The following is a 72,089-nucleotide window of genomic DNA, read 5'->3' on the forward strand; positions in this document are numbered from 1 at the left end:
TTCATCCCTTTTGATTGAAAGGGGGTTTTGGCTCCAGAGGTTGCCGTCCGTCATCGCCTACCCCGACGAAATGTTCCCATGATCGAAAGGAATCCCGAAACTCAAAGAGGATCCTAAGGAACGTAAGGAGAATGACTTTAAACGAAAAAGGAATCCGAGAAAATGTCCTTATAATCGATGGAATCCCGAAGCTCGAGTAGGATCCCTAAGAACGTGAGGAGAGTGAACTCGAAGAAGAAGAAGAAACCCTGAACCCTGTAAGCAATAATAATCACAAAAAAAGAGGGAATCCCTAAGTCCCCTGAGAAGTGACAAGACAAGAGAGGAGACATGAAGGGGAAAGGGGTGGCTCAAGAAACATTCTGTCATCGCCTTAAACCGATGAAAAGTTTCTAAAAGTCAACGACAATCCCAAGAATTAACGTAAAACGTGAGGATCAAAGCAAGACCCGAAAATCGAAGCAAAACCTGGGACAAAAACAAAACCCGGAGAGGGAAAGGAAGACCATGGATTCGTAAGTAAGCAGGGAGAATGCCTCTCCCCACACTGGCCTTCGCCTATCCCTAAACCCCTATGGGAGATCTTTCTCAATAGAGAGAGACTTCCAATCAATTGAGATACAATATTTCCTTGATGAAAAGAACATGTAAAATGTGAATGGGATTGCTATAAGATGTCGTTCCATAAACTCTACATCATAACCAAATGGGGAAGAGACACGACCAGAGATGAATTTTGGCAAATTCTTCTTTTTGCTAGGTAGCGAAGGGATCTAAACATACATGCCAAGTGAATGTTTGGATGCATTGGCCAGTATGCCCAATATGAAGGAAAATGGCAAGTCTTGGGAGACTAGGAATTGAAATTCAATGATTGATATTGGAGGAAGAATAAGATAAATGGACTCCAAAATAAGACAAATGGGCCCTGAGGACTCCAACAGGGAAGGAAAATAAGCTAAGCTAGTGCAGCTCTCAAAACATGGTAATGCTCATACTCGAGCAGAAGAGAGAAGAAAACTCCAACCTGGGTACTACTCTGCTTTGAGAATTGTATTAGGCGCAATATGACATCATTTTTAATTGAGAGATTCCTAAATTAAGAAAGAAGGGGCAAACTAATTTTGCAGGACCAATGAGATTTGGGTGGAGCAAGTATCCAAACATGAAGAAAACTAACATGAAACCTCACCTGTTCTGATAATTGTACCAAGCTTGGCTTGTCTTGTGTTGCAAAAGCAAAGATTAAAAAAAATGTTGAACTAGCTAAATCAAAATATACAGGCCAAGCTCAATGCAATTCTCAAAATCACATATTGTAATGCTTTAAACTTGAAAAACACTAAGGGACCGATTACCTGATTCTAGAGGGAAGATGCTAGGAGCTCAGAAATAGTTTTCTTGTTGCTTCATCGCCATCAAGCAAGGTACTGTTGTCAAAGGCCGCTATGGATAGCGCAGTGGCGACGAGCAGCAACATGATTTTATTTTTTTTCTACTTGTTCTTCTTCTTCCTCAATCCTCTAACACCCAAGCCCTATATCTCAAGCGACCTTTTGCAGCCCCCCCCCCTCTTCTTTCTCTATGTGAGACCCTCTCTAAAATTCCAGTAACCCCCTTTTACCTCTTCTTCTTCTCACTTATGCCCAAGATGCCGAGAAGAACAAAAATGACTGTGGCCGATGTTGTCCGGAGATGAGAGTAGTGAGGCTGATGATGGGTTTCAAAGGGAAGAAAGAGGTTGGAAATGGGGTTAGAGAAGATGGGCGTAGTGGTGGTGCTGATGGAGAAGGTCCAAAATGAGCTTGGGTAATGGGTTTGAGGTAGGAAAATGGTGGCTGAGATGGGTATGGGGGTTTTGTCAATGGAAGAAGATGATGGAGTCCATCGAAGTCAACAGATTTTGCCGGAATCCATGGGTCTTGCCGGAGCTAAGGGGGAAAATAGAGATGGAGGAGGGTTTGGTGATGGCAACGAAGGTTAGTGGGGTTGAGGGTGAAGGTAATGGTGGTTTGGGCGGAATTCTGGGTTGAAGGTGGTGGCTGATGTTAGAAATAGGGGCTGATGTGGGTGTTGGGTTAAAAAATGGTAACAGTAGAAGTGAAAGAGATTGGAGAAATGGAAGGGATGGGTTAATAGTGGAGGTGGAAGGTGGGTTGTGATGGAGTGGTTATTGGTGTTAGAATGGGTTTGGCCGGCCCGGAGAAGGAATGACCGGATTTGCAGAGGTGGCTGCTACGAAGGTGGTGGTGGTTGTGGAGTAGAGGTTGAAGAAGGTGGTCGTAGGTGGCCGGAGAAGAGGAGATGGGGAAATGAAATGGGTTTGGTGAAAATGGAGGAGGTGGAAATGGTTATGGGGTTGAATTTTGATGTGGGTTTCAAGGGGTGGTGGATGAGGAGATGGCTGCGCCGGATTTGGGGTTCGGATTCCGGAGCTCCGGCAAGATTGTCGAGGAAGACGATGGGGATCTCTTTCTCCTTCTCCTTCTGCTCTCTCCTACTCTCTCTCTTGGTGGCTGCTGTTGGTGGAGGTGGAGGTATGGTTGGTGGTGGTGGATGACGGTGGTTTGGCCGGTCTCCGTCTCCTTCCTCTCTCTGCTTTGCCCTTTTTTTTCTCCCCTCTCCTCTGTGTATCCTCCTCTCCCTCTGCTATTCTCCGTTTTTTCTTTTAGAAAAATCTCGGCCTCTCGCTCGTTACCCATGAGATTCTTTGTGGTTATATAGATAGGGTTGAAACCCTCATCTAATCTTAGCCATTCATTTCATTCCCCTCTTGATCCTATGGCGCTTGCTTCACTATCCCTCTTGCCCTAATTCAATCCTAGAAACCCTAAAAACCTAGAGTGTCTAATTGATCTAAGCCCTACACCTCATCTCTTTAATCCAATGGCCCATGCCTGTTGCTTGCAAAGAAAGTAATGTCCATTTTACTAAATACCCCAAGGAGAAGGGAATTTTACCCTCTTGCCACTATACCCTATTTGGCTTTTCTTCTTTAAAAGGGAATGGTATATTATTCCCTCTCTCTTCTCCAAGCAACCCCAAGCTGGCTAATTCACTCCCCTCCTGCTTAACATGGGAAAGTGATTTAACACACGCACGCTTTGATAAATGCACTCCTAGAGATATTAGCAGCCTCTTAGGGATTTTGCGCTGCAGCGGGTGGGTACCATTTTGAAGTTTTTTCTGCACTTGGGGCCCACCTCTTCAGGAATTTCGGGATTCGGTTCGGGACCTCGACTCAACTTCGGGATTGGGATTTTATTCGATTTCGAGAATTTATTCGATATTTGGGGAAAATGGTCCGGTCAAAATGGGGTGTCTACAGGGTTGAAATGAGATCCATTCCGGCATGACCCAATCTCCTACGCCATAACCAAGAATCTTCACTAATGGCATTAAGACAAGTTATATTTTGGAGTCTAAGATCATCTAGCCCAATTGTGTAAATGTTATTGTCTCTAGAGCCTATGAATTTTACTTTTCCATCTATCTTATTCTTAACAATGCATTTGTTGAGGTTGAAGACTACTTCAAAACCATTGTCACATAATTGCTAATGCTAATAAGATTATGGGATAAGCCATCAACATAAAGTACATCATGTATGGGAGAGGTAGAGTTACCTATGGTGCCTTCTCCTTTGACTTTTCCTTTCTTATCATCTCCAAAGGTAACATCTCCACCATCCTTGAGTGATAGGGATGCAAATTGAGTGAGATCTCCGGTCATGTGTCTAGAGCATCCACTATCAAGGTACCATGTGTTCTTCTTGTTATGGCTTTTAAGGCATACCTCTTGAGTGTCATTTGTTGAAGCCATGAAGCAAACATTTTTTGCTATCAAGCAATCTTCTCCATCATTTGGTTCGCCTTCACTTTCATTGTCCTCATCCCATGTGGTGGTCATTCATTTCTTGCCTTCTCTTCTCTTGAAGCGATTGTTTGAGGTAGGCTCATTGTTGAGTGGACAATCCGGGCGAATGTGTCTAAGTTTCTTGCATCCATAGCATCGGGGTTGAGACGATCCGTCACCGAGCTCTTCTTTCTTCTTGAATGGAGGATTGGTCCTTCTATTTCTCATGCCTCCCATTTTCTTTTGCCAGAACTTGATCCTTCTAGTTAGGAGGGCTACTTCATCTTCCATGTCTTCTTTTGCCTCTTCGTTGTCACCTACATCACAAGCAAAAGCAACACCTTTTCCTTTTTCAATTTTATTTTCAATTTCGGGTGCTTTTGTTTTGAAAATCATCTCATGGGTTATCAAGGACCCTATTAGTTCATCTAGGTTCAATGTATTCATATCCTTGGCTTCGGTTATTGCGGAGGTTTTGGATTCCCATGATAAAGGTAGGGATCTAAGGATTTTGGTCACTAAATCTCTATTTGAAAATTATTTTCCAAGTCCCCTTAGTCCATTTACTAGGTTAGTGAATCTAGTGTACATGTCGGCAATAGTTTCATCGGGTGTCATTTGAAAAAGTTCATATTGCCTAAATATATGATTCATTTTAGATTCTTTAACTTGGTTTGTTCCCTCATGTGTAACTTCTAGAGTGTCCCAAAGTGTTGGCAAAATGAATTGAAGAACCAGAGTCAGTCCACCACGTGTCATTTTGAACATTAACCATATTTGATTCATAACATACAAAAGAAATCAGATTACCTCACTTTTCGATCCATTCTTGTACTTGATGCAGTCTTTCTTTATGTGTCCCTTCTTTCTGCAGAAGAAGCATTTCACATGCGTAACTTCCTTAGCACCAGTTTGGTTAACTGACGAGTTATTTGCTTTCTTCTTCATAGGAACACTCCTGCCTTTCTTTCCTTTATTCTTTCCTCGAACGACGAGATTGGTTGTTTCCAGCTTCTCTTGTCTTAACCTCCCTTCCTCTTGTACGCACATGGTCAGAAGTTTGTTGAGAGACCATTTGCCCTTATGTATGTTGTAGCCAATCTTAAATTGACTATATTCAACAGAGAGGGAGTTGAGGATAAAGAATACCAAGAACGACTCAGAGATTTCAATTTTTAGGGCCTGCAATTGTGCAGCAACATTGCGCATTTCCATGATGTGCTCTCTCACTCCTTTATCCGCAGTGTGCTTCAAAGATACAAGTTTGCTCATAAGAGTAGCTGCCAATACCTTATTTGAAGTGACAAACTATTCTTGAACAGCTTCCAGAAACTCCTTGGCATTGGTGGTCTTGGGGAGAGATGTGCTGATGCTTTGAGCAATGTGACTTTGAATAAGAAGTAAGCTCAAGCGGTTTGATCTCTCCCACTCTTTATAATGGCCCATCTCATCTTGCGTACTCTCATCAGTAGGAGTGGGTGGTTCATCCACTCTGGAAGCAAGATCAAGATTCATCCAGTCTAGAGTGAACATAACTCTTTCTTTCCACTCAGAAAAATTATCCCCAGTAAGGAAAGGGATTCTAGTAGATTAAGAATTCATAAAAGTTGATTAATTTACTGCAAAATATAAAACACAAATATATGCTTACTACGTGCTAAATTTCAATTAAGCCATAGTACCTGAATGCCAACCCATATTGACATTTCCGGTTGTAAATGCATCGTACCACTGTAGCCCTCCTTTGGGCCGAGGCTATAACACACATTAGATTTACCCTTAGTAATTGTACCAATCAATTAGATCAGAATTTGGTCCATTTTCCATACCTTTGGGCCTAGGACAAGAGCCTTCATCTAATTTCATTGATCTTACGATTCCAATGAATTCATAATGCACAAGCACTTTCCTTTGGGCCAAGCGACTATGCATTACAAACTCATTGCAATTTCAGATACCATTAGAGTAAAACAACTTAAAAGTTGCACTTTATGTGTCAATGGGCATTGTAAATGCACCACTTGTCATAGGTATCATCATAGCCATAGGATGCTTTGGCCCCTCCCAGACTAATCGAATACCTCTTTATAATGGTATCTAGGGAGTATGATTGGTCTTTATATCAAATCACAACATTTTACTTTATGGGGTATGATTAACATAATTGGAAACATCCAATACAACTGAACGAATTGTATACAATAACTATAACTGAATTTAAAGAAATATGAGTATAAATTGAAACTTTAGCAAAAAATACTTTAAATTCGGATTGTATAATCTTAGGCAATTATTAACTTTAATGTAGAAGTTTTGGATTGATCAGATTACCTTAATGGAATACCCAAATCAGTTTTCAAGAGCTTTTAGGTTGTAGGCCAAATTGACCATAAACAGCTTAAACATCTTCAAAACTGAAATCCATTAATCCAATAGTTCCGAAACTAATACACATAGTACCTTAGGGTGCTAGTAACATTCTATCAAAATTTGGGAGTGTTTTCCAAACCCTAGGGACAAAACTCGAAGCCCTTTTAAAGTATGAATAAAGAGAACAACAACTTGCTGATCTCGAATTGTTCTGTAAACTATACCATTGCGTCCGAAATGCTAAAAACCTTTAGGGTACAGTTCAGAACTTTTTCTGATTATGATCTTAAACCCAAGAAAAGTTGGAATATCCAGTGCCCAGGAAAAGCGGAGATTCGTGGAAAAGCAACCTACATGTTTGAGATACGCCGAAAAAAATATAGGGCACAGTTCAACACTTTTCCCGAATCTCAAATTTAAGGGATCAAATTGATGCCTGAAGTTAATCCAAGAAAATGACAAAATAGGTAAAAGACAAAGTTATTTTCATCATAACCAAATTCACCAAATTCATGCGCTAACTGTGACTAACTGTGAGGCGCGTGTCTCCATGACGTAGGCGGCGTCATGGACAATAGTGAACAGTACTTTTTCTATCATTTTTATAAGGGAAATGATATTTACGCCCCTTTCATCACCAGGGACACCCATTTGCCAATGTACTTTGCAATCAAAGCCACTGGATTTTTTTGACATAAAGTACATCATCTCCCGTTTTGCCATTGATACACTGACGTTGGGTGTCCCTGGTGATCAAAAGGGGCGTAAATATCACTTCCCTTTTATAAATAAAAAACAAAACTGTCGTTTTTTTCTCTCTTAGAGCGACCCATGCCGCATCACCATAGTCCAAAACGCGCTTTTTCCATCTTCAAGCTTTGGAACCCATCTCAAAATAAGTTTGGAAAAACTTGGGTTACCATTAAAGTTGATCCAACCGTCAAATTAACTTACTGTTTGGACCGTGTACCGTTTGGACCGTTAGACTTGGCGTCGGAGCAACTAGGCATATATGCCGTCCGATCACGGTTGGATATTTAATTGCCAAATTTCTAAAATCACAGAAACTTAAAACTTTATGTTTCTTCGATGATTTTAATGGCATCTTCGTTGTAACTTGACCCAAAAGCTATTTTCTTCTACCAGAATCTTATCTTTATGAGTCAAATCAACTCCTTATCATCCGAACTTCAAAACTCCATCAAATTAAATTACTATTTAAAACAGAAGGACGGATGAGTAAGTAACTGATTCGAATTTGCCGTTTGTAAGGAATTTATCTTACTTGATCAATCAACACAAGCTGAAGGTTGGCTCTAATACCAACTATTAGACTTTATTCAACCAAATTAATGAGGAACCTACCTCCGGCCATGGCGATTAGAATCGAAGATCATGACTCCCTCGAACGTCGAACACGATCTCAGCTGCGCACACGAACAAGAGAAGAGAGATCTTTTAATCTTGAGAAGACCTTAGACTTGATCGATGGAATCGCAGGCACTCTTTCCTCTCAGATTAGGGACCCTCTCTTTAGATGGAACTTTAGCTATATGTATGTGTTTATTCCCATCAAACGCCCACATATTTATAGAGATTGGGAGTGCACGTATTTGCATCCCACCACAACTCAAACACTTTAGTGTTTTACAAATTAAAAACACTTTGGGATTTATCAAATTGACAAGGAAACTAACGTTTCTACTTGAGGTGGGTCCCAGCAATGTTGGCCACACCAAAAACGCCAACAGGTTAAAAAACCTCGGGATTGATGGAGCACAAGGCCCCCTTCGAACTTTAAGCTTGCCCAATACCAAGCTGGAACCATGGTTTCAAATTTCTGTTTCGGAATGCGTTTCTGTCCTCACCGAAACCGAAATGTCGAAATTTCGGCCGAAATCCTAGGAAATCAATTAAAATAATATTTTATGTCATACAAAATTTTGGCCGAAATTTCGGAAAAATATTAAATAATGAACAAAATCAAGATTTTTGGGTGAAATTCCTTAAATTTCTTCCGAAATTTTGGGGAAAACAAAATTTCAAAATTTCGGTCGAAATTTTGTAACATTTCAGGTATACCCGATTTCGGTTTCGATCTCAACCGAAACCCTAAATTTTAGATTTCGGTCGAAATTTAAAACCATGGCTGGAACCCACCTAGTCCCATACCTAAGCAGCCTAAACCATTAGATGATTCTAGGCCATTACTTCATTTTGTAACATTTCATGGCTGTTTGCTAGTCAATCTCATTAACTGAATCCACACACCATTGGAGATCCAGGAGCCCAAAATATTACTCCAGCTATCCATTTGCAACCGCTGATGGAAGTTTAGGACTGTTACAATCACATTGATTTTTGTGCTAGAGAATGGACAATTCCGATCACACGAATGTCACATCAGTGGGCCTAATCACTGCATCTCATGAACAAGGTTTTAAACCAATTTCGGTTGAAATCTTGCAAGATCACATGAACATTTTGCTACGAAATCACAGCCAAAATTCAGATGTGATTCTATCCACTGAATTTTCGTTCTATTTTTTGTCGTTTTTTAAAAATATCTAAAAGAAATCTCATTTTTGTTCTATTTTTGTGAATATTGTTGATTTTTGTCAAAATTTCTGTCATAATGTTAGAATTTTGTTGTTTATGTGAAAATTTGCATGTTTCGCATATTTCGATCAAAAAAATAATTAAATCCCGACATTTTTCCAAATCCATGTAGATTCCGTTTCGGTAGTGGCCTAAATCAAAATATTTAAACTGAAACAAAATGTTTCAACTAAAATTCAAAACCGTGTTCATGAATACTCTTAGATTGGTGCAGTATGACTGAGCTTTCATCCTCAAGAACTAATACCTGCTTTGTAGCCCAGTCATGGAAAGGGAAGTGATACATACGCCCCTTTTGATTACTTCGGACACCCAGCAAGGTACGTGGCATTCAGCCCAATATGAATCCTTCTGACGTGAAGTACATCAGCCTCTCTGTAGTCAATGATACACTGCTGCTGGGTGTTCCCAAGTAATCATAAGGGGCTGATATATCGCTTTTCTTATTTGGGACAGCTCCCTCTAGTGTTCTTTTTTTTTTTGAAAAATTAAAATCATCTTGTAACAATGTTTCTACCCTTGGTTTTGGTTAGTAAGCTGGGATTGAATCCCCGACCTCTAGTTCAAAGATCAATGCCTTGACGGTTGAGCTAGAGGCTCAATCCCCCTCTAGTGTATTTCTGATTACTCTTTTACAGTAGAGGAGGCTGTCCCAAGTAAGAAAAAGGGGTGAATGTATCACTTCCCTCTTTTTTTACATGAAAAGCACGGTTCATTATCAGAGAAATCCCACTTTACCTATTAAAAAAATAAAAGAAAAAAAAAAACACAAACAGAGAACCCAAAAATATAAGATCAACTCATGCTTCGGTCCTTGGAAGTTCAAACCATGACTCCCATAAACAAGCACTTCAAACCATGAAAACACCTGACCATAGAGAAGGATGACAGAAGAAGACAACACAAACATGCTAGGCATTCTAAATACAGGACTTCTTTACCAGAATTCTCACATGCAGGAGCAAAAACATGAACCTCTGATGAGTTCGAATTTGTTGCAGGGACGATTGAGCAACGTAACAGAACAGACACTTTGGATAACATACAAACAGAAGCCTAAAAAGAACTAAATTTTCTATACCCGTACTGATACTAGTGTGCCACATTCCGTTAGTATCACACCGGCTTCCAAACCGTCAGTACCTCCTGAAACATCTCTACCATCAGTTCCCTATCCGCATGCCGGAAGAAGGAACTGATTTCATCCCTGACATCATATATCTTTCCGAAATCGAACAAATAAGTCAAGCACCCTTTCTTCAGCTTGCTCAGTTGGTATAACCAAGCCTCCTGCAATCTCTCAAGAACATTGCTAGAATTGATGTCCTCCAAAAGGCTCTCTTCACAGCACTCTTTGAGGTCAGAAATGTCATATTTGTTTGCTGCCCCAAGCAACGAAAGCCTATGTTTCCAGAACTCCTCGTGTCTTATGCCTCCGTATATGTAACTAAGGAGAGCCATGCATGATTCCAATGACATATCATCTATGTTGATAATGGAGGATTCCTTCTCCTTAAGGTCATGCATGAACATGCTTGAGAAGACGGGAGAACTTGCCGATAAAACAGCCTTGTGAGCTCTGAGAGTGCCGTCAGCTGTGTTGATGGTCACATCGGCATGGATACCCTCATCAAGCATCCGTGAGAGGCGTCGGAGAGTGCTTTTGCTTGCAACAGATTGCATTGCTCCTTCACTGGGCCATATAGAATGTGCTTCACTTACACCACCCTGAATTTAAATAGTAACAAGTGAATTTTAAGGTGAAAATATAACTTGCTTCACTGAGACCTCATAAGTGCAGAAGATGATTAGTAGTCCTCACATTTAGAGGAGAAATCTTTAAGTCTAGAAATTCTACGTCGATGATGAAATGCCCATGAAAGGTGGTGTCCACTGGCCATACAAAGTCGTCACTGGTCCGGAGTATTCTCTCATGAACTGCATTAAGAAATAGTCCGTAAATGGGCATTTAGACATATGTCCATGCATATCCATAAATCCACACATACAGAAGGTCGTCAATGTTAAGCATGTTTAAGCGATCTGAATTAATGGTATAGGGATTTGCATTATTTCCAGTAAGCATATCAAATTCTCGGTGTTTTTTAATAAGGTTATGAACTTAGGATGAATGATTTCAATCAATTTGATTTTCTTTTGGCAGCTGAAATGAAGTTTTGGAACAATAGTATAAAATCAAGCTATTCAACTCCAAGGAACTTTGTAAGGACTCGGCTCTGAAAGGCCCAATTGTAAACAAATGGAATTCATTTTTGCTTATAAAGAAAATGACATGCATATCTTATTCACATTTTATTTCTATATGAGGCCACACGGAACAGTCTTATGGAATTGGCATCAACTAATTGGTCTAATGGAATTAGGAATCCAGGAGGTGTTAACAATGTAACTTAAATGCAAACACTACAAGTAAATCATACTAGGATGTATGTTTTATATTCATTTAGTAATACTACTGTAAAATTATATGCAATGCTCTGGCAGTCATGCAAATTGGGAAACTGCTTTGCATAAGTATTGCAAGTTGCAACAATAAATGGAGAATCAGTTTGGGCATGGATACTACTTGACATTTCATATGCGGTTAAATACTTTTAGGGCACACCATTAAAAAAAGTACTCTTAGGGCACATATATTTGGTTAGGATTAATGCCATAAAGGTACATTCAACTAATTTTAGAAAAATAACTCAAACATGGTGCAAATCATTTCAATTGAGTTATTTGTAAATAATGATTTTTGAACCTATTAATGCCTCCCAACACTTGCACCAAGGTATAAACATGGTTTTAAATTTCGACCAAAATCCAAAATTTTGGACCAAAATTTGAGATTTCGGTCGAGACCGAAACCGAAATCGGGTATATACCCGAAACAGTATAAAATTTTGACCGAAATTTTGAAATTTTGAATTTCGTTTTCCCCAAAATTTCAGGAATTTCACCGAAAAGAATCGATTTTTTCCGTTATTTAATACTTTCCTGAAATTTCAGCTGAAATTACCAAAATTTCGGCAATTTTGGCCGAAATTTTCTATGAAATAAAACTCAACTCAACTCAACTCAACTAAGCCTTTGTCCCAAACTAGTTGGGGTCGACTAATGAATCCTTTAGAAAATTTTCATGAAGAAGGTGAAAGGAGACCTGGCTCAAATTGACTAAGTCTAATCCTGACACTAGTTGGGTTCGTCTACATGGATCACTTTCTTCCATTCTCTCCTATCCTATGAAGCACGGGTACGGATATGGGGTGCAGGTACGACACGACACGGGTACGTGGGTACGTGATTTTTCAAAAAACCAAGTGCAGGTACGTTCGGGTACGCCGAATATATTAATATATTTTAATATTTTATTATATATTTATAAAAATTAAAAAAAATAATTGGAGAGCAATCAAATAACAATAACATCACCAAAATGGAATATTCTAATATTACTCTTCATTTCATAAGTGATTAAGTTCCATGTTTCATAACATGAGGCATCAATACGTCATTCATTTGAAAAAAAGTCTGTCGCCAGTGTGTTGACCAGTGCCTAACAAGATAAATAATTTTTAGAGACCAACTTATGAGATTTTTTTTACCTGACTTTTGGGTTTTAATAAAGTTTGAACATGATAGATTTTATGAATTTTTAAAATTTGAAAAATACCCCACCGTTTGGAAGTTAAGAAAGTTAAAATTTTGACTTGACCATTTTTCTGCGAATTTAGTACTAGAACAGGAGAGTTGACTTTTTTTCATTTTAGATTTGGGTCTTGAAACTATTTTTAATAAATCCAAATGAGGGGTATTCCGTTATTTACATGTAAATCTTAAGTAAATGGACAATAAAATAGTAAAGACATTTATAAGAGAAGCAGGACGTGTCGGGTACGCGGAGAGAAGAAGAAGCAGGAAGGGTTTACAAACCAGGTAAGAGAAGCAGGACGTGTCAGGTACGCGTGGGTGCGCACCCCTAATGCACCCGACACGCACCCGGTACAAGAAAAAGGCTTTTTATTTTTTTAATTATGGGGGTACGTACCCGGGATGTACCCAGGGCGTACCCGAACGTACCAGCACCCCATACGTGTCGGGTACGGGTACGGGATGCCCGGGAGAGTACCCGTGCTTTCTAGCTCCTATCCAAGGTCATGTTCTCTGTTATGTTCCTAGCCCTCAAGTCGAAATGGTATAAAATTTCGACTTAAAATTCTAAATTTCAATCGAAATTTCAAGAATTTCAAACAAAAAAAATTGATTTTTTCCGTTATTTAATACTTTCCCGAAATTTCAGCCAAATTTACTAAAATTTCGGTAATTTAGGCCGAAATCGGTGAGGACCAAAACTCTTTCCGAAACCGAAATTTGAAACCATGGGTATAACAAGATGGTTTCATAGTGTGACTCACCACCTTAGAATCCATTGTGATTCGCCAAGACAAAGTCATGTATGATGACTTGGAGAGGGACAACTTACCAAAACCTAGAGATTGTATAATCAAAGTGTGACACAGAGTATAAGAGATTCAGAACAAAGACATAGAGCAAAACCATTGGATCCAGGACATCATCTTTCCTCAAAATCTCCAATCATTTCTTCCTTTCTTGTTAGGTAACTACATCCAATGTCCGCTAAGATTGCTTTTAGCTTCACTTAAAAGTCATTTGTCCAAAAGTAGTAGATTCCTGTTTTGAATACTCGAAAGTGATTATGCAAAAAGTCTATTAGAAGAACTCTGATTTATTTTTAGAAAACAAAATGCCAATTAAAATATTGTCTGACAGTCAAATGGTCACACCTGTTATTTTAGATAAAAAAATCTTTCCAATAGAGACAAAAAAGAAATCAAAGCCATATCAATCATTTGCTCTAGCTGCCAAAATAAAAAAGAAGGCCAAGTACCCTAATCGCCAAGTTAATCTCATCCATAAGATGTGGCATTTCTACTATTGTAACATTTACATAAAATATGTGGTGAAACGATGTTTGTGTAGCTTTTGTAAAAGGGCAACAAAGATCAACAGAAAAAGCCCAATGCACTGAAAGAGGAGAAATTTTATGAACTTATGACTCCATTTCTTGGCCGGAAGTCCCCAGAAAGAGACATAAACCTATTATATAGTGGTTTTAGCTCCCCGAAAGGACCAAAAAGCTTCAGAACACCCCATAAGGACCCAAGGAGTCGAGCGACGTCCCCCACATTGGCACAGAGAGCCCAGCCTTCGGAGTGCTAGGATCGAAGCCACCATCATCAATCAGGTAAGTAATTCTTCTCCTTTCTTTTTCTTCTTTCTTTATTCTTCACGTTCCATAAGGGGCAGTAATGGCATGTTCGGAGAAAGCCATGAGGCTTAGGGCCTTGCAGGAACCTTTTTTTTTTTTTTTTGAAAAATGACAATTTGTTATAATGTGGTTGGGACAAGGTGCCCCCACGAGATTACAAGTAGGATTCTAGTCATTATCCTTGATAGGGCCTACAAAAAAGACACAATCACTATTTCTTCCCTTTGGTCTCTTGCAGGAACCTAAATCTCGAGGCCTTTTCCTAAGGATACTTGGCGTCGATGCATCACAAGCAGTGCAGGCCCGCTTGGCCCCTAGAATGCTTCCTTTTAATTTTCAAAAGGATTATGAATTATTTTAGAGACCGGTTCTCACCGAGTGAGGATGGTGCCTAACACCTACCGTCCACATAACATGGTCCCTTACCCATCTCTAAAGGGGGAAGCCCCACTCATATATGGGTTCCAGGACCTTAATCATATGTAATACCCAACCCCATTGTCCCCTTAGTGTGTCCATCTTCCCCTTGATCCCTTGACATCAAAAGAATGGAAAATCGACAGCTCTTATTCATACTCCGAAAACTTGTGCACACGTAAAATTTTCCTTTGAAACTTTTTCCATGGAAATTACCTTAATCCCCCCACCCCCCAATATTTCACTTCTTGGAAAATTTTATTTCCCTCCATTAAGGGGGTCGAATTTTCAAGATTTGAGGAATATTCCCCAACTTGTAGATTTGCGTCCAAGGCAAATCTTCTCTAGTGTTGACTTTCTCTTCTCCTTATTGGCAACATGAGATAGTACATCTTTAAAATAGGGAAAGAACATTTGAATTTCAAAAGCCAGACTCTTGGAGGGAAACCAAAAATGCAACCCTCCATAAATTATATATATTCCCTAGCACATCAATGCACTTAATTATGGGAGAATTACTTATATACATAGCCTTTCCCTTTAGGATAAATTGATCACAATAAAAAAAAAGGGGGAGAGAGTGAGGAAGAGCGCCCCCCGCCCCGTCTCTTTCTCCTTGCAAAACGTGAGAAGGAGATTGAGAGAGAGAGGGGGTAAAAAAGAGGAGAAGAGAAAGAGCAAGGGTGTAGTCTTCATCCCACCTTCCAGGTAAGTCAACTCTGTCTTGTTTTCTTCATTATTCATCTTTCAATTCGATAATTAGGGTTTTGGTATGTAGTATAAAAAAGGACTTTGGGACTGTATGTGCGCAGGGGCGAAGCCGGGGGGGTTTCCCCACAGGTTAGGGCTTTTTCATATGATCCTTGTATTTGCCCCTTCCAAGAAGTAGGATTTTTTTCGTAAATTATACTATAGCGTTTTTTCCTTCAGAGTCAACACAAATTAAGTTTGTATATTAAATTAAGTTCCTAGATTAAGTGTTTTTCCATGACAGCTAACATGCAACCCACATTTATAGCAGCCCAAATTAACCTATCTATTAATTTAAAAAAAAAAAAAATTAACCTATCTATTACTCTCTCTCTCTCTCTCTCTCTAAAGTTCCCATTTCTCGGTGTGGCCATGAAGTGGTAAGTGGCAAGTGATACATTCTCCCTTTGTTTTTACTTGGGAAAGCCCCCTCTAGTGTATTTATCTAGTATATTTATGACTACTCTTTTTCACTAGAGGGGGCTGTCCCAAGTACAAAAAAGGTTGAATATATCCAATATTGTTTAAAAAGTACCATGGGGCCACTTCACAAGATGATCCAAACCATTCATTTGTTGGGCCACAATGTAAATAATCCTTCTCCACAAGATTATCTTAACCCTCCGATCTATAAGGGTAGGATGCCTAACCCTCCTATCATTAGAGGAGTACTTGTAAAAGAAACCTTTATAGATCGAAGGGTTAGGATCATCCTACGGAGATGATTAAGAGCGTACAACTTATTTCCGTTGTGCCCTAACAAATGAATGGTTTGTATCATCCTATGTAGTAGGCCTCACAGTACTTTTTGAAAAATACTGAACTTCACACAAACACAACACAAAATCTCAGAAATCTGAGGTGTAAACTGTCTGCTCCACCTTATGCATCAGTTAGAGGGAGATGGTGGCCCCCACCATGCTATGCAATGTAACATTCCCATCAAAATCTAAAGTTTAATGCATAACTTCTCTATTTATTACGAATAGTATAAATTTAACATGATTTTTTTTATTTTTTTTATTTTTGCATAGCTTCTCTATTTATTTGTGCTTTCCTTGAAGCCAAATTAACACATATTAACAATGTCATCACATGATAAAGATCAGCGATCTAGAACATATCAATGGCTAAGATTAGGGGTGCAAGTTTGGCCCTGTCAGCCCTGACCCGCCCTGAGCCCGAACAGGGTCAGGGCTGGAGTTTCCAACCCTGAGGACGGGTCAGGGTTCATTTTTTTAGACCCTGACTCAGGTCGGGTCAGGTTCTGGGTTAATGCCTCGGGTACCCTGACCCGGCCCGACCCTAAGTTTTCTATTATAGAATTGAACCATCTGTGCATGTTTCTTTTGCTAATGTTTTCTATTATCTTGGATTGATGTTTCTTTAGATTATTATTATTAATTGTCTTTGTTGCCCGTCATGTTGTTGAATTCATATTGTCTTATTTTGTTCCCTTTCTCTGTTTATTGATCATTTTGTTCTATATGATAAGTGGTTGCTTTATTTTTTGCACTCTTAACAGGTATTTGCACTAGGGTCAATTAGGGCCGGCCCGGCCCAATCAGGGCGGGCTAGGGCCAGCACTGAGCCCTGTAGGGCGGGCAATGGGTTGATGTTTTTCGACCCTGACTCAGGGTCAGCGGGTCAGGGCCAAGATAATGGGTTCCAGGGTTGGGCTAGGGTTTTGAAAAACCCGACCCTGTTGCAGCCCTAGCTAAGATGATCTCCAATTCCTTATCGTGTGTCCCACCATATAGGCCCAGAATTGGCATGAAAAAAATATTAATGGATTTTTTAGTTACAAATTAAATTAGAAGTTTTTCTTCCCAATAATATGTTAACTATTAAATAATAACCATTCTCTGCCCCCCTAAAGCAAATTCCTGGCTCTGTCCCTGTCTGTGCGTGTGTTTTTGGAGCACACATCTGTTTAGAATTGGGACTGTTTATGTGCCTTAACTCGAGCACAACTCTGTCCAGATTTATAAACTGTGAATGCATGTATCTTGGGACCAAATCGTACAAGATTTACATACTATATGTACAAGTATTTTTGGGTCCAAACCGGACCAGATTTATAAACTATATGTCCAAGTATTTTTCGGTCCAAATCGGACCAGATTTATAACTGTATTGTTGAGTATGGTTGTCTGTGGCTATGTGCGCACCCCTCTTTGGGGGTATTTATGTCTTTCTCTGTATCACACGCACATATATATATATATATATATATATATATATATATATATATAGAGAGAGAGAGAGAGAGAGAGAGAAGGGTTCCTGCGCTCGAGCGCAGATAGCTTATCTGCACACCCTCTTTGGGGGTATTTATGTCTTTCTCTGTATCACACGCATATATATATATATATATATATATATATATATATATATATATATATAGAGAGAGAGAGAGAGAGAAGGGTTCCTGCGCTCGAGCACAGATAGCTTATCTTCGCTCTAGTGCTGGAAAAGAGGGGGGGGGGGGGGGGGGGGGGTGATCCTAAGCATTCATTTGACAAGGTCCCATCATGGATGGGGGGTGTCCAAAAAATCAGCTCCATTGGACCATCTTAGGGTGTCCATTTGTGGGGCCAAAAATGGACAAATACTGTTTGTCCACAAATCCGCCTATTTTTGGCCCCACAAATGGACACCCTATGGTGAACCGATGGAGCTGATTTTTGGTGGACACCCTATCCATGAAAGGGCCCATCAAATGAATGCTTTGGATCCCCCCCCCCCCCCCCCCAATGTGGCCCACCCCTGTTCTTGCACTCGAGCGCAGGAACCCTTTCTATATATATTGTGTGCGTGAGAGAAAGCTTTACTCTCAGTCACGCATTCTCCTCTCCATCTTTTCTCTCCTCTCTTCACCACTCTCAATACTTCAATGTAGATTTAAACATGGTATCAGAGCGAAAGATTGAAGATCGAGATTGGAGATCCCTACGCTAACCCTAACCCTAAACCCAGAAACCCTAAAACCATAACCCAAATCAGTACTACCGTGCGACCCTCCCTAACACTAACACTAATCATCCTTCACCCTAATCGCACTCCTTGTCCATTCTCATATTTCCTCACCACCTTAAATCATCTTTTTTGTGGTTTTCCTTCCCCCAAGCCACTCGCTCCCCACCACTACCACCCAAACAGTGTCGTACCGCCATTAAACCCTCTTTCAACCTCTGAATCCTAACCCTATTCCATTACTCTCTACCAATCAGTCCCTAAACTTGCTATAATCTACTTCCATCTCTTTGTCTTGATGTTCTAAACAAAGATTCTTTGATCTTTCCCATCTCATGGTTCCGGACAATTGTTTGGTGATTTTCTCATGTTTGCGGTGTATGTTAGTGTTGCTGTTGCACCTTTCTATCCCGGAATCATGTGTTAATGTGTGAGATAGCATGTGTAGATGCTTTTGTTGGCATAACTTGTTCGCGATTTGATGGTAATTAGTTGTTGGTGGTGCTTGTCGTTGGTTTGGGGTTAGTTTTGGTGATATTGGTGGTCGTTTGTTGGTGGCTTGATTTTTCTATGCTCTTCGTAGCTTCTAATCGTTGGTAGTGTATGTTAGTCAGCTTGGTGGATCTGTTTGTGATTGTTCATGTGGTACAATGGTTTGTGATTGTCCCTTTTCCGGTTATTGTTGTCCGTTGGTGTTGATACGTTCACACCAACTGTTTGATGAAATGTCTAAGAGAAATTTTTGTTGGCTTTGGTAGTGATCGGTTGTTCCTCGTTACATGGTAGATGTTGGGTGCCTCGCTCTTGTGTTGTTCATGGTGATTGGGTTGTAGTTGTTATTGGCGGTGATGCGCTTCAGTCGTGGTGACCTTCTGGTGGATATATGTTGATCTGTTGTTGGTGATTTGATTTTATGGTCTTAGTGGCAATTTGGTGGTTGTTGTTTGGTCGAAGTTAGTGGAGGTTTCTGTAGATGTAGTGGTTGTTTGGTGCTGATAGTACTTGAGATTTTTGTTGATAATGGTTGTTTGCGATCCATATGTTGGAGTATGTTGATGGTTTATGATTCGCCCGCCATGAATTTTTATTGGAGATTTCTTAGTGTCCGTCTTTGGTGGTGATCAGTTCTTGTTCGTTGGTTGTTTTTGTTGTGGTTATTCAGCATGACGATCCCTGATGATTCATCCATTGAGCTTCCTGCTCTTGCCGTGCACAACGGTTATGGTCGTGATGCGCGGGTGGTCATGGTCGTGGATCTGGCAGAGATTCAGGGGGAGGCTGTGGTGTTGGTGGTCGTGGATCCCGCTACTGTACTTACTATGGTTTTGAGGACCTTATTGTTGGCTTTGATATGATCTACATCCGGAGTTACAGCCCTCCCGTGTCGCTTATCATGTTTCTAGTCCGACTGTTTCTAGCTCATCAGCAGCCCCTCTCTCCCACCTCTGCCGATGCACTAGTCATTTTGATGCACTAGTCATTTCGCGCGCTGAGTATGAGGCCTTATTGAGATCCCAGAATAGAGGAAACCAAGCCACTGTCACACTAGCTACGGAAGGTAGCAATCCATCCTGCTCTCTTAGTCGTTCCAATTCCTGGCTAATTGACTATGGAGCCTCTCATCATATGACTGGTAATAGTAGACTCCTTAGTTCCTTAGCGGCTTGTTCTACATCTACATCGGTTACCTTGGCCAATGGAACGATGTGTCCTATGTATGGTACCGGGGACACATCGCTCTGCCCTGACTTCTCTTTCCTTTGTTTTATGTGTTCCTAGTTTTCCTTGTAACTTACTTTCTGTTAGTCAGCTTACTTGCCATCTTCGATGTTCTGTAACATTCTTTCCTTCTTATTGTATCTTTCAGGATCTAGCGACTGGGAGGAGGATTGGTTTGGCCATGAGGTAGACGACCTCTACTACTTTGATAGTGGACCTTTGCATTCTGCCTTGAGTGCTTCCGTCGATTCATTTATGAGGCACTGCCGTCTTGGTCATCCTCAAGCAGATCGCATGCAGCATTCATCCGTTGTGTCTAGTCCTGTTACTCCTTTTCAGTGCAAGTCTTATGAGTATGGAAAACACCATTGTGTTTCCTTTCCGTCCAGGTCACCTAGTCGTGTGTCTAGTCTTTTTGAGCTTGTACATTCTAATATTTGGGTCCCTGTAGAACTCCATCTATATTTGGATATCGTTATTTTATTGTTTTTGTTGACGACTTTTCCAGGATGTCATAGTTATATGTAATGAAAGATCATTAAGAAGTATTTGATGCATTTCGTTCCTTTTATCCTGAAGTTTCTACCCAATATTCATGTTCTATTAAATGCATACATAGGACTGTCAATCGGGTCGAGCTTGAGCGGGCCTGAGGTGCTCAAGATCAGCCCATGTCTATACAGCGGGCTTCGGGCCGAGTTCGGGCTTGACTAAATTAGAAATTTGCTTGCCCAAACTCAGCCCAAACTCCACAACGGGCTTCGGGCCTAGTTCGGGCTTGCCCATCACCTCTTATTTTTTGCCCGAGAAAAGACTAAGCCAAGCACAGAAAAGCGAATTTCATAGAAAGCCATTAAACTTGTTGGCTTTGGCATGTGAGAAAAGCCACACCGATTGATTTTTTGCCAGATTTTGTCTTATTCATTTAATAAATATGAGGTCGAACTATAGCCTATAAGATATGATGATCCAAACCGTTCATACGGAGTGGGCTGAAGAGGGGCAAAATTAAGAAAAAAAAAAACCTATTTAATGTCGAACTATAGCCTATAGGATACTAATGTTTAAGTAACCTATTTAATTAATATCTACTGATTTTTAAGAGCATAAAAAATCTTGAAAAATTATATTATAAATATATTATCGGGCCCGGGCCTATAACGGGCTGGACGACCCTTGATCAAGCTCAGCCCAAATTAGAGTTCGAGCTTCAACTTTTGACCAAGCTTGGTTTGGCTTGTTCTCATTTTCATTATGGGCGGGCTTTTAGCGGGCCGAACGGGAGGGCTTCGAGCTTGCCCATCCCGATTGACAGTCCTATGCACACTGATAATGCAAGTGAATATTTTTCCGTTTCTAATGGGTTTTAGCAGTTCCTCTCTATTTATGGCATTATTTATCAGTCATCGTGCGCCCATACCTCTCAGCAAAATGGTGTGGCTAAGAAGAAACTTCGATACCTTGTCGATATGGCGCGCACTCTTCTAGTTCAGATGCGTGTCCCAAAGACCTTTTGGGCTGATGTAGTTCTCACATCTAGCTTTCTGGCAAACCGTCTTCCTTCGTTTGTCTTACAGAATAGGTCGTCTTTTCTCGGTATTACATCCGTCTAGAAGTCCTTTTCCTTTACTTCCTAGAGCTTTTGGTTGCACTTGCTTTGTTCATAATCTTACTTCTGGACTAGATAAGCTTGACCAATGCACCATTAAATGTGTCTTCCTGGGCTACTCTCAAACTCACAAGGGATATAAGTGTTATAGCCCGCAGCTTCGTCGTCTTTATGTCTCTGTGGATGTTACCTTCTTCGAGGATACATCTTACTTTACTAAGTCTGTTCCTAACCCCTCACCGGACCCTCTATTTCCGCTACCGGTACTAGTTCCTCAAGTATCTTCTTCTCTTCCGCTACCAGTACCTCCTGAGGTGAAGGTTTATTCACGTGGTCCTCGACAAGTTTTATTACCCACATGTGCAGATGTCCCCGTTGGTCAACCCACTGCTCTAAGGTAACTATTTCTTCTTCTGCAATTGATGATGCTCCTGTGTCATCCCGTACACGTTCTCGTTATACTCATCATCCCATTTCTGATATTGTTTCTTATGCTCGTTATGTCACCCTCTTATAGTTTAGTTTTATAATCTGCGTCCTCTGTCTCTATTCCTCATTATGTTGTTGAGCTTTAGCTCATCTAGGTTTGCGAGCAGCAATGGGTGCTAAAATGGGTGCTATGAAGTCAAAACATACATGGCATTTGGTTCCTCTTCCTCTAAGGGCGCAGGTAGTCAGCTGTAAGTGGGTGTTCACAATAAAACACTTACCAGATGGACAGTAGAAAGACTAAAGGCTCGATTGGTTGCAAAGGGTACACACAGACTTAAGGCATTGATTACAAGGAAACTTTTCCTCGTATGGCGAAAATTCCTTCAGTACGAGTTTTGATATCTCTTGCAGTGAATATGTCATGGCCTCTCTATCAGTTAGATATCAAGAATGCCTTCTTGCATGGTGATCTGCAGGAAGAGGTATACATGGAGCAACATCCTGGGTATGTCGCACAAGGGAAGATGAAGCATGATGTCCGTAAGTTACAGAAGGCCATATATGGTCTTAAACAGTCTCCTCGTGCCTAGTTTGGAAGATTTAGTGATGTAGTCGTATGATTTGGCATGAAACAATGTGTTGTAGACCATTCAGTGTTCAACTCTTAGGACAAAGATGGTATGATCTTCCTGATTGTTTTTGTTGATGATATCATAATTACAGGGAGTGACAATGTGGGTATACAGAGGCTGAAGGACTTTATTTAGAAAGAATTTTGCACCAAAGATCTTGATCGTCTAAGATACTTTCTAGGGATAGAGGTAGCCCATTCACGTGGAGGGCTATCTTTATCACAAAGAAAGTACAAACTGGATATATTGGAAGAGACTGGTCTTCTGGAAGCAAAGCCAGCTGAGACTCCCATGGACCAAAATGTCAAGCTTTCACCTGATCAGGGGAGTTACAAGAGGATCCAGGCAGATACAGACGTTTAGTTAAGAGGTTGATTTACCTCACTGTCACACGCCCGGATATCGCTTTGCAGTTGGCGTAGTTAGTCAGAATATGAGTGCAACACGGACATCTCATTGGTTTGTAGTCATTCAAATAGTGAAATATCTAAAGAAAGCTCCTGGGAAAGGACTCCTCTTCCGAAACAGTTACATGAGGACTGAGGGATATTCAGATGAAAATTAGCAGGATCTCCTGCAGACAGGAGGTCTACAAATGGTTATTGTACTTTCATTGGAGGTAACCTAGTGTCATGGAAAGCAAGAAACAGGAAGTTGTATCAAGGTCAAGTGTAGACAATGAGTACAGAGTCATAGCCTATACAGGTTGCGAGTTGATCTGGTTGAGGTCGTTCATGCCAGAGATTGGGTTACCCTACTCGTCACCTGCGTCGCTCCACTGTGACAACAAGTCCGCCATTCATATAGCCATGAATCCAGTCCTTCACGAGCGGACAAAAAATATAAAGGTGGAATGTCACTTTATTCGTCATTGGATTCAAGAAGAGGATATTTACATTGTGTTTACAAGATCAAATGATCAAATAGTGGACATGTTTACAAAACCATTGAGCAAGGCTAGATTGAGCGATTTCCTTGATTTCGAGCTTGCAGAAAGGACTTTTCGATAGCGAGACGGGTGGGGGATTGGTTTTGCTTAGCTTGTTCTTATTGTAATTTCAAATGACGGTGTTATTGCCGATGGTGTAAGCAAAACAATCGGGATCACCCAACTGGAGTTATAACCTCACATCCTCGGAGGGGTTTGTGGGAAGGAAGAAACAGGGAGGAATCGGACTGAAGACCTCAGGACTGGCGTTGCTTATCTTACAACTACCTTAAGTTCAGATGGAGGAGGAGCAGGTGCCAGAGGTGCCATTTGGATAGAAAGGAAGGTACTTCCTCTTCTGGTGTGAATCATATCAACCCGGAAGCCTCATCGGCCAACGCCAGTAAGGAAGTTGACCGATGGCCTAACTCTGGGATGATCTCTTCATCGGTCGAGGGAGGTATTCCGTCCTTAACTATTTCGGGTAAGGAGGTGGAAACAAGATTGGAAACCCTAAAAGCTTGCCTGATATGGAAGAGATGGTTTTAAATTTTGGAAACGTTTCGGCCGAAATATTTCGGTTTCGGCCGCAACCGAAACGAAATTTACATGAAGTCGTTTCTTTACAAGATTTCGGCGAAATTTCACTAGAAATTTCGCCGAAATGTCACCGAAATTTCGCCGAAATGTCACCGAAATTTCGGTTGAAATTTCGTTTTTAGACTTGTTTACAAAATTTCCATCGAAATGATATAATTCCTACCAAAATTTATGAAATATTCACCGAAATAGCCAAAATTTCCACTAAAATCACCGAAATTTACACCGAAATTTTAAACATTTTGGTCGAAATTTAAAAGAAAAAACGAAATCAAAATCATATTTTTACATGATTTCGGCGGAAATTTCGACCAGAAACCGAAATTTAAAACCTTGGGAAGGACAAGTCTGGGACCCTTAATGAACTTTGGTCATGGGCTAAAAAAACTTGGGATATCCCTTCCCTTTCTTGCCCATGTATCCTATCAAAGAATGAAGTATTATTTATGTTTGAATCGGAGGACGAGGCTGGCTAAAGGAAATGAGGTGTGGGCTGGTCAACTGTATTCTCTATCTACCCGGAGCAGAGAATTTGTTCAAGACACAGATGTGCTCTGGGTTAATTTCTATGGCATCCCACTACATGTATGGCCCACATCAAAGTACGAACTTTGTGTCTACTAAAATTCTTGCTCCATGGTGGAAGTTGTCCCCATCCCTTGTTCAGATTCGGATCTCGGGTCAGTGTTAAACAGTCAGAGTCGAAGTCCAGAACACCGGACCTCACTGAGCTCCGACATTTCTCACTGTGTGCCATCCCACTATTTGGGGCTACTACCCTCCCGGAGAATGGATCTTTGAGGAATTGTATTCCGAATCTGGAAAGGCATCCGCCGGCGCCGGTGATGAGGCCATTACATCTTTCGGAAAATCAGGGCAGGAGGACCGTTCATCCTATGGGGCCCGCTTCGTTGAATTCAAATTTGAAATTTCATTGCTTAGCTGAAGTGTCAGGACATCTGCAGGGTGAAGCTCCTTCCCCCTTTCTGTCTACTTCTCTGATTTTCGACAGTGCCTTGGGATTACCAAGTAATCAACTTGGGCAAGAATGCCCTTTACCCATTTTATCGGGTCCCACTAAAGAAGGCTTCAGGCTGAAGGGTACTCATCCTAAACAATCTCCTAGGTGTGCTAGGCGTGCCAGTCTTACACATACCTTGACACGGAAGGGTAGATCTGCAAAGCCTAGGAAAGGTCTGGGAGCCACTAGGCCTGGGACTTCTTGACTATCTTTTCCTTGGGCATTTCTAAGGTCAAAGTCTAGATCTCGAAAGGTGAAATCTGGTTTTGCATGGAAGAAAATATCCGAAGCGGAAATGTCTGGCCATCATGGGGGTACCCTTGTGGAAAATTACCCATGGAAAAAGCAGATGTTCTCAAGAAGCTCACTTCAGAAGGGTTGAAGGGTGAAAAGGATAACATTGGGAGTTATGGTTGGGTCTCCCAGCTACCCAAGGTATGTGCCGCTTGCGGATGAAGATTATTTGGGGTATCCCAAGCCTTGGAAAATGGGATAGCGTCGAGGAAGGTTATATTCGCAAGTTGTAAATACCGTTTCGGTCGCCATTTCGTTTTGGCCACCGAAACGGAATTTCGGTGGGATTTCGGTCATTTCGGTGCATTTCGGTCGAAACTTTTCGTTCACACAAAAAATATATTAAAAAATATGAGAAAAATAAAAAAAAATATAAAATCAATAGAAAAAGATGAAAAACTAATAAATAGTCCAAAATATGTGTCCCAAAAGGCATATTCATTACTTAAGCACATAAAGTCTTGCACAAGTCCAACTGATAGTCTGATACATAGAAAAACATAAAAAAAAAATATACATGAAAGTGAAACATAGACAATAGCTAGTAGCAACAACTCTTAGTCATCATAACCCGGATGATCATATTCAATGTCTTCTTCGTCGTAGTCGTCGTCGCCGCCGTCATCACCACCTGGACCACCAGTAGGGACATCTTCTTCAAGAGGCATGAGAAAGTCGTCGTCATCGTCCCCGGCCCCAACCACAGCAGTAGGTGCTTCAAGATTTTCCCACCCAATGTCTTCCGGCGTGAAAGGGTCACTAGTGGTAGATGACTTCCTCAACAAGTCCCTGAAAAGAAAAACATTAAGTTTAATGTCAAAGGTTAAACTTAAAAGCTTAAAGTGATGAGGTGAGAGTTGAAAACATTATATTACGTTGTATACCTTTCTCGAAACTTAAGATTGTAATGGACAAACACCAAGTAATCTAATCTCTGGTGCTCCAACCTATTTCTCTTTGCAGAGTGAATGTGTTCGAAGGTGCTACAATTCTTTTCACACCCAGTCGCACTGCAGGTCTGACTGAGGATTCTGATCGCAAAGGTCTGTAATTCTTCCACGTCACCTCCGAATTGATTCCACCATGCAACTGTAAAGTAACAAATAGTAAAGCATTATTTGTTGAGAAACTGAAAGTTAAAATGAATTATACTTAATTAAACAAACAACTCAAATATACCTGGTCCCAACTTCGTTCGGTTGCGGATTGCAAGCTTCATTCCAAACATACCCTTAGCCTCTCGATAATCCTCAATCTGATTGGTGATGAGGTCTTCTGTACCTTCATCAGGTACCAGTCGAGTGATGCATGCCAACAAGCCTCTGGTTACTTCACTGTGCTTAGAGAAGGTAGGAGTGAAAAAGAGAGCAGGGTTCAGAAAATATCTTGCTGCATGGAGGGGACTGTGGAGTTGCCTATCCCATCTTTGGTCGATGATCCTCCAGATGGGATTGTAATCTGATTTTCTCTTCAACCTCTCCTTGATGTTCTCTTTGGCCTTATCCATGGCCTCATATAGGTAACCCATCGCCGGTTTGTCCTGCCGATCTACCAAACGCAGCACTCTCACTAAAGGCTCGCTGATGTTTAGAATGTACTTGCATTGGTCCCAAAAAGATTTATCCAACACAGTACTAACTACCCCTTCACTCAGTGGGTGTTGGACAAACATACTAGTACTATACTCATCAGACACAAACATCTGCTGAAGTGCTTTCCGATTCAACACCAGACTTTGTATGCTAATGAAATTTGTAGCAAATCTGGTTGCAGCAGGGCGGCACAACTCCTTCCCACCTGTGAACTTCTTCCTCATCAAATTCAAGAGGCTTCTGTGGTTGTAGATGAACTTTGTAATCGTCCGAGCCCTCTCAATTGTGGTTGCTATGTGAGGAAATACAGTCGGTTTGCACAGATGCTCCAAGATGAGATCTAAGCAATGAGCTGCGCACGGAGTCCAGAAGAATGTACCAAACGCGGCTTCTAGTCTTTTCCCAGCAGCTTTGTAAATTGGCTCACTGTCAGTTACAAATTGCACCACATATTCCGGATTCACCTCTCCGACAATCTTTGGAAAGATATTGTATAATTCATCGGCATTTTTCACTATGCCAGATGCATTAACGGATTTGAGGAATATGACTCCTTTAGGACAGTACACCAAATAGTTGATCAAACGTTGTTTGGTGTCTGTCCATCCATCTGCCATAATGCTACAGCCAGTGTATCTCCATGACATCTTAATCTCCTCCAAGTAGTTGTTTACCTCATCCACTGTATTCTTCAAAATGGGACCCCTTAAAGCATGATAAGTAGGTGCCGTATAACCCGAACCCACGGCATTCACAGCATCAAACATAGGTTGCCAGAAAGGTGAATTGGCAACGTTGAAAGGGAGATTGGCATCGTAGCAAAGCATGCCAACCGCCATGTCTGCTCTATCCATTGTTTCTTTAGTAGCCAAAGCACTTTTAATGCTTGGCTGGGCTCCAGGGGTTGTTCGTGGTGCAAAGAAATTCCTGATCCCACCTGTGATTCTCTTCTTCTTCCTTTTTGTACCACTCGGTTCTACAAGAACTTCCTTACCTCTTCGTTGAGGGACTTGAGGCAATTGTGTGCCAATGTCTTCTTCATCCTGCTCTTCTTCTTCGTCTGGTGTGCCATAAAAATCTCCAACCTCTGCTCTGGATAGGCTCATCCTAGCCCTTTCTTTTCTCTTTGCATCTAAAAGTTGCTTCATTCGATATTTTACATCTTCAGTCACTTTTTTGCATGATGTTACTTCACCAGGAACAGCCGCTAAATGTTCTTTCAAGCGGGTTATACCTCCACCCGATATGACTTTGCCACAGAATATGCAAGTTATTTTATTCCTTTGACCCAGAACCAATGTACCGTAAGCCCATGCCGGGTCATCCGATCTAGCGGGTGCCGAACCAATAGAAGATGCTCCAGCAGAAGGTCCCGAGCCCGACCCACTCATTCTGAAATGAAGTAGAAGAGGGGGAAAAATGAATTAGAAGAAATAAAATTGAAACAAATTACAAAAAAATGAAGTAGAAGGGGACACATGAAATAAGAAATAAAAGAAAGGAAATGGAAAGAAATAAAGAGAACCTTGAGGTTGAACTTGAGTTGAAGAGAAGAAGAAAAAATTAGCCTTCACTCACTTGAAATAAGCCTTTGGAAATAGTTCTTGTCTTCTTGACTTCTTGTAGTGGTAAGTTGAATGTATGCCTTCCCTTTGCTCCAAAATAGACTTGGATTGAGTTGAAGAAGATGGTAGACTTGTAGGAAATTTAGTAGAATAGATAGTGTAAGTGAAAGTAGAGAAGAGAAGGAGAATCACTTATGTGAAGGTGGAGGAGAAGAAGGTAGGAAAAATGCTATTTATAGAGTTTTTTATTGATTGTTCATTTAAAAATGACTAAAATACCCTTCCCAACAGCTATAAACGGTCACATTTTGAGGTTAAAATGGTCAAAAACCAAAAAGAGCCGTTGCAGGGGCATTGTCGTAAATTCTGCAAAATCCAGTCAAACTAGTCGTTATGCACGATTCCGGCCGGAATGGAGAATTTCGTCCATTCCAGACGAAATTCCGGATTTCAAAAAATTTCGTCCGGAATGGACGAAATGAAATTTTGTCAATTTCATTCCGGAATTTGAACGAAACAGGTTCGTTTCGTCCATTCCGGAAGAAACGAAACGGTATTTACAACTATTTCGCTTTTATTAATTCTGGCATCGGTACTGTAGAGATGTTGCTAAATGGAGGAATGGTCATCTTATTTAATGAAATGAGTGACTGAGATATCCGGTTTTGGGACAAGCACCTTAGGCATTTTAAAAGTTTTGATTAAAGTATTCAATTTTTAGGGTTTTAATATATCATGGGAAGTTGAAAAGTTCTCTTTGAGCTGGGATGGATGGCAATGAGTACTACAGCGCCATTAATGCTCATTTATGGCAGGATGAGATCTTTGTACGCCACAATGAGTGTGAGTTTGGACACCTGGTCCTTGGTCAGTGGTCATCCTGAGGCGGTGTATCACCAAAATAGCAAAAGCCACCTTCCTTGTCTCTTCGCTCTCCTTCCAAATAGCAAGAGTGGAGGAAAAGAAAACACACAAGAATACCAAATGGAAAATTTAAACGATACATCCATTGGTCGACCCTCCTCCTCAGTACTCTGGTGGTGGGTAGGAAGAGGAAACGGTCTGTGGGATTAATCATAGTTTTAAATTTCGGCCGAAATATTTCGGTTTCGGTTTGGACCGAAACCGAAATTACATTGAATCGGATTTTTACATGATTTCCCATAAATTTCAGCCGAAATTTTAACCAAAATTTGGCCTAAATTTTAACCGAAATTTCGTTTTTCACCCTTATTTACAAAAATTTCTACCGAAATGTAAAAGATTTCCACCGAAATGTAAAGATTTCCACCGAAATGGCCAAAATTTCCACTGAATATTTGTACTTTTTGGTGGAAATTTTAAGGAAACCGAAATTTTTGTCAAATTTTTACATGATTTCGGCCGAAATTTCCACCGAAACCGAAATATTTTGGTTTCCGTTGTGGCCGAAACCGACACCGAAACCAACATTTAAAATCTTGGGTTTAATCGAGATGGAGGAAACGTTAAGCAGGATAAAAGCTATGGTCTACAATGAAGAGTTAGCTTCCAAAGTATTGCCAGCACCGAGAGATGTCATTATGGACTTCTTGAAGAGACAATGGAAGGTTTTCAAAGAGGCGGCTAATAGAAGGCCATAAGTATTTTTTTAGTGTAACTAGGTCGCGAAACATTAAAGAAACTCATTCAACCATGCATAAGCACCCCTTCTTTACTAAGGTGTTGGCAGATGAAAAAAATCTGAGGCTTCTACAGTGGGAAGAAGATAAAGCGTCGGGGATTCAGAAGTTGGAGGCTATGATCAATCGGAAAAGGGCATCTGAAGAAAATGAACCAAATGATGAGGAGCTCTCGGCTATCAGTCTCGATGAGAAGGTCTTCGCATCTGAGATTGGTCAGCTTCTGTCGGATTTACAGAAATGCACAACATAAGAGAAGTTTTCCCCAGATCTTTAATAGAAGGTTGTACAGGTTTTGACAGGTATATATCAGGATTTTGAAAGGTTTTTCAGGAGTGTTGGTATAGAGGCATTTTGTTTAGATGGTGATAGTTTTCGAAGAATGTAGTTGATGGATGGGATGATGCTAAAGTGTTAAGGATTTTTGGCTTTTATTATGGCCGAGTGGTGATCCCTTGGATCCCAGACATTGTAAATAGAAAGGAACTTTTGGTCCCTAACCTCTGTAATTCTCGTATGAGTTATAATATAAGGGAGAGTGTTGAGTATGGTTGTATGTGTGTGCACCTCTCTTTGGGGGTATTTATGTCTTTCTCTGTATCACACGCATATATATATATATATATACTAGTAAAAATCCCCGTGCGATGCACGGGCCGACAAAGTACTGTACGGACCACGTCATAGGTTGATCCAAACCGTCCATGTGATGGAACACAACATAAATAGGTTGTGCCCCAAAAATCATTTCCATAGGCTGATCCTAGCCCTCCAATCTGTAGAGGTTTCCATAATTCCTCTTAAATCGGATGGTTAAGATCACGCTATAGATTTTTTATTAAAAAACCATAAAGGAAGGGGGTAAGATTGAAATTATGTGGCTTTAATGGGTGCCTTTGTTAAAAAGCATAAAGGATGGGGTAGGATTGAAAATATGTGGGTTGAATGGGTGCATTTGTTAAAAAAAGTCAAAACAAGTGATGTGTAATTCTCATAGAATTTTCAAAAAATTCAAAAAATTCTCTTCTTTTCTCTTCTGCTATATATATATATATATATATATATATATTGTGTGGGTGAGAGAAAGCTTAACTCTCATACACACATTCTCCTCTCCATCTTTTCTCTCCTTTCTTCTCCACTCTCAATACTTCAATGTAGATTTAACATGTATGTATAAGTATTTTTGGGTCCCAATCGAACCAGATTTATATACTTGTGTACAAGTATTTTTGGGTCCAAATCGAACCAGAATTATATACTATATGTACAAGTATTTTTTCGGTCCAAATCGAACCAGATTTATAAACTGTATGTGCAAGTATTTTTGGGTCCAAATCGGACCAGATTTATATACTGTATGTGCAAGTACTTTTGTGTCCAAATCGGACCAGATTTATAAACTGTATGTATAAGTATTATTGGGTCCAAATCGGACCAGATTTATATACTATATGTACAAGCATTTTTCGGGTCCAAATCGGACCAGATTTATAAACTATATGTGCAAGTATTTTGGGTCCCAAAAAGGACCAGATTTGTACCCTATTGATATGTGTTTTTTGGTCCCAAAACAAACCAGATTTGTGGCTCAAACTAATTGTATCTTTGGTCCCAAAACAGGACAGCAGTGCAGTGTTAGAGAGCGTGTGGTTCGAGTCCCAAAAACAGGACAAATTTGGGAGTCGTTTTTTTTTTTTTTGGGGGGGGGGGGGGGGGTGGCGGGGGTGGGGTTGTGAAAACATAAAACCTAAGCACAATCAACATTTTTATATTCACTAATTGATTCAAGAATATCGCATTTCACTACCACTTAGAGGCCATTTCAGATTCTTCCGACTCACGAGCTAAAAGGCAGGTGACAGCTAGACTAAAACCTTGCATTTCTTTCAATAAAAAGGGTAGATGCATGTAATGTAGTTTTCTTGTAATGATGCAATGATTAATACTTAATCTGATGGAATATTGCACTTCATTCACTTATTATGCCTAAAGCACATCATAAATGGAAATCTGATAGTTCTATTAAAAGAAAAAGTAATGTGACCTTCTTCTCATTATACTGGGACTCTTACTTGAAAAGGGAATGGTTGCTATGCTATTATCCTTCGGAATAGTAAGAATTATTACACAAGCATGATTAGTGGGATGGATGGTTGGGAGGTTATTTAACAAATTTCAGGATATTTAAATCCCAAGACGACAAGGGAGTGAGCGCAACCCCCTGTCGATGTGGTATCCTCTAGAACCAAGAGTCCCTAAGGCGGTAGGATTTGCTGTAACAAGACCTCACGGCCACTACCTGTGGACGGGGGGAGGGGTGTCCTTGCAGGCAAAGGTAACATGTTATGGGAAGCTGGAGTACCTTGCGTAGCCGTCCCACATTGCATACATATTATACACTGTGTTGTTACACTAACTGTTCCACTTATTTCCATATTGTACACCATGGCACTTCATGTCACCTTGCACACTATTCATGACAATTCATGACTTACTCTTGTTTCTATTGTTCTATTTATCCTAACGAGTTCTTTTCATGTCTATTTCATATTGTTACACTTCTTAGTAAACTGTGTTGCTGATTCTAACTCTTTCATTGATCCATAACACTTGACCCTGCTATATCTTTGTATCTAATATTGTTTATACCTCAGGTTTCGCGACAGTGGACGACGAAACCAATGCAGATGGGGAGATCTAAATTTGGAGTGCGCTAGGAAGGAGGCAGAATTATATGTTGATGACGAGCCATGTCGTCATGTCTTAGTTTCATTTCTTTGCTTTATGTTTATGGACACCATACTTATGGAAGACATTTATGTATGGTTGTGGAATTTTAATTTTGGAATAAGACACATGAATGGAAATACTAGTGATTAGGATTTGTTTCCAAATCCTTTCCTTTATTTTTTTAAAAGAAATATGATGGCTTTTAGCAGGTTCTTTTGCTCGTAGCGACTCGGTTGTTCCGGGTCGTTACATCCTAGATGGCGAATCTCATCAAATCCCCACAAAATTAGGGCTTACCCTTCTAATTTTTTAGGAGAAAATAAGGTGATCCATATGTTAGTTTCCACTAATGGAAGGATCACTCGAAACTTTCCCACCAACAAAAATGAAGAGTGATGAGAGCCAGACGGATGTTAGCACCCCTCATGGGAGCAGATGTTCACACTTGTGTACGGTCTTGGTTGAAAAGAAGGGGTAAAGGTTGCGGTTTGTGGGTTTGGGGATATTTTGTACCATGGGTTTGGGGATATAATCCATTCTAATCCTTGTATTTTTCTTTCTCATAGTGAAGATCGTGTTCTCGCCCGCAGATGTAGGCATCTTGGCCGAACCACGTAAAATCTCGATCTGTGCATCTTGTGGTTTTTCTATTTCTAATTTTCCATTTGTTTGTGCACGATCGGATCATGCACAAACAAATAATCAAGAAGCTAAGACACTTACATAGTATACTAGATAAATGAGTGCAGCGGAAGAAAGAAGATTGCAAACCTAAAACCCAAAATCATTCATCCAACTTCAAGTCTACGTTTTTTTTTTCCAAACCACAACACAAAGAAGAGAAGAAAACTAAAAAAAAGTTTGCTTGCATTAAAAAAAAAAACCTAATTCTCAATTCACACGTCCAACTCTCCTTAAAAGATAAAAGAAACCATTTACATTAAGCACTCTTAAGTCTTAACCACTAAGGACTCTAATATATATGAAATAATAAAGATAAAACTTCTAAATATCTATTAGATTATCATAACTAATTTGCTCTTAAGATATGGATAACCACTAGGGAAAAAATCATGGTCTCCTAATTTTTCCTTGGGCTGGCTTTTCGGCTTCAAGTACCAAAGGATGCGGCTGCATTACATCAAACTCCTCGGCTGCATGGTTGGAAAGGAATCGCCCTCAAGATCGAATGATTATCACCATCATCTCCATAATATGCCTCCAAATCAGCACGTAAGAAGTTACAGAATCTCCCATGTCGTCAGGTTGATCAATCATTGTAGCATTCTCACCAATACACTTGAGTACATGAAACAGTCCATCAGCTCGTTCTTGCAACTTGTCACTTTTACCCCTCGAAAACCGCTCCTTCCGTATGACCCAAACAAGGTCTCCATCTTTGAACTTCACATGCTTCCTATGCATACCAGCCAATTGTTTTGTATTTTTTACTGCTTTTTTGAACCAATCCCTTATCAATAAGTTCAACAACTTGCTTATGACATTCTTTATGCTCACTAGGATTCCTTCGAGAGGGTGCCTTACTCGGTAAACTTGAGTTCAGAACAAAGTTTATATGATGTTGAACATCTAGTTCATGGAGAGCATCAGAAAATTCTCTCATCGGCACCAAATCACACCATTGAGTATCTTAAAATTTTTTGTTGATAGAAAAAGAAACTAAACAACATTGGTTAACAAGTATCTCATTCCCCTTCTTGAACCATGGAAGCTTGTAAGTCGTAGGCCTCCTCTCGGCATTGGAGTTGAGTTTGTCAACCACCTCTCGTGCCACCACATTCTCGCAACTCCCACTATCAGTGATGGGATTCCAAATCTTTTCTTCAACTTTAGCAATATTCGTAGCACGCCGAAAACTAACTCCTCGCCATGATTGTCCCAAATCAACCAAGCTGCTCCATATCGGGGGAGAATACCTGCAAGACGGATAGATTGATCGGTGTCGAAGACCACATATTCCCCAGGTGCGAACAAACATCTGAATCCAAGTCAATCTCGTCACCCCCATCATCATCGCAGTCGTCAAAATGTGGTTGTTCATTTGGAACCTTCGATTCGACCAACTCATCAAATTCTTCGACCAAAATGTCCCTCAACATCATTGTAGTGGTCAAAATATGGTTGTTCATCTAGAACCTTCAATTCGACCAACTCGTCAAATTCTTCAACCAAATTCATGCGCCTTCTGTTTGGGCACTCTGTCGCTATATGACCAAAACCCACGCGCTTTAAGCACATACCAATATCATGATAGGGCTAATTAGGACCCGTCCGATCATGAACTTTCCTTTCACCCGACTCACCTCACTTAGCACGATGATAAAACGGGTTGCAATCCTCTGAAACGAGACTATTTTCCTCGCAACTCAGAGTTTCAAAACGCGCCATAGCACGCTTATAAAACGGGTTGCAATCCTCTTAAACGAGACTATTTTCCTCGCAACTCAGAGTTTCAAAACTCACCTCACTTAGCACGATGAATCTCAATTCTTTTAGTTTATTATGAGATTCATCAATTCATGAGTATATGTGGTGTGTTTTCATGGTCCTTATTACATGATCTCTGCTATTTTTTGTTTTGTTCATCAATTCCCTTAAAAGATCATGAGATCTACTCATTTGTGAGCTAAAAATATGTTTCTATGTATCTCTATTTCATGATTCTTCTAATTTTATTTTTTTTCTTTTTCTTTTATCAATGCCCTTAAATAATCAAGAGATTTATTTATAATAACCTATAAGCCAGTTGTACATTTTTTTTTTATATATTTGATCTATGATTTTGTTTCTGATGAGATTTTTTATTTGTTGTTTAATATAGTTCTGTAGATTATTCGATTTCATGTCTGTTTTTTTTAGATTCTTATAAAATCATCTGATTCCGGTGAATTTTGACATCTTCGATGGTTATTACTAGAATCTGGATATTATCTTTATCACTGATGTGTTTTTGTTGGAATCAAATAGAAGATCGTAGAGTTTTTTTTTTTTTAAAAGGAAAAATGCAAAGTTTCATATAGAAATATATCTGTTTTATTGTGAGTGGCGTGATTAGATAATATTTTCATACAATATATAATGAAAGACTTTATGTGTAGTTATTTAGTTCAAAAATACACAAGTGCTTGTATTTGTTTAGTTTATTTGAGGTACATAAATCATTCACTTGTTAATTTTGGATTCTTGTTGACAGTTATATATGAAGCATATGAATAATGACTTACCTTTGAGCTGATTCCTTTTTATTGTACGCATGAGATTAGTTCAGATTGCCATTTAAAATTTTTCTTTTGAAGGTAAATGTGTTGAATCTTGGAGTATGAGTCAAAATAAATAGCTTCAGTATAGAAATCTTTATGGGATGCATTCTCGTAATTTTTTTTTTAACAAGAGTGTTTTACAAAGGGTACAAACATTATAGTTTAAATGGGTTCATTTTAGGATAAGATGTACACACTGCCATGTATTCATAAAAGTTACTCGGAATCAATTTTTCTTTTCCTTTAGTTGATTTGTTCAGTCATGTACCATTCTCGTAATTTTTTTTTTAACAAGAGTGTTTTACAAAGGGTACAAACATTATAGTTTAAATGGGTTCATTTTAGGATAAGACGTACACACTGCCATGTATTCATAAAAGGATACTCTGAATCAATTTTTTTTTTCCTTTAGTTGATTTGTTCAGTCATGTACTGTTGATCATAATCCTTTTAATGTTTTAAATGCTTTAAGTAGTTAGTTCTAAACAAATGCAATCCCTTTACTTTGAGAAATGATACCAGTGCCATTATATTCTTCAGTCAGTTTCCTTAAGATTTTCTTTTACTTTTTCTTTGCTACTGTTTACCATGGCTGTTGCTGTGTGGTCGAGGTCTCATGATCATGCTATTTGTGCTCTCATAACTATGCTATTTGTGAGTGTTAGACTATCAGATTGCCAATTTATGCCATGCCCACTTTATGAGTTCATAGTAATGTTGTTCATTGTATTGGAGTGAGATAAATGTGTCGCCTTGTGTGGTTTGAAATCATACTCTAAAATTGTAGTTTCGTTTTTAAAAAAAGGGAATAATAATGTTGTTGTAGAAATTAAAATTTGTTTTGTTAAAATTACAACTGTGGTAAAGTTGTGAAAGTTGCAATCATTTGCCTCTAAATTGTAGCATGTGATGGAAAAATCTTTATTTTTTTATGATTTCAGCTTAAAGTCAATGAATTTCTTTAACTTCTAAAAAATATAATATATAGTTCTTATCAGAAAAGCTTCTTTAAGCTCTAGCCCAATGATATATGTCTGAAAATTGTTAGTTTCTTTTCTGAAATAATCACTTGCCCCTGATCGAAGGTTATTTATCCATTTGTTTTTTTTTTATGACAATTCTCTTCTGTTGACAAAGAGTCACTAATTGCAAAAGGCATGATTCTTTATGAATAGCTTCTTTTTTTTAAGTTCAGATTCAAGTTTTTATTCTGAAAGTCTATATTCGAAGGGTATTCTAGTAGAGCTTGGCTTTCTTTAATTTGATTTTACTATGATTTTAGATTGTGTGTATCTGAGTGATATATTGAGGAAGAGTTTAATTCTGGTTGAAGTTATATTCGTATTTGTGACTCTTATGGATCATGACATCCTGATTTTCATAATGTGAAATATAGTAAAACATATGTAAAGTTAGACTATTGTTTTGTTTCCTTATAGCAGGATATATTTTATTTTTTTTTGGTTTAGACATCATTAAGTATTTGCACAAAGTTGTCTCAAGTTTTCTTTCTGGTTCCCTAGATAGTTGATTTTAAGAATAGAAACTTTCATCTCATTTTATATTTTGGATTTAAGGTGTTGGGCTCTGTTTTTTATATCTATATATGCTCTGCTTAGTTATGACTGGTTGCACATATTTTTAATAAGGGCATGAAATTAGTCTATTTCTCTCGTTGAGATCATCTTCACTTGAAATGTATCTTGGAATTTTATTTCTATAAGAACCTTGGTCTTGATCAATTGGAATTCAAGATGGATTTCTATTGTTTCTGAAAAAATTATAAAACTTTTAGCAAAAAGAAATTTTTAGCCTTCTCTTTATAAAAGGGAACTTTTTTTTTCGAGAATCTGTAAGAAGTTGTTAAATCAAACTCTCAATTTATGAGTAAAATTGTTTATGAGACTTTTCATGTCGTTGATTTTTGAGCAATATACACATGCTGAATTTAATGCCATCAATCTGTGACCAATAAAACCAAAGCAGATTTTTTTTAAACTGGTTTGTGAGTGTCTGCCATGAGAGTTATAGTTATATTAGCATGACTTCTTAAATATTAGAAGACAAGAGGAGCTAGAAAAGTAACATGGATGTGATATTCAGGGCTGATGCCTATACTCTTGTATTTTCATAGTGATCTTTTTATAATAGATACTATCTCTTGCTCAAGCAGATTTGAGAAACCTTCGCCCCATTAAAATACCTCAAAAATTAACTGTTTTTACACCATAAATGTTTTCGAATAGACACTCTTTTATTTAATTTATTAAAAAAAGGAATTGTGTTTTGTAGGTGTTTTGAGTAGAATTTGCAAATTTAAGGTTTCCTGATATCAAGTAATTTTTTAGAATTTATTTGATTATGGAGTTGTTAAAAATTATAACTTTGATTTGTAATATTGGCACTTTGCATATAAACAGATCTAAACTATTGGTATAGTGATATCTGTTACTTTATAATGTTGATGCTTGATATTTATTATCATGTTTTTAGTGGAAACAAGTTTATGGTCCAGTTTAATTTCTTTTGGAATAAATATTGCCACAAATTACTTGAAAGCTAAATTGTTCACTTTATTCATAATTGTGTGCTTAGTTCTATAGGGTCTTATCATATATGCTTGAATTAAAAAAGAAAAGAAAAAGAGAGCTGCATTATTGTTTATTAGTCACATTAGTTAGTCTATATTGTGATGGCCATAATGAATAGTAATGTCTTGCAAATAATTTCAGTATGAATGTCCAAAAAATATTAAATTAAATCATTCTTTTGTAGCAGATACAGATTTGTTGACGTTATTCCCTTGTTTTGCTGATTTTGTTTTAGTGGTATGACACTAGTTATTAATCTAGGCACATGCTTTTTGTATGTGTCCAGTTTTTCCTTTAAGTGTACTATAACCTTTGTGTAGAAGTATATATGGAACTATTTCCTCTTTTAAACAATTAATATATCCATATCCTGACAAATGTATGTTTTCAATTATATCTTCAGTTCAGTTGTTTCCTTCGTAGTTTTTTTTCAATTATTATTTCAAGAATAATTCCCATGATGCCATTTCAAAAAAAAAGAATAATTCCCATGATATGTTCTTCAACAGGAAAATCTTAATGACAATAGATTAACTTTAATTCCCTCGTATTGAAGCTTAAAGTTTCTGTTGAGTAAAATAAATGCTTCTATAAAATCATAGTTTGGTTTATTATGTTTATACCTGTCTTATATTCTGTTAGGTTCTAAGCTTTAGAAGTAATATTCAAGGTTAAGATTTTTTTTAGGACATGAGCTTAAGTGATTGCCCAAAATAACTTTGGTAATTAGTATTTCTGTTTATAGTTCAAGGATTTTCATAGGTCTTAGTGTGTAGTGAAGCTTGAGTTGATAGGTTGTTCAATTAGTTCTTTTTTACGTATCATTGCAAAAGGGCAATGAAAGAGTCATCTAGAGCCCATCATTTAGGGGACTTGCCCAAGTCCTAGTAGTGTTCCCCTCTTTCCTTTAGTAGACTTGTCTAGTCTTTTAGATACCCTTAACATTAGTGTCTATCATAGCAAAGGGCTATGATGGAGTTATCCGGAGCCTCCCCTTTTAGGAGACAAGCTATGTCTCAGTAGAAGTCATTCCTTTAGAAGACCATCTTGGTCTCATTAGTAAAGTCACCCCTAGGAGGCTTGCCTAGCCCCATCTATGGAGCTCACCTCCATTACTGAAAGGCTAACTTAGTTTTTTAGATAGTTAACCCTATTTATCATTGCAAGGGCAATGATAAGGTTACTTGGAGCCCTCCATAAGAGATATATATTGTCTCATTAGTGGTATTTGCTTTCTCTTCATTGGAGACAGGCTTTGTCTCATTAGCCCTATTTGTTTTCTCTTCATTGGAGACAGACTTTGCCTCATTAGCCCTATTTGCTTTCTCTTCTTTAGGAGACATGCCTTGTCTTATTAGCACCCCTACTTGGGGTTATAATTTAGGAGTTTACCCTTTAGATAGGAGTCTGTCCTCTAGTGTAGTATCTCATCTTCTATAGAGACTAGTTCAGTCTTGTTAAAGCTTTAGCTTTCTTGGGATCATATCATGTTATCTTGGGACACTAGTTCACTTGTTCAGGGATTACCCTTAGGATGTTTATGCATTGGCGTGTGGGTATCTTTGAGATTATAGGTCCCGGTTACGCTGAAGAAAGCTTCCGCTCTCTGGGTTTGCTTCCTACTTGAAGAGCTTCCACTGGCTCTTAAGGAAATCCTTAATAACCTCTTTAGGCGTTGGCGAGACCCTAGAGGCCATTTCTTCGTTATAGGCCATGGCCCTCATTTTACTGAGAGCCTACTCCATTTCTAGCAAGTCCATTGACCGCTTCCTTTTTTGCCCAGTGGCGGACGAGGAAGAGGAAGGGATTGAGGAAAAAACATTTTGGTGCTCCAGTTTTGTTTTTTCAAGAGAACGAAAGATTAGAGGTTTATTACTGTGACAAAAGTGGAAAGCCTCTTAATGGAGCTGATATATTCTCGTTATATGAGTCCGCTTGGAATAGAGCTCATGATTAGTGTTAAAGACTACAACTCATTTCAGGTTCAATGAGTTCAGTACCAATGACATCACACGCAAATTGTTGGACTACCATTCAACAGGACAAGGATCATTATCTAACAATTCCTTGATATATCCTAGCTTTTATTTACCGCTATAAACACTTTTATGCTAAGTTTGGTTGCATGGGGGTGGCTCGGAGAGTAGTGGAATAGGAAGTCAAAGGAAGGAGACAAGCATTTTGATTTGCCCAGAATTACCTCGGAGAATTGTGTAGTAGTGTTTGGTTGCGCGGCATATACTTGGAGAGTAGGAGAATAAGTAGGGGTGTCATTACCAATATAGGGAGAGAAGAGGGAGAGAGGGAAGAAAAAGAAAGAGAGAGCATCAGTCCCTAGAAAATCCAACCATAATTCTTTGCTTTTGAAATAAGGGGACAAGAAAGAGACATGCAATTATTACATGGGAGACATCCAAGGGAATCAAAGGCAGTCCAATGCTATTTTGGCAACCAAACGTGGAATCGCATGCCAAATCCAAGCAAAATTCCGACGGCTGCCGAGCCCTTTTTACAACCAAACAAAGCTTTACATAACACAATCAAGTTAGGGTTCTCTAGCTGGCTGAGACCCATCATTCTCTCTTCATGATATTGCTATGGATTTTCTAGATGATGAATCGCCAACCATGGCAAATTAGTCCATTGTCAAATCTACAGGGTGGACCAAGATCAGGAAAAAAAATCTTTTTTCAACAACACTGTTCATCTGTGTCATGAGAGATGCAGTTTGATGGATCTCTAGTGAAGGGATGACAAATCCTATTCCCTCGAAAGACCAAGACAAACTCCAAGATTTCACCCCAAACATGAAACTAGAGCTGGATTTTATTTTTTCTATTTTTATGCTTTTAGAAGTAAAACACAAAAAAGAAAAGAAAAAAAACAAATAGATGTTCATTGATTGATCTCAACAAAATGACCATAAATACAAGAAAATGAGAGCTTCTAGGAGGTGCTAACTATCGGGAATGGTGATGCCAGCAACACAGCTGCTGACGTCAGCCATTTGATAAAAAAAATGGGCCTGCCTCAATCCAAAGTCCATATGCTAAAAAACTGTGGCCACCTCCTTTTCTTTCACCAATCAAATTCAATAGAAGGAGAAGAAAAGATGAAATTCCTGGATCTAGGTTTTGGTAAAGTCAGGGTTGTGAAGTTTGTTCTAAATTCTAATACGATGTCATTTTTATAAAAGAGTTCCTTGGAATTTTTGGAGCGGTGAAAAAAAGTAAGGCCCCATTAGGGCCTCACTTATTCACAATATATAAAGAAAAGACAAGTTCATCTAGCTTACAACGGATGTAAGGGAAACTAAAATAATTATAAGTGGCGTAGCCGGAAGCGTGAAGAACATGTCAGGGGTTAATCACCGTCGACCTCCGATGGAATTGACTTTCGAATCCACGAAGGTATGTTCTACTAATCCATGAACAATAAAACTACCACCTTCTCTAAAGAAGAAAAAAGAAAATTTTCTTTGATTTAAAAAAATCAAGTGTAAAATCATGCAACAGCCTTTGCACGTAGGAAGATTTATATCCCTCAATCCCTTTTCCCACTAAAACTCCACTTCCTAGTTGAAGTGTTTAACCTAATTTCTAAACATATTGTTGGGAAAGTTGACCCTGGATAGGAGAGAATGGAAGAAAATTATCCATGTAGACGAGCCCAACTAGTGTCAGGATTAGACTTAGACAATTTGAGCAATTGAGCCGAGTAGATCCTTTCACCTTCTTCATGAAAATTTTCTAAAGGATTCATTAGCCGACCCCAACTAGTTTGGGACAAAGGCTTAGTTGAGTTGAGTTTAGTTGGGAAAGTTGCCTTATTTCCCATGGTCAGTGGGAGGCAAAATTGGAAACAAGTAGTTTTAGGTTTTGTAAAACCGTATGTATAAAAGCAAGCTCTCGGTTCCTACCTTGGAGTGGGGGAGACCTTTGTGTGGTGGCTGCAAAGGGGAAGAGAGAAATAGACAAAGGGAGGAAAGAAAGAGAGAGAAGGAGGAGAAAGAGGATTTCTTCTTAGGGTTTCTTCTCAGGTTCCTCTCGAGGTATCTTCTTCGGTTTTCCCTTGAGAATTTTCTCGGGTCATCTCTCGGTGTGTACGGTCTTGGATGTAGGCTTGGCCAAACCACATTGTTCAGAGAAAGAATTAGAGAAGAGAAAGTGAGTTAGAGAGATGATCTCCCCCTCACTAATATATTTATTAATAATGGAGAAGCATAATTACATCTATGCCCTCAGGCTTATTACATATATCCAACTATATCCAACACTCCCCCTCAAGCTGGAATGTAGATATTGTACATTCCTAGCTTCCTACAAATATCATTCAACTTTGACTTAGGCAAGGGTTTCGTAAATATGTCAGCTAACTGGTCCACAGATCGAGTAAAAGAAATCTGTATCTCTCCTTTATGAATTTTCTGACGAATAAAGTGGCAATCCACCTCTATATGCTTGGTTCTCTCATGGAAAACAGGATTGGTGGCAATGTGAATTACAGCTTTATTATCACAATAAAGCTGAGCTGAAGAACAGGGAAAACCAATCTCCGCCATGAGGAAACGTAACCAAAGGAGCTCCCCACTAGTATAGGACATAGCTCGATATTCTGCCTCAGCACTTGACTTCGAAACAACTTCTTGCTTTTTACTTTTCCAAGACACCAGATTGCCCCCAACAAATCTACAGTAGCTAGTGGTTGATCTCCTATCTGCTAGAGATCCTGCCCAATCTGCATCACAATAGCCTTCTATTCTGACATGTCCATTTTTCTTGAATTATAGTCATTTCCCTGGTGCTCCTTTCAAATAACGGAGAATCTGAACTACTGCCGCCCAGTGAGAAGTACGAGGAGCACTCATGAACTGACTGACTACTCCAACTGCATAGGAGATATCTGGGCGAGTAACTGTAAGATATATGAGCTTACCAACTAGTCGTCTATATCAGCCAGGGTCTTCCAACAGATTTCCTTCCTCTGGAATAAGCTTCACACTAGGATCCATAGGCACAGATATAGGCTTTACTCCAACATTTCATGTTTCTTCCAGTAGGTCTAACACATACTTTCTCTGTGATAGAGATACTCCTTGAGAAGAATAGGCCTCCTCTATCCCTAGAAAGTATCTAAGTCGACCAAAATCCTTTATAGCAAACTCTGTCTGTCAGAAACTCTTCAACCTTTGAATTCCTCCTGCGTTGTTTCCTGTAATAATGATGTCATCAACATACACAATAAGAAGGATGCACCCTGTAGAGGATTTATGACTGAATACTAAATGGTCTACTACACACTGTCTAAGACCACCGTTTAAAATTTCAGTTTCGGTAACCGTTTCGGACCCCACCGAAACCCGAAATTTCGGTTCGAAATTTGGTCCGAAATTTGGTAATTTGGTTCGAAATTCCGGACCGAAATTTTGTAACACTTTTTTTTTAATAAATAATGGCATTATCGAAATTTCGGACTGAAATTACCGAAATTCGGTAAATGGCGAAAAATGAAATTTCGGTAAATTCTGGTTTCGGTCCCCATCGAAATCCAAAATTTCGGTCCGAAATTTAGGTCCGAAATTTCGGATTTCGGTCGAAATTTAAAACCATGTCTAAGACCAAAGCGAATAACGGCCTCACTAAATCGACCAAACCATGCTCTTGGAGACTGTTTCAAGCCATATAAGGATTTCTTAAGGCGACAAACAGAGGACATCTCCCCCTGAGCAGCATACCCTGGAGGCTGCTCCATGTAAACCTCCTCCTGTAGATCGTCATGCAGAAAGGCATTCTTCACATCAAGTTGATGCAGAGGCCAACCATGATTAGCTGCCATGGATAAGATGACACGAACTGAAGGAATCTTGGCTACAGGGGAGAAAGTCTCATGATAGTCAACCCCAAAGGTCTGAGTGTACCCCTTAGCAACCAAACGAGCTTTCAACCGTTCAACCTTTCCATCAGGTAAATACTTAATGGAGAAGACCCAACAACAACCAACTGGTCGAATCCCAGCTGGAAGAGAAACAAGTTCTCATGTTTGGTTGGATCGAAGTGCCTCCATTTCCAAATCCATAGCAGCTCGCCAACCAGGATGTTCAAGAGCCTCCTGTAATGATTTTGGTAACTCTACAGAGGACAAGGAAGAAACAAAGGCCTGAAAAAAAGGCGTTAGTCTATCATAAGAAACAAAATGAGAAATAGGATGGGCTGTAGAATGAGACCTAGTACGAGAAGCAATGGGAGAATCAGAAGTAATGGCAGATGATGGTAAAGAAGATACCTCAGTAGGCATGAGTGGGACCTCGACTGTAGTAGACGATGGATGATGAGAAGGAGGCGGAGGCCTCGTCTTCTGCACTCGTCGCTAATATTCTTTTGTAACGGGTGGGCGAACCACTGGAACTGAAGAAGAAGGTGCCGGTTCTGAGTGTAGCACAGGCTGGAGTGGTACCTGTAAAGGGTCAGCAAGCGGAGGAAGAAACAAGGGTACCTCATCCGGGATGGAACTAGGAGCAGAAGGAGTCGAAGGCCCAAAAAAAGGTTCTGATTCAAAGAATGTTACGTCGGCGGAGACAAACCATCGTCGTAAACGAGGACTATAGCAACGATAACCTTTCTGAGTTGTAGAATAACCCAGAAAGACACAACGCTCTGACCGAGGATGAAGTTTGTCCCTACTAGGTCCAAGAAGGTGAACGAAACAGACACCCAAAGACGCGAGGGAGGAGAGGAAACGGCTCTTGTTGAGGATACAACGGACGAAAATGAGATGAACCACGAAGGACAGAAGATGGGAGACGATTTGCAAGAAAACATGACGTCAACACGGCCCCTCTCCAAAAAGATTTAGGGACTCGCATTTGAAACAAGAGCGTGCGAGTAACTTCAAGTAGGTATCTCAATTTTCTTTTTGCAACACCATTTTGCTGCGACGTGTAGGCACACGAAGATTGATGAATAATTCCATGACCTGTAGGATAATCCTCAAAACCATGTGTAGAAGAGAAATATTCGCGAGCATTATCAGTACATTACAATTAAACTGGTTATTTATTTTCAACATGAAATTTCTGAAAAGCACTGATGACCTGGGAATAATCATCAATAAAAACAACGAAATAGAGCCATGCATACGTGAATAATCATCAATAAAAACAACGAAATACCTAAAACCATTATTGGACGCGACCCTAAAGGGCCCCCATACATCAGAATGAACTAAACTAAAAGGACTATCGACACGACTGAGGACTCGGGAAGGAAAGGACACCCGGTGATGCTTCTCAAGTTCACACAACTCGCACTGGAATGGAGAAATAGAAGATGAAACATAAGACGTCTGCTGAAGGCGCTGAAGGGACGGATGACCAAGACGGCAGTGCCACTGAAATGAATCGACGGATGTATGCAGGACTGTAGGAGAACGACTGCAGTCAAGACGGTAGAGACCATCCACCTCACGACCCGATCTAATCGTCTTTCCGGTCGAAAGATCCTGAAAAACACAATATGATTGATAAAATGAGATGGAGCACTGAAGATTTTTCGTTAATTGGCTAACAGACAATAAGCTAAAAGGAGATTTTGGAACACATAAAACAGATGATAAAGAAATATTAGGTGAAGGACAAATTGTGCCAATACCAGTGATGGGGGAAGTGGACCCATCAGAAAGAGTAATGGTCTGAATTCCTGTCAGAATGGAATGAAAAGAAGCAAGCTGAGAAGAGTTACCAGTAATGTGATTGGAGGCTCCTGAGTCAATAATCCAGGACCCGGAACTAGAAAGTAAGGTCGTGGGTGAGCTACCTGGCTGAGCAAAGCCAACAGTATGATGGGAGGCATTATGTCTGAACCGCTGCAGCTCCTCATAATCTGATCTCGTGAATGTGAAACGTTCATCAGCAGAAATAGAGACAGGCAAAGAGGTCACACTGTCAGACGGACCGGTCACAGTGAGATGAGCTGACCGGCCTATGCGAAGCTCTGGATGTAGTGCGTAGCATTTCTCAATCTGGTGGCCATCCCTATGACAATGAGTACAATAAGGACGACCATGGCCAGCACCAACCCTGCCACCGCCACCGCCACTAGCCCGAGTAGAGTAGCCACCTCCTCTAGGTGGTCGAAACCCACCAGAACTGTTAGAAGAAACTAGAGATGCACTCTCAGATGGAAGGCTGGGAGATGGATCATCAAGACACTGTTGTGCTCGTAAATAAGTCTCCCGTAATGAGGGAATAGTGCCCGAGCCAAGGACCTGCTGACGGAAGGAAGCAAACTCAGGGCCTAAGCTCTCAAGATAGTGAACAACTCGGAGCTGCTCTCTCTGGCCGCGAAGAACATTGACACCAGACGTGAGGGGTAAGTAGATGTCAAGCTGCTGACATAAGGACAGAAACTGGTCATAATGAGTCTCCAGAGACAGATTACCACGGCGAAGACGCATCCACTCAGAGTAAGTAGAGCAAATACGTAAAAGATTCTCAACCCCAGAGTAAGTGTCAGTGATATGATCCCAAATCTCCTTCGCAGTGGGAAGGTAATCATCGTGGATGATATGGCAGGCGTCATGCTCTGCCATAGAAGACTGCGAATCAAGGCATCTTCCATTTCCCAACGGGTGAAGCACGGGTCCGTACGTGGAGGGGGGCGGGTGAAGGACGGGTCCGTACGTGGAGGGGGGCGGGTGAAGGACGGGTCCGTACGTGGAGGGGGGTCCTGACGAAGAAAACTCACCTTACCTCTCTCAAGGAGATAGGTCTCAATTGCAAATTTCCAGGGAAGGTAGTTAGTTCCATCAAACTTGGCAATATTCAACTATGGGTATGAACCCTCCACAGGTGCCAAGGTAGGGTGAGACGATGAAGAAGGAACCGACGGTGTGGTAGAAGCATGAGTCTCAGTGGTCAGGCCAAGAGATGGATCAACGATGACAGGAGGTTCCATCAAGACAACAAAGATCAAGAAACAAAGAAACCACAACCAAGGGCTCCAACAAGGAGACGTAGAGAAGATGAATAAGAACTAACTAATCCACCAGGAAGCTCATAGAAAAGGCGCACAAGAAAGGACCAAGTGCATAGAGAGACCCATACAGAGACTAGGAAGATGCCGAAGACGTAGTAAGAAAAGAGAAATCTAACACATCAAAGAAAGAGGGTAAGAAAGAAGGCTTTTAACAAAGAAATCCAAACACTGCTTGGGTTTTCAGGGGGGGTGCGAGTGGGTTTGAGGGGGGGCAAAACGCAGAACGTGCTTGGGTTTCTAGGGGGCGCGAGTGGGTTTGAGAGGGGGCAAATAGATGAAATATGTTTTGGATATGGGGAAGGTTAGGGTTAGGTTTAGGGTGTGGGAGAGATAAAGATGAGAATGAGGAAGGGGTTAGGGAGTGATAAGGATGAGGATGAGAAAAGGGGTTAAGTTAGGGTTAGGATTGAGGAATGGAGAAGATGGAGGCTAAGGGGTTTCCCTAGGGCTTTGATACCATGTTGAGAGAAAGAATTAGAGAAGAGAAAGTGAGTTAGAGAGATGATCCCCCCCTCACTAATATATTTATTAATAATGGAGAAACATAATTACATCTATGCCCTCAGGCTTATTACATATATCCAACTATATCCAACACACATAAATCTTGGTGTTCATCTTGTGCCTTGTATTTACTTTTATGTTTCCGTTAGTTTGTTCACGATCCGATCGGATTTGCCTGGCGGATTTTCTCAACACATATCATCACTCAACTACGCTAGACAACCAAAACCATAGCAACTACAATAGAGATGCGTTGCATGGTTAGTTCTGTTGAAGTTAGTTTACATAAACTACTCCTCCTCACATGCCAAGTAGTGGATGATTGGATTACGTCACTCCCCTCTACTTGATGAGAACTCGACCTTTAGTTCAGTGGTGATGTTACCACAGCATTACTAATTAGTGTGTCATGAAACTCATAAAGGTCCAAGACATTGAAAGTCTTTGACATACTCAACTCACTTGAGAAATCCATTATGTACACCCATGGCTTTAAATTTTGACCGAAATTTCAGACCGAAATTTCGGATTTCAGTCAACACCAAAATCGAAAATACCCGGAACAGTACCGGATTTTGGCCGAAATGTCGAAATTTCATGTTTTTATAATTTTCGTCTGAAATTTTGAGAAATTCAATCCAAAAATCTCGATTTTTAAATATCCGTGATTTTAAGGGACGACAGCCATTGCCGAGCTTCATGAAGTAATTTTGTCTGATATGTTTGGAACATTGAATCTCCTGTGAATATTAAGCGAGTCTGTCTGGAGTGATGGAAAACAAGGGCACTTCCAGATTGAACAGAAAATAAAGTTGCAAAAGTCCCGACTGCAGAGTCTGGGAGATCCGAAGTTGATCCATAGGTTTCAATTAAGAATCCCTGACATTGTGCTGGTCAAGAGGATTAGCAGGAGACACTGTTCTTGGCCTAGAAAAAGGTTTTATTTGTCTGGATTGTAGCTTCAAATAAGATGCCCCGATTTTGGAAGTTCCATTTTATGTTGACCTGGGGATGTAATGTATGCTCGACATCGAGCATCAAACACAGGAATAACCCCCAGCCCCCAACGCCAAGAAGTAACAACGTACAAGAAGAGAGTGACGAAGATGGGCTTGTGTTTACAAAATCAATGGACTCTTAGCTTGGTTCAGTATCTTGGACTGGAAACCATGAGAAGGTTTCAAGTCCGGATTCCGGAAGACAGTCTGGTTTCTACAGAAACAAGGCTTCACAGAGAGATTGCATACCCATGAGTATGTTAGTTTGGAGTCTCCTCTCACACTGTCCTTTGGCCATCAAGGTCATTGTTTGTTCTACAAGGGAGGTAAGAAGATGTAGCAGCCCATTGCATTCGATCACACAAAGCCAATTAGAGAAATTAATGTTCTATCAGAGGAGAGAATGCAATTGTCTAAAAAGGAGAATAAGTCATAATATTTGTCAGTCATGCAGAAAAAGACGCGACACATGGAAATATACTTTTAAAAGGCTTTGCTAGCAAGTACGAAAAAAAAAGACCGTGACACGTGGAACCAACCGCTGTCCTTAGCATTCCTCTTTTTGATTATTTAACAATTTTTCCAAAATTTGGTATTAAATAAATATTTATTTTTTAATGGTGTATCCGATTTCGACCGAAATTTAGGTTTCGGTGAGGAGCGAAACGCATTCCAAAACCAAAATTTAAAACCATGCGTACACCACATCATTAATTTTCTTTAGAATCATGTAAGGCCCCGCCTTTCCCTGCTTGAGTTTTTTATACGTACCAATCGGCAACTATTCCTTCCTCAAGAAGACCATCACCTTGTCTCCAACCTCAAAGACCTTGACACATTGACGATTTTCCTTTCCGGCATTGTACTTAGGATTAGCTTTAGTCAGCTGCTTTTGCTTCTTTTTAATGCCTTTGTGGATCCGCTTCATCTTCTTGGATTTGGTAAGGGATTCCTTTACCGTCAAACACGAGTGCCCCTCCACTTGAGAAGCTTTGGGGTTCTCATCCATCAAAGGTTGAAGGGAATATCTTTATTGTTCTGTCAAACAACGAAGACATTATCTCATCTCATATGAATGGAATCCCTGTCGAATTGCCAAGGCATCCGGTATCCATATTTATAATATCACATAGAACTTCATCCTTGTAAGCACCAATTTCAAAAGGGATTTGACAACGTTCAGTCACCTTCTTTTTGTTTCACTTGGAAATCTAACCGAGCTTGTAGGGAGTAGGATGCTACTTTGTCTTTAACTTGAGCTTCTTCGCCATGTACTTTGACACGAGATTCTCCATGCTACCTCCATTAATGATGGCTTTGCAGATTCTTTCCTTAACCTTGCATTTGCACTTGAAGAGATTGTTCTGTTGCGTGAACTCCTCTACTTTTGATGTGCACATCAAAGGCAACACTAGAGATAGTTCGAGCGGACGAGTAGTAGGGATAAGATCATCTACCATATTTTGCTCCTCTTCATCACAATGCTCTAGATTATCCTCTTCATGCTCGTTACCAATGGTTAGATTGGTAGTACGTCGGCCACCTTGGGGGCATTGGTTGGATTTGTGACCCAATTGATTGCACTCGTAGCATACAATACGCGGATCGAACTGCAACTCGTACGGATCACGTTATGTAATGGGAGTCGTCAAAGTAGATGGGATGTCTCCACGTCCTCTTCCTCATGTCAAGAATGCCTAAGCAAGCTTGCTTGTCCCAACATGAAGATTCAAAATCATCTCCTCCTTCACCGTTGGAATTGCCACTTGTGGTGCCTCTACCACAGCTAGCCTCTCGTAAGAAGTCCACTTGGCTGGCCAGTTTTGCATGGTCTCCACTCGCTCTGCCATCTTCACAGTCTCATATAGTGTCCAAACCGGGTCGAGAGTGACCTGGTCTTGGATTGCCTGATGAAGACCTCTGATGTAACATGCTATGCCTTGTGTCTCGATCTCTGAAATATCATTCCTAGACCCATAGCCTGTAGAAGTCCTTTGCATAATCTCGCACTGATCTGCTATCTTGGCAAAAAATTTGGTACCGCTAGAAGAGTATATGATCTTAGTCAATGGATAGAAATCACTCACGAAGGATTTGATGCATCCGAATCCACATCTGGATTGGTTGCTTTCCCATCACTGTGCAAGAGAGTTGGAGTTGCTCCCACCATTTTGAAGCTTCTCTCTTAAGCTTGATAGCCAAGAGCTTTGTTTTCTTCTCCTCGGATACTTCAATGTAGTCGAAAAATCTCTCAACCGCCGCAAGCCAATCTAGAAAATCTTCTATATGAAGTTGACTGTTGAACTCGGGTAAATCCACCTCAATATGGTAGTCACGATCACAAGCCACCACTTATAGCACACGACCATGGGCATGCCTCGGGTGAACGATGTCGTCAAATGCCTCCTTGCTAGAATAATTCTCCTTTGGTGATAAGGAACCCTAGGGTCGGGATGTGGAACTCAATGTAGAGCTTAAGCATGCCATCGCCAATCAACGTCGTCGATATGGCATTGCTCGTGCTTAAGGGGATTCAACCGTGCCAATTGCTTTGCTATTTGATCAACAATAGCCTAAAGAACAATGAACATCTTTGTCATAATGGTTGCTTGATTTTCTAATTCTTCGTGGGAAGCCATTGAAAGTAGTAGGCTCAGATACCACCTAGCATGGCCGGAAGCGCGAAGAACATGGCAGGGGTTAATCATTGTCGACCTCCGATCAAATAGACTTTCGAATCCACGACGGGATGTTCTACGAATCCAAGAAGAACAAATAAAACTACCACCTTCTCTAAAGAAGAAAAAAGAAACTTTTCTTTAAAAACAATTGTGAAATTGTGCAGCAGCCCTTGCACATAGGTAGTTTTATATCCCTCAATCTCTTTTCCCACCAAAACTCTACTTCCCAGTTTAACCTAATTTCTAAACCTATCATTACTCAACTACCCTATCCCATATAAACTTCCAAAACAGTCAAAGTCACAGCAACGGCAACAAAGTGCTTGGTTAGTTCAATGGAAGTTAGTTAACATAAACTCCTCGTCCTCACATGCCAAGGAGTAGTGGATGGTTGGATTGCATCAATAAGAGAAAGACGTAAATGCATAATCTACCATAACAAAATGCATAAATAACTACCCAACCAGTTTCTTTCACGAACTGCCAAGATTTGCTCTCACTATAATAAAAAATCAAGTCCGTTGTCCTAGCAAGCAAGATTGGAACCCAAGAAGCACAGATGTAGTTTGAGAAATTATGCAAAGTCATTTTGTAAGCTGGGTTAGACCAATCGTTATGCCCGGATTTCCTATAGTACCATGAGATATGTGCAAGTTAATAGTGTATATGGGGTTAGTTATTATCTAGTTATTAGGTAGTAGCTATGTGTTTTAGAGTTATGGGGTTAGTTATTGGTGATGTGTCATGTAAGTGGATAGATGGACTTGTGATGTGGCATTCTCTTTTACTTGTATTTAAGCAGTTGTAATTGAATGAAAGGAAAAAAGATGAGAAAATTACAGCAAACAAGGGAAACTTTGTTTAGGAGAGTCATGGTTCCTCTCGATTTGAACCACTAGGACGTCCGGTTGCCTCGAATCAACCATTCCCTCATCTCTTTCTATATTTTTTCTTTGTTTAATTCTGTTACGGCCAATTAGGCACGTAACACCATGTTAGTCACATTCAATTGTACAATTGTCAAAAGAAATATGTTAGACAGAGCTATTAATGTTAAGTTTTACTGAACAAAGACTAAATTCTATAAAATTATAAACAATTACATAGTATCTACACTAACAAGATTCTTTCTTGGATTCCTCTTATGATTTATACATGACAAATGAGTAAGAAAATTGCTGGGCGTTCAGAAAAGGAAAAACCCAAAATAATATTGTCGGTCTTCATTAAGAAGGCTAATCTGATTCCTTTTTCATTGTAGATGTAGAAGAAATTGATATCCTAGTGAAAAATCACTCCAAAGTAATGAATACAGAGTCGATTAGAGAAGATAGATAAAAACAAATACAAAAGGTAGGAGTAGTGAGTGGTACCGGGAGAAATGTAGGGGCGTCGGTTGACACCTACGTTTGAGACGCGAAGAACAAACCTCGCGATGGGAGGCTGTTCTCTCGAAGTACGACAGGGTTCTGGAAAGAGACGAACGTAGAGATATCTATTCTTCTCGATGGATAAATACCTGAAATTCCACTACCCAGATGAGTGATTTCAAGCACCGACTAAGAAGAAGAAGGAAAATTGAAAACGGAGAAGGGATTACCAGTTCCAGATTCCGACCTTAAAGGGATCGGATCTCCGGAAAGAACAGGGCCCAAAGCTCTCTATCTTCCATTGAGCCAGTCTAGAAATTGTCTCTACCTTCGAATCACTCATCTCTCTCTGTGAAGCTGAAATACTGGGGAGAGTAGACTTCTGTCTGAAGTGTAAATAAAAGGATGAATCATGGAAATATGGAATGGGGGGACATTTCGTTGGGTTAGCACGAGGCGCATAGTGGGTCCCACTTCTGACTGATCCAGACCATTCATTTGATAGCGCTTTGTTTTTTGCATCTACTGTATTCACAAAATCATGTATGAAAAATTGAAAATGATACTTCCAGAATCTTTTAATTGTATTTTTTTTTTCAGAAAATTGAAGTAAAGACCAGTAATGTGTATTTTTTTTTTGGGTCTTTGGCTGTTATACAATTGCATATATGTAGTTTTTTTAGGGAACTGATATTTGCACTACCATGTTTTGATAATTGCACTATTTCAGCTAGACTTTTCTATCTTAACTCGTTTCAGAAAGTTCTTTTAGAAATTGTTATTAACAGATGATTAAATAGTCAAGAAAGGTATGCTGGTGCAGTTATCAAAACATGACAGTGCCAATATCAATAGCCTTTTTTTCTTAAGATCGATATTCAACAACAAGAAATACACTAGTGGGACACCCCGTGTGATGCACGGGGAGTGAGGAAAAATTATATTTAACTTCTCATGATAGACAATAGAGAAACTCCATATTACGGAAACCTTATAGATCGGAGGGGAAATGATTTTGGGGGCACAACCTATTTGCGTTGCGGCCCATCAAATGGACGGCCTGGATTATCCTATGGCGTTGATTGCAAACTTCATTTGAAAAATATAGGTGGGCCCTAAAATTTGGCCTTAATGTTAATGCAAGACCCACACCATAGGATGATTGAAACCATTAATTTGATGGGCCACAATGTAAATAGGTTGTGGCCCAAAAATCATTTTCATGGGATGATCACAACTCTCCAATCTATAGAGGTTTCCGTAATATGCAGTTTTTATTTAGATCGGAGGGCTAGGATTATGAAATGGAGGGTTTGGATCATGAGGTGGTGCGTACAATTAATTTTGAAAAATACAGGTGGGGCCTACCTTGTTCAAAGATTTGAAGAAATTAATTTTTGGGCCAACAAACTGTGGGGGATAGACCAGTTCAAAGATTTGAAGAAATTAATATTCGGGCCCATGAAAAAGATTTTGAAAAATATGGGAGGTTTGACCCAAACCGTATGGGTCCGGGTGACACGGGCGAGATAAAAAATGACCTGGGAAAATTTACTGGTCACGAATCTTGGACCCATACCCGGCCCAAGAACAGTACGGACTACATCATAGGTTGATCCAAACCGTCCATGTGATGGAACACAACATCAATACGTTGTGCCTGTAAAATCATTTCCATAGGCTGATCCTTGTCCTCCAATCTATAGAGGTTTCCATAATATGTTGTTCCTCTAAAGGATTTTGAAAAAAATGACAGGGTTTGACCCAACCCGTAGGTGACACGGGGAAGGTCAAAATGACCCGGGGAAATTTACGGGTCACGAATCTTGAACCCGTACCTAGCCCAAGAATTGTACGAACTACATCATAGGTTGATCCAAACCGTCCATGTGATGGAACACAACTTCAATAGGCTATGCCCCAAAAATCATTTCCATAGGCTAATCCTAGCCCTCTAATCTATAGAGGTTTCCATAATATGTAGCTCCTCTTAAATCTGATGGTTAAGATCACCCATTAGATTTATTATATTTAAAAAGCATAAAGGAGGGGTAGGATTGAAAATATGTGGGTTGAATGGGTGCCTTTGTTTAAAAAAGTCAAAAAAAGAATTTTTCAAAAATTCATAAAATCCTTCCCTTTTCTCTCCTGTTGCCACCTCAGCAGTGAATAGTGAAACCCCCATCTAGCAAAAAACACCGTGCGATGCAAGGGCCGAGAAAGAATTGTACATACCACATCATAAGGTGCCCAGAATTCGTTAATATTTTTACAGGTGTCCTGCATTCGTAAGATCAAACTTTCCCTAATTTGACCCACACATATTGAATAAGGAAAAGTAGTTCCCGATTTCCAACCTGACCGGGTTCAACCCGACCCAACCCGATCTGCAAATTCCTCAACCCGACCCAACCTAATTTCCAATTCGGGTTGGGTTGGGTCGGGTTGACTCGATTTGATATGGTTGAAATTGTTGACGACCTCAACTGAAGCCGGGTTGTTTTGGATTTTGAGAAGCAATAGTGAGTCAGCAATAATCAGTTTTTAACTGACAATCGGTTCTCAAAATCCAAACCAAACAGGGACTAACAATTAACAAAGATAAATGTTATCCGCACTACTATGTTTTGATGATCACACTCCTCACTTTATTAAAGTACGGTATGGCCCGCACCATAGGATTATCCAAACCGTCCATTGTGGACTGTGGAGACTATTTAAGTGTTGAAAAAGAAAAACACATATACAGAACTTCTTGAGATAGAACCAAAATTCGAGTTTAGGGTCGGGTTGCCCGACAGCCCAACCCGACCCGACCCGATTTCCAATTCAGGTTGATTTTTCTCAACCCGACCTAACCCAAATTCAGGTTGAACCCGACCCACGTGGGAACATCCAAGTAACAACGATGGTTTCAAATTATATAGTGCTAATGTCCTCACTACCATATTTTATAATGCCACTACGCACCGTATTGTGATGATCGCAGTCCTCACTTTATTAAAATGTACGGTATGGCCCGTACCATCGAATGATCCAAACCGTCAATTAGATGGGCCACTGCCTACATAGGTTGTGCCCCAAAAATAATTTTCATAAGTTGATCTGAACCCTCCGATCTATAGCGGGTTATATGTTGATCCAAACCGTCCATGTAATGGAACACAACATCAATCGGTTGTGCCCGTAAAATCATTTCCATAGGTTGATCCTAGCCCTCCAATCGATATAGGCTGATCCTAGCCTTCCAATCGATAGAGGTTTCCATAATTGTTGTTCCTCTCCAGGTGCCCGGAATCCGTCAATATTTTGCAAGTGTCCTGCATGCATAATATAAAGTAGTTCTTTCGTCATTGTCATATGTCCTTACCTCTCCTTGGTAGTTTTTTTTCGTAATTGTCATAGACAGGTACCCGAGTCGGTACTTTTCGTATGTAGATTACGATTTTACCCTCAAATAATTTCTCATAGAGATAGATGTTAGATATCAGTAAAGGGGTTAATTGTAAAAGAGCAATGCTGTAAATCTCAGAGAAAAACGAAAAATCAAAAAAAGGATTTTCAAAAAATCCACCCCTTTTCTCTCACGCTGCCACGTGTGAATAGTGAAACCCCCATCTAGCTATCTCATATTAGAAAGAATTAGAATATTATTGGATGTAAGAATCCGATGATTGGTATGGTTTTGGGGCCATAAGAGATCTAAATCAAAGCATATCGAGTGGAAGGTTCAGATCAATCAAAGGTGGGCCGGACACAACCACATGCCAGCCTCTGTCCAGACCGTTCAAATTGTGGGATCTACAGTAGAATGGGTAAATACCCAAATCCCAAAATTACACTAAATGGACGATCCTAACAGTGTAATATATGAACTTTTGCCCTTTGATTTTACAGCACTGCCCTTTTCCCTTCTTAGACCCATTATTTGATACTAATGACAGATTAGGTGGCCATTAGATTGTGTTCTTCTATCATTTTTGCGAGTGCTTTTGTCTTTTTATGTTCAGATTCAAAAAATGGGGAAAAAAATGAAAGTTAGCCTCAATAGAAAACTCATTTTTATATCACACCAAGTTAGCCATGATGGGACACAAATACGACATCGCTCTCAGATATCGCCACGTATCGTCCATGCACAAGGAAAGCCTAGCCATCATGAAGAAAGGCGTTGGAAAACGGCAAAGACCATGCAATCATGACACGTGTCACCGTCCAGGCCTCATCATCACAAGTTATGGAAGAAAATATCCGGCAAAGCCACGCGCGCCGGTGAGGCAGGGGGACGGCCCAATCCTGCAAAGGAAGGTTTTCTCTCCATGATGATGAAAAGGCCCACGCACCTCCCTTTAAAAGGGAGGGAAGGGAAGAAGAAAATATCCACACTTTTGGGGAGAGACTTCCCCATTATCAGCTCCCACAGAACAACCAGAAAAAGAGGCGAGGCAACAACAGAGGAGATTAGGGACTCGATCCTATTCTCCTTGCTAGTCCCTTCCGACCCACTCATTCACCCACCCAGAAAAGAACCCGCGTTTTGGTCCTGGTAACCCTGATCCAACCTCTTCCTCTTCTCGCTGTCCTTTATATTGATTGGTCGAAGGATCTAACTTGGGTGTCGAAGTGGTCGTCCGGGACCCACCCCGGACACCCTGACCCCCTTTCTTTGTGATTGCAGACCCCGCGGAGGCCCTCTACCAACCGCGCAATCGCAGACCCGGATTCAGACGCCATCATATTGGCGCCATCCGTGGGACTCGTCGAGTACTGAACGCCTTATGGCGATGAGAAACCACACCCAACAGCAAGAAATAGGGGTAATGACCAGCAGCCAGGCTCAACGCGCGCAAACCCACACTTCAAGCTCCCGGGAGCCCAACTCGCCGCTCTCGGGTCGACACCAGCCCTCATCCAGCTCACCGCAGATGGTCCCCACCATGGAGATGTTCAACGAACTACGCCGAGAACTACTCCAACGATTGCCTCTGCCGGACCCCCCGGCCCCGGGGAGGCCCCTGACAACGCAGGACCAGACGGAAGCCTACGACGAAGGCGATGAGGAACTGCCAGGGGAGAGTCATCCCCGGCGAAAGCGAGCACCGACTCGCCGGACGCCGTCCCCATCGGCGAATAGCCCCCTGCCCCCCGCAGCTAGGGGGCACCAGCGAAATGACGGGAAGCAAGCTACGCTGAGCCGCGCTCCTCCTGCCCGGACAGCTTGTTTCCGGGAACCGCCCCCAGCACGGGCAAAGGAGGTAGCCACCTCAGCGCAACCACCCAGCATGGATCCGATAGCCGACCTACAAAGGCAAATCCGAGAGGTAAAACTGAAAATGAAAAAACCCTACGCCCACGGCATCCTCGATGAGTGGGAGAGGGAAACGGCATCCCCATTCACCTCGGAGGTCTTAAAAACCCCAGCAGAAGCAGGAATAGACCTCTCCCGTTTCGGTCTGTACGACGAAAGTACAGACCCCCTGTGGGACCCGATCCCGCGAGAGGGGTGGGGCGCGAGCCGCCATGCCTTCTCTTAGTCTCTCGTACCCACGCGATTGGCGTGTGCATTTTTATGATTGATTTTAATTCATCTTTTATGTGAACTTGGGATCACTGAGGCAATCCGAATTCCACACAAAAGAGACTGACAGAGTCGCCACCTAGATGTGAGATCTAGGACTCGTAATTAACCAGAAATCTAGACTCGTTACCTGGTTACAAGAATGGAATGTATGGGGAGTTATCCACCACATGCACCATTCCTGCCCGATAATCGGTCTTCAATTCCAAAAGTTAACTCTTTTAAATTTATTTTAAATGGCTCATTCAACTCTTTGTTAATGTGCGAACTATGTCACATGCATCCTATGATCTAATTTCAATGTGAATCCTAGATGTGTATCTTGATTTCTTAATTTGTCTGGATTCAATCTAAGTGAAAGTTCTCCTAAAATTCTAATTTCATGGAAAATCCTAAGTGATTTAATTAAGCATTTACAAGAAAATTAATATACAAAACACCACAATTTGTTGTGGTGCCGACTCGTGGTTGGTATGCCATCAGACATCCAAGCTGCCTACGTACCCAAGCCTCACTGGGATCAGAGTCGACGTAGTTCGGTGCACCTAAGCTAAGCTACTTATGCCTAACTCAACTAAGACACCGACCTAGACGGGATTGACTGTTTCAACAGTTTTAAGAGAAGTTATTTAATTCAAGTTGAGAATTTTATTATCTTAGGATTTCATCTAGGATGCTATATGATCATATCTAAATGCAAATTGTTCCTTAGACTAATGCAGGTTAGCCTACATCCTAGTTTACTAGGCTTGTCATAAGGAAAGATTGGGTGACTAGTGTAACTAGACCTATGGCACGGTTGTTATACATAGCAAACGTACGTGATGAGGCTGGACTCCTAACTCTAGGACTCTCTAAAACCTAAGACTCCCTAAAACCTAGGACACGACCTGATACCAGTGTTCCTAAATTGGGCTCTAATGGTTCTTATGACGAAAACCGTGATCCAACGGTTCCTAAATACACGAGATGAATCGATTTCAGTTCTTGAAGTTAATGAATTTCAGATTTTAAGAATTTTCAGTTTATGGACAATTAAGGAATACCAATGGTTCTAGGGTTCACCAATTTCGGCCCAGAATGACATCCAAAGAAGGGAATCGTGCGCTCTTTCCTTGTGCAATTTAATACTTAAGTTATAGCATCTTATTGCCTGGCATATCTCAGGATTTTCGTGGACAGTAACCTCGGAGCCAACAACATGTTATAGCTTAAATGTTCAAATTGTCAAAGATCGAGTGCAATAGGTATACGATTATGGATGCACTGGCCATTTTTCCAGAAAAATCTAAAGATCCTAAAATTTCTGTTTCAATGGATTTAGGAATTAATATGTGACAAAAATTCAAGGTTCTTTAGAAACTTTATGATGATTTTTAATTAATTTCGAATTTTCAATGGATTTTATCAATTTTAAACCATATGAGTGATTTTACAAGTGAAATTATTGCAAATGAATTCGAAATGAATTGAAACTTCTACAGCAGCAAGACATGATGGGATATAGCTTACTGGAAGATTTTTACAGATTTTTACATTCAGCTCATATTTAATTTTGATTTAACAATAACGAGACCAGATTGCAAAAATAACATAGAAACTACTAGAAATAGAAATCTAAATTCATTGAAATTTCTACAATAGTAAGATATAAGTAAAAATAACATGCTGTGAGATTTTCATGAATTTTAGAAACTATTTACTATCAATTTCGGATTTTTCAATTTTTAGACCAGATTATGAATTAACACTACATCCCATAGGAAACAAGATCCAAATAAATTGAAAATTTTACAGCAGCAAGAAATATGAAATATAAGACTACTGTAAAACTTTTGTGAATTTTAATGGTGATCTTATGTCAGTAAAAGTTCTCACAAAATCTGATAATTTTTAAAAAAAAGCATTAAATAATATATCAAACAGAATCCAAAAATTCTTAAAAATTCATGGTAGAATGTATTAGTACCATATTATTTTCCCACGAACAGCCGCCCCCTCCCTCTACGAACAACCGCCTCCTTTTTCTTGGCGGAGCCCTCTCCACTACTTCTACCGACTCAGAAGAGGGACTCTGAGGAACAGTCACGACAGACATCATAAACTATGAAGTGTCGGATGAAATAAAAGACACAGAACTCACCAGAGAAGGTTGGTGAAGAGCAATATGTAGAAAAATCGCCGCGGAGGAAAGCCCGTTTCACCCGAGGAAGACGAAGAAATAAAGCAAAGAATGAAATCCCCAAAAAGGCTTTAAAAATGGCTAGGGTTTCGACACGCGTCGATTAATCTCCCTTCCTTTCTAATCCGATGGGACGCGCACACGTGGCACCGATTGGGAAATTCAAGGGAACCGCCAAAATCGAAGCGCCATGCTGAAAAGACGTCGCTACCCCTACCACCAAGTAACTTCCCCAGCAAGCCACCCATAAACCCTCCCCACGTACGATGGCAAAAGGCTCGGGACCCCATCACAAGGGCCCGGCATACAAATCCACAAGATGGAAAATGCCACGTACGATGGCAAAAGGCTCGGGACCCCATCACAAGGGCCCGGTGTACAAATCCACAAGATGGAAAACACCACATACAATGGCAAAAGGCTCGGGAAACATCACAAGGGCCCGGCGTACAATACGACCAGACGAAAAAAATACCAAGCACAGCGAAAAGGGCTCGGTTCGCGCAGGAAAGCAAACATGTGAAGGGAAAGCAAGCATAAAATACAAGTCGTAAGAGACCAAAAAAAAGGGAGAGCCATTCATAACTATTTCCTTCTGGCCCACGGGCCTACAAAAGGGGGAGAGTGAAAACAAAAAGGCACGCAGGCCCGGGCCCCCAAGGCCCCCAACAACAAGAAAGAAAAAAAAAGGGCATCCTCCAAAATCCTGCTCATCTCGCCGCCTCCAGCTCAGAGCGACTGACCGCTGAAGGAGTTTTCCGCATCGGAAAGCTCCTTATCATTGTGCTCCTCCTCCGAAGAGCTCCCCTAGCCCCGATTCTCAGCAAATCGGGTCTGGTCATTTAACCACCGCACCCGGTTCCTCAACAAATCATTCTCCACACGCAAGGCCGCTATCTCTCGATCCATGTCGATCATTCGGTTACAAACCTCCATTTCCCTACGATGGACATGAGAGAAGAACGAGCGGTAGCGACGAACAAAAGCTTCATGGGACTCCCTCTCGTAAAGGGGAGGAAGATGAGAGCGCGGGGAAAGCCCTTGAGGCGGGTTCCTCTCAGGAAACGTTTGCCGAGGCCCCAACTCGTCAAGGCTAATCTCGGGGCTACTGGGAGGACTCCCCTCAATAGCAACTCCCCCCTCACCACTTATAGAGAGACCCTGGAAAGACGACGACATCTCCGACGAACCCGAAGAAAGGCCAAAAGAAAGCAAAGAAGGGGAAAGGGTAATCTGCATACAAAGCAGAAGAACTCGCTCCTTATAAACCCTATGGAAGACTCTCAGGTAGGAAAGCAAAGCGACTCGCCTACACGTGTCCGTTGCCCATTGGATAGCCAACCGGCACCGCATAATGACACCGCAATTCCTCGGGAAGGAACCGCCGGACGAAACGGCACGTCCTCTCAAAGCTCCCATAAATGCTTTCGTCACGATATTCCTTAACTCCCTTGGGCCAGTCAAGGGACCAAAGGTAGTATTATGATGAGACATAAAAAACGGCGCCGCTCTCAAGCTTTCGCCTCGTGTCGCCCATACACCCACACTGCCAAACCTTCGTAAACAGAGCCGATGGGAAACGACAAGACCGTATGAACTCGACACGCGTCACTTCCTCGCCGCCCAAACCTCACCATCACAAAGCACTTCCGACTCCTCCCCACCGAATGAGAGGGAGGGGCCCGGAGGTAAGAAACCAAGCAGAGGGGCCCGACCCCAGCCCCACCCGAGAAAAACGCGCGCCTAGGCCCGGGCCCCGGTGCACGGCCACGGCGCACGAGTACAACAGACGAAGGAAATTTAGAGCGTCAGGAAAAGGCTCGGAATCCCACGCAAGTTCGGACAGAACGCCGCAATTCCTTACAACAAAGATAATCCATATCAAACAGATGGAAAAAGCAACACAAAAAGACACGGCACCAATTCATAAAAACCGTCCATTCACATCCCCCTGGCCCATGGGCCCACAAAAAGAAAGGGAAACAAGGAACAGAAACAGGGCACGCAGGCCCCAAAAATCCCCAAAAGGAAAGAAAAAAAAAACGTGCAGAAAAACAGGAAAGGCCAAAGACTAGTCGGAAGAAGACCCCTCTCCCGAAGGGTTCTCCTCCTCTTCCCAGGAGCTCTCCAGCAGGGGGTCCACCTCATATTCAAACAGCTGTTCATTAAGGAAGCGAACATTTTTCTGCAAAGCCTCGTTCTCCCGCTTCAGGTCCTCGATTTCCTTACCCATCTTCAAAACACAGCCACGCAGTTCCATTCCCTGATGATAGGCTCGCGAGAAAAAAGACCACTCCCTGGCAACACGAGACCGAGATGACTTGTCTTCCCTAGGCAGGGAGGAAAGGCGAAGGGGGGGGGGGGGGGAAGCCCGAGGAAGGGCTCGAGTTTCTCCTAGCCTTCTTCCGACTAGCCGCAAGATCCTCCTCCGGATCAGAAGACAAGTCAGGGTCACTCGACGATTCCTGGGGAAGACAGGCCTTGCCCCTGACTCGCGAAGAAGAACCAGACATGTTGTTGAAGAAGGCACGAAAGAGCGCCTACTACAATAAAACACCAGGGTAACTTCCCTTTTTAAGCCCAAAAAAGGAATCCTGGTGCCTCGAAACAAGGTAACCCAGCTAACGACGCTACCGCTTCCCGGGGACGGCCGCTGGATAAAACGGCACGTCTCCTCGTACCCCGGAGCCCTCATAAATGCCCTCATCATGACGTCGCTCGAGCAAAACGTTACTCCCTTGGCCCATTCAATGGACCAAAGGAGTAAGGGGGAGTTATGATGGGACACAAATACGGCATCGCTCTCAGATATTGCCACGTATCGTCCATGCACAAGGAAAGCCTAGCCATCATGAAGAAAGGCGTTGGAAAACGGCAAAGACCATGCAATCATGACACGTGTCACCGTCCAGGCCTCATCATCACAAGTTATGGAAGGAAATATCCGGCAAAGCCACGCACGCCGGCGAGGTAGGGGGACGGCCCAATCCTGCAAAGGAAGGTTTTCTCTCCATGATGATGAAAAGGCCCGCGCACCTCCCTTTAAAATGGAGGGAAGGGAAGACGAAAAGATCCACGCTTTTGGGGAGAGACTTCCCCATTCTCAGCTCCCACAGAACAACCAGAAAAAGAGGCGAGGCAACAGCAGAGGAGATTAGGGACTCGATCCTATTCTCCCTGCTAGTCCCCTCCGGCCCACTCATTCACCCACCCAGACCCCTGACCCCCTTTGTATGTGATTGCAGACCCCGCGGAGGCCCTCTACCGACCGCGCGATCGTAGACCCGGATTCAGACGCTATCAAGCCACACGAGAAAACTCTTTTTCGAGAAAAGTTTTTCAAAAGTCGGTTAAAAGTGGAGTAAATTTTTTCCTTGTTTATTTGCTTTTGCAACCTCTAGTCTTAAGGGAAACATGGTTTTAACTCTTTTTCTTCTCTTTTTCTCCACTTTTCACCAATGGGAGGGTAGCTTAGTGTATTGGGTTGAGCTTTCCCCTTTCTCCCACTTTAGTTTCTATGGATCTGGTAAAGTGTATTAAAGTTTAGACTTTTCTTTCTTACACTTTTTTCTTTTCTTTGTGGTTTGTAGAAGCAAGTAAATGAGATATTTAAGAGATTTTATGATTTAGTCCAGTGGGAACTACTCAACAGAACGGATTATGTTGTGATCGGAGGCTATTTTCGTTAAATGAATAACGTGACTGTTGTGGACAAATTGAAGGGCAAACATACATTGATAAGATCTTGAGAAAAGCTTTTGAGGCTGTGATACAGTTTAAATCTCCAATTAGCATGATCTGAATCGTACATCGAGTTGGCCCTTACTACTTGTAGATGTAATGGCCCTTACTACTTGTAGATGTAATGGCCCTAAAAACTAACGTCACTTTTGCTCAATAATTTTCACAGTTCTAATAATTTGATCAGTTGATGCTAATGGACGGCTATAAATGAAAATGGACTGGACACTTGTATTCACGTCCAAAGGTGAACGATCAAGTTACACATCCAAAGGTAAACGATCAAGATAGCTTGATTAGAGATCATGCCGGAACGGATGGTTCTAGATCATGTTTAGGTCATGTTAGTGGGCCCGAGTGAAGCTTCTTGCGTGCTTCCCAATAGACCTGGCAAACAGGTGGGCCGGGCAGGGTTTCACTCACCCCGTACGGGTCCGGGTGTTACAAGCGGCGTCACAAATGACCTGGAATCTTACGGGTCACTATTTTGTGAACCCCGACCCCACCCATATGGGCTGGGTGGACCAACAGGTCACCCTGTTGGTCCACCCATTTTTTTTTCTATTTTTATTCCTAGACTATAATAGGATGATCCAAACCGTCCATGTGATGGGTCATAACGTATAGGTTGCGCCCAAAAAATCATTTCCACAGGATGATCCTAGCCCTCTGATCTATGGAGAAATTGCATATTATTATTTATGGAAATCTCTATAGATCGGAAGGCTAGGGTCATCTTATGGAACCTGTACGGCATGTACGGTACTTTCTGAAAAATAAGGGACTATAAGGGCTTTATACCATATAAAATTTCGTTCATTTGGGTTTTAACGGGTACCCGCGTGCACCCGTGGGTTTACCCGGCTCGGTGTAGACACCCCCATTTTGACCGAACCCTAAACCCTCATTTTGAATAAAAAAAACCTTTTAAATAAATGAATTAGAGTCCCAAAATAAACCCTAGGCCAATTTAGGATCACACCAAGGTCCCTGTAAAATTTCGCCAAGGTTCGTTCACGTCTGCCTAGCGAACGAGTTAGGACGGTGTCATGGTGCAAGTTTTGAAAAGGGAGGTGAAATACGTCATTTCCCATGTAAAAGAGGGCATTCTTGACAATTTTATGTTGCTTCCTTCACAAGCAATCCCTAGTGGCCCTTGAATCAAATCAGAGGGTTAAGAATCATCCTAATTTCTCATGGAGTCAACCCAATTGCCAAGCTGCACAACCCAGTTTCAAAAATCAGGGCCAGTTTGGCTCATCAAGGCCAAATCTGCCACCAAATCTTATCAGCCCACCTACCAACCCCCTACCCAACCCAAATCAGTTCCAAAACCCAAATTTAAATCAGTCCCAACCCCCCAGGTTTCCCAAAACAGGCTAACTCGGCTAGGATCAGTTCTTTAGAAAAGAGCGTAGAACTTCTCATGAGTACTCATGAGTACTTTCATGACTAGTCAGCACAACATGGAGAAGCAAATCTCCCAACTTGCTAATGCCTTACATGAGCGGGAAAGAGGAAAAATGCCTTCCCAACCCGTCCCTAACCCTATGAATGTCAATCCAAACTAACAGGGGTCAACCGAGTCAGTTGAATGCAATTCAACAGAACCCACAGCAAGAGCCCTCCAACCAGTGTAATGTCGTATATGCTTTATGGAGTGGCCAAGAGTATGAGAAGGAGGAGGTCAGATTCGAACAATCTAAGGACCTCGTAGATTCATCTGTGGAGGTTAGAGATCAGCCCCCTGTCACAGGATCACCTAAGGAGCCTGACAGTGTCGCAGTGGAGCAGCTTGCTCCACAACTTGAGAGAGACTTTGTACCCAAAGCTCCTTTTCCTAAAGGCTTCAAAATAATAAAAAGGGTGCTGCCATGGACAAAATTTTAGAAGTTTTCAAACAAGTGCAAGTGAATATCCCATTATTAGATGCTATTTCCCAAGTTCCTGCTTATGCCATGGTGCTTAATGGTTTGTGCACCCAAAAGCGCACAATGAACATGCCTAAGAAGGCTTTCTTGGCCCCCAATGTTAGTTCCATCTTATCTCAGCAGATAGTGGCTAAGTACAAGGACCCGGGAAGTCCCACAATAGCTTGCACTATTGGCAACACAAGAATTGACCATGCCTGTAGACCTCGATCTGAGAGAGGTGGGGGACGAGCCCCCGAGAACTCTCTAGATCATCCACGCGAAGGAGAGCTCTACCAAAGAACTCTAAAAAAAGTGCCTCTTACAGCATGAGTGGCGATGTAAAGTGAGATACCTCCAGATTCAGGGACTGGCCCGGATTCGAGACGTGCCTTAAACAAAGAAGAGTTGTCATCCAAGGAAGTCAGCCTTGGATCCCATACTATGCTCTGTTGCAATGGATAACCAGAGATACAAAAGGTTCGTGCCTGGTTACGAATTTGAAAGGTCTGAAGAGCACCTCATCCGCCCAAGTGCAAGCACTTGGTCTCTTATGCCATTTATTTATTGATTTTGAAGAGTTTTGGGTGAAAATCATGTGAAATGAGAACATATATCTCCGAGAAGACGTCTACCTAATCATGCATATCTAGGAGATGAATAATAAGCACACATAAAATAAATAAAAGAAGGTGTCACCTAAGAGTAGCTAAGTTATGAGTGTCATGCCTAAATGATGTCTAAGTTCTGGTGTGCAAACACAAACATGCTACAGCTAAAGGTATAAGGTTTGCACAGGATATAACAAATACGATAAGCTAGAAAGATAAATGAGCTACAGCTAAGCATATGATCAAGGTAAATAAGTAGGTAAATGCTACAGCTAAGCATGTAAGTAAGTAAGGAAATGATCACACACTATCATAATCCTACGTAAGAAATCATAATCAATATACAAACACAAGTCCTAAAGTGCTAACAACAGACCCTAAGACTCTAATGCTTAAGCCCGAGTCTTTAGATGATCTGATGTTCATCCAAAGAAGCCTACGTAACCCTGCCTCTTACAGGAATCAAGGCAACGTAGTTCTTCATCCTATTCTAAACTATGATGCGTAACCCATCTAGGACTCCTATCCTAGACTCGACCTAAACGACTTGACCTATTGTTAATAGCTTCTTCTGCGATTATTTAAATTCAAGTAAATTGTGGATTTTTAGGACTCCCTATATGCCCTAACTAGATGCAAGTTAACCTAGTCTAATGCAGGTGGGCCCTACATCCTACGTAGAACTAGGTTGTGTCCCTAGAGAAAACAATGGGTTCACTAGCACATCCTAGTTTAGTCATCAATTGGCGATGTGGATCGCCAACTGACCGGACAGAGGCGTGACCTACTCCTAGCTAGATCAGACTCCTAACTCTAGAACAAACACAACCAGGACAGACTCCTAACTCTAAAACACCCCAAACATCTAGGATAGACTCTTAATTCTGGGGAAAGATCTTTTTGAAAAGGTTTTGAAGAATTTTTGTGTTTTTCAAAAGGTTTAAAATGATTTATTTTTTAAGGTTTGAAAATATTGATTTTTAAAGGTTTGACTGGACTTGGGATAAGGATCCCAAGCTGCCTATGTACTCGTGGAAGAGGATCAAGCCAACGTAGTTCGGAAACAGACTCTTTTAACTACTCCTAATGACTCAAGATTTTTGAGATTTTTGGTTTTTCATATGTTTTGACTCAAGATGACAGAATCCTATCATCATAAGGGTAGGACAGACTCCTGATATATCGCAAAGGTTGTACAAAATCCTATACTTTGTGAGGGGTTAGACAGAATCATGACTCTGCAAGGGTTGGACAGAATCTTATGCCTTGCATGGATTGGACAGAATCACATGACTTAATGAGAGGTTGGACAGAATCCTAGCCCCTATGATAATAAGACTGACTCATAAACTGAAGGAATGACTCCTATGCTAAAGACTGACTCTCTAACTTAAGACAAACTCCTATGCTAAAGGACTGACTCCTAGACTAGTAACTCTAAGAGAGGGTGCTAATGAGACTGAGCAAGTCTCCTAGAAGAAGGAGAGACAAACAAAGGTGCTAGCGAGACAAGGCAAGTCTCATAGACACAGAAAATGGCCCCAAGTATCCTTATCATTGCCCTAGCAATGATAAATAAGAATAGGGCTCCTAACAGACCAAGTCTGTCCTTTACCTAAAAGGGGGTTCTATTTCCGAGACTTGGATAGTCTCATATGGGCAGACTCACTAATGAGAGAAGACATGTCTCCAAAGGGTAAGCTTTCTATGAGACAAAGCATGTCTCTCTTAAGGGTGTGACTTTTTATGAGACAAAGCATGTCTCTCTAAAGGGCTCTAGATGACCCTTTCATTGCCCTTGCAATGAACAAGGGAACCTATGTCTAAAGGTATCTAAAGGACTAAGAAAGTCTTCTAAATAGAAGATTGGAGTGCTACTAGGACCGAGCAAATCCCCTAAGGATGGGCTTGGGATGACTCCTTCATCGCCCTTGCAATTAAGGAAGAATTAGTATCTAAGAAGTGTTTAAAGGCTAAGAAGGCTCTCTATGAAGAAAAAAGAAGAAGAGGGTATTACCATGACCATGTAAATCCCTCTAAAGGATGGGCTTAGGCTAACGCCTTCATCGCCCTTTGCAATGAAGGAAGGATTCAATGGTTAAAACACGTCTAAAAGACTTAACAAGTCTTCTAAATGAGAGAGGGGAGAGCTACTCAGACTAAACAAGTCCCCTAAGGATGGGCTTAAGCGAACGCCTTCATCGCCCTTTATAATGAGAAGAAGAAATTAGTGTCTAAAAGTACATTAAAGACTAAGAAATTACCAAAGGAAAGAGGGGATGCTGCTAAGACTCAACCTCCCTGACTTATTCTTCCTTTTTCATACAGCTACAGATCATCATATATATTTAGACTAAAATAAGGGCTACAATCATCATTCATATGCTTTCACTAGTGCATCACATTCCTTCTATCTTAATTTTCTAAAAGATTCTTTTGCATTTTAAAACTTCCAAATGAAAAGAAAAGCATTCAGTCCATGATCATAAAATAAGTTGAATCTTCTTATAGTTTTCTCAATAAAGTGAGTGTTACCCAACACAAGAAACCAATTTACTACTGTGTAGACACCCTCATTTTGCTACACTTTAACCAACAATAACCTAATATATTGATCCATCGAATTTCACTGGTAAAATATGCATCCTCACATTCCCTGAAAACCAAAATGATAAAGAGATGTACCTGGTAAGACGATTAGATCCGAAAAATTAGAAAAATGCCATGATTGGTGGCTTAGAGTGTTAAATCCATGTAAGAGTCCCTCTATCATGGATTTATATGTTTTAAGGCATTAATATCTCGATCTGACTTTACGGATCATCAATCGGGACAAAATAAGCTAGGGTCACTTCACAACTCGGACCCTGATTCCATTATGAGACCCGATTTCCATAAATCGTTAGATCAAGGGCTGATTTTTTACCTGCGTATCTTTCTTTACTAAGAATTTGTGATCATTTATTCAAAATAATATCAATCAAGGTCGATCTCAAATTTGGATTAAATATTGGGCTACTTTGATTAAGCAAAACTCCAATGAAAAGTTACGGATCAAGGCGGGATAAGCGAGATCCGTCGAAATCGTCCCATTAAATCATCGATATCAAAACCTTTTAATGACTCAACTATTGTCAATATCATGGTTTAATAGTTTTAACCGTTGGCCCAAAGTTGATCGAATCAGTTGGTTCGTTCGGACCACCGATTTGCTCGATCTTTGGAAAAATAATCTACCGACGGAGATCGGAGGCTCGCATTGGTCGAAAATTCTAAAAATAGTATTTCTACGGCAATATTAGGCTTAAATGAAAGAGAAAAAATCAACGATTCCAATGGCGAAAGAATTATCGAAATCGGACTTCAAAATCTCCTGAAAACCGCGTTTTTCGATTTTCACATTCAAAATATTTGAAAATTTTTTTACAAAGATTCTAGGAGATTTGGAGGCATCATCTCGTCCATTCTTTCGATCGAAATTGATCTCAACTACCCAATCTTATTCCATATCTTTGCAAAGATTTCAGGTATTTGGAGACCCCATCTCGCCCATTCTTTCGATCACATAGAAATCGCAGTTAATCGCAGCCATCCAAATCGTTGCCATTCCCTACAAAGGCAACCAAATTGGACATTTCCCTTGTCTTGAAATTTGCTTCCAAATCCACAAAGATTCCAAGGACAAGTGACATCATCTTGGACCTTGAATTGTTCCTAAATCTTTAGTGCTTGATCCTGACCACATAAGTGCCTGCCATTTTGAACATGGCCATGGCTAAAATGGAAAATGCCAAAGAAGAGGGAGAATATTCTAGAAAAATTCGATCTTGGCCTTCTTTTTTCCTTCCTTTCTCCACCACTCAATCTCCACCCTACACCTTTAGGCTCCCAAGAAGGCAACCTAGCTCACCCATTCCCCTATAAATACCCCCCAATTGCTCCATCCTAAGACAACTCAATACTCCAAGAGCCTATGATTTTTCTCTTTCTCCTTCTCCCAAATTCGTGCAACCCTCTTTTCCTCTCTCTCTCTCTCTCACTCTTTCACTTTGGATTGGACTTCTACGAGCAATCGGCCAGGAATCATACTTTCATCATCAACAAGGAATCATTGTCAAAAAAAAAAAAAAAAAAGATCCAAAGGCAAAAGGAGTCATCTTCAAACTTGAAAGAGGTAAGTCATTCAAATTTAAGAATTTATAAGTGCAAACATGCAAGTCCTTTTTGTATCTTTAATATTTTTGAATATGTGAAACTCTCTTATTCGAACATTCGAATTGGAGGAATTCACAAACTTGACATTCTTAAGAGAAAAGATCTTTAGTCAAGGATGGAGAAATTCCTAATGAAAAATTAAAGTTGGAATAGTTACTGCCATTAATGGGATTTTGTCTAGTGGAAAATTTTCTAAAATGGAGTTCTCTAAAATTGATCAAAAGATCTAAAAGGACTTGTGGGTAATTGAAATTTGGAAATATTTTATATTTGCAACCTCTTTCTATCCCTTCTCTTTATACCTTTTTATGTTGGACCTCTCTCAT

At 40.7% G+C, this 72,089-nt stretch overlaps 2 protein-coding genes and 1 non-coding gene across 3 annotated transcripts; 1 reads left to right on the top strand and 2 right to left on the bottom strand.

The window, feature by feature from the left end:
- Window positions 1-9,621: 9,621 nt before the first annotated feature.
- Window positions 9,622-54,039, bottom strand: LOC143875314 (BTB/POZ domain-containing protein). Its single transcript, XM_077376958.1, has 4 exons — window positions 53,757-54,039; window positions 53,530-53,675; window positions 10,667-10,782; window positions 9,622-10,572 (listed from the first exon to the last, which is right to left on the bottom strand). Exons 1-4 carry the CDS (start codon window positions 53,867-53,869, stop codon window positions 9,961-9,963), a joined length of 987 nt encoding a protein of 328 aa, XP_077233073.1. The 5' UTR covers window positions 53,870-54,039; the 3' UTR covers window positions 9,622-9,960.
- LOC143845666 (uncharacterized) lies at window positions 25,801-27,720 on the bottom strand. Its single transcript, XM_077354066.1, has 3 exons — window positions 27,697-27,720; window positions 26,698-27,586; window positions 25,801-26,607 (listed from the first exon to the last, which is right to left on the bottom strand). Exons 1-3 carry the CDS (start codon window positions 27,718-27,720, stop codon window positions 26,390-26,392), a joined length of 1,131 nt encoding a protein of 376 aa, XP_077210181.1. The 3' UTR covers window positions 25,801-26,389.
- Window positions 49,242-49,319, top strand: LOC143845843 (small nucleolar RNA snoR35). The gene has a single exon (XR_013234544.1). It is a non-coding gene; the product is annotated as a small nucleolar RNA snoR35 (small nucleolar RNA).
- Window positions 54,040-72,089: the final 18,050 nt, after the last annotated feature.

This window comes from Tasmannia lanceolata, unplaced genomic scaffold (assembly GCF_043159265.1).
Source record: "Tasmannia lanceolata isolate RefF3 unplaced genomic scaffold, GAP_Taslan_0.1 ptg000002l, whole genome shotgun sequence".
NCBI lineage: Eukaryota > Viridiplantae > Streptophyta > Magnoliopsida > Canellales > Winteraceae > Tasmannia > Tasmannia lanceolata.

Excerpts from the sequence above, each read along its gene's own strand:
- LOC143845666 (XM_077354066.1), bottom strand. The coding sequence starts at position 27,720 with ATGGATGGACAGACACCAAACAAC. Across the intron at positions 27,587-27,696 it reads ATGGACAGACACCAAACAAC|ATTGTCGGAGAGGTGAATCC; the intron begins GTTTGATCAACT and ends ATCTTTCCAAAG. Across the intron at positions 26,608-26,697 it reads CCGAACGAAGTTGGGACCAG|TTGCATGGTGGAATCAATTC; the intron begins GTATATTTGAGT and ends GTTACTTTACAG.
- LOC143875314 (XM_077376958.1), bottom strand. The coding sequence starts at position 53,869 with ATGAGTGATTCGAAGGTAGAGACAATTTCTAGACTGGCTCAATGGAAG. Across the intron at positions 53,676-53,756 it reads AAGGTCGGAATCTGGAACTG|GTATTTATCCATCGAGAAGA; the intron begins GTAATCCCTTCT and ends GTGGAATTTCAG. Across the intron at positions 10,783-53,529 it reads ACGCCCCTACATTTCTCCCG|TTCATGAGAGAATACTCCGG; the intron begins GTACCACTCACT and ends TTCTTAATGCAG.